The sequence below is a fragment of the Sorex fumeus genome, unplaced genomic scaffold (assembly GCF_029834395.1).
Source record: "Sorex fumeus unplaced genomic scaffold, SorFum_2.1 ptg000070l, whole genome shotgun sequence".
In the NCBI taxonomy this organism is placed as follows: Eukaryota; Metazoa; Chordata; class Mammalia; order Eulipotyphla; family Soricidae; genus Sorex; species Sorex fumeus.
This window is the reverse complement of record NW_026606127.1, coordinates 13360171-13432259: the sequence shown is the minus strand read 5'-3', so window position 1 is coordinate 13432259 and position 72089 is coordinate 13360171. Positions and strand designations below refer to the sequence as shown.

At 44.0% G+C, this 72089-nt stretch overlaps 2 protein-coding genes and 1 non-coding gene across 3 annotated transcripts; 2 read left to right on the top strand and 1 right to left on the bottom strand.

Annotated features, from left to right (window-relative positions):
- Positions 1–13238: 13238 nt before the first annotated feature.
- On the bottom strand, positions 13239–40357 carry CLIC2 (chloride intracellular channel 2). The gene is made up of 6 exons (XM_056128866.1): positions 40101–40357; positions 29032–29141; positions 28810–28935; positions 16974–17080; positions 16111–16292; positions 13239–14619 (listed from the first exon to the last, which is right to left on the bottom strand). Exons 1-6 carry the CDS (start codon positions 40155–40157, stop codon positions 14458–14460), a joined length of 744 nt encoding a protein of 247 aa, XP_055984841.1. The 5' UTR covers positions 40158–40357; the 3' UTR covers positions 13239–14457.
- Positions 31854–31924, top strand: TRNAG-CCC (transfer RNA glycine (anticodon CCC)). The gene has a single exon. It is a non-coding gene; the product is annotated as a tRNA-Gly (tRNA).
- A 21761-nt stretch (positions 40358–62118) lies between the features above and the next one.
- Positions 62119–64191, top strand: LOC130036929 (40-kDa huntingtin-associated protein-like). The gene has a single exon (XM_056128855.1). The coding sequence runs from the start codon at positions 62134–62136 to the stop codon at positions 63409–63411; it is 1278 nt and encodes a 425-aa protein (XP_055984830.1). The 5' UTR covers positions 62119–62133; the 3' UTR covers positions 63412–64191.
- The last annotated feature ends 7898 nt before the right edge of the window (positions 64192–72089 follow it).

Sequence of the window (72089 nt, the reverse complement as noted above, 5' to 3'; positions counted from 1 at the left end):
TTGGAACACCTTCAAGAATGTCGAAGAAATAGCTAAGAGGACGAAGAACCTCTGGCTCCGGGCACATCTCTTTGATTCCACTGTTCTTCCTGCATTAACATATGCCTCAGAGACCTGGGCCCTACGTAAACAGGATGAGAATGCTATTCGGGTCTCCCAAAGAGGAATTGAAAGAACTATGCTTGGAATATCACGTTTCACTCAAATGAGAGAAAGAATCTGGAGTTCCGACATCCGTCGACGATCAAGAATCAGGGACGCTGTCTCGTTTGCCAAGGTGTCAGAAATCAGATGGGCTGGTCACGTAATGAGATTTAAAGATGACCGCTGGACTAGAGCTGTTACTGACTGGATCCCACGGGATGTCAAAAGACCGCGTGGCTGCCCACCTACCAGATGGTCAGACTTCTTCATCAAGATCATGAACAATTGGTTTGAGGCTCTTCATGTTCCCAGAGTGAACAGATGCCATTGGGCTACACTAGCACACGACAGGGACAAATGGAGACACTACTGGCGCCCGCTTGAGCAAATCGACCACTAACGGGAAGTTAAGTGATTAAGTGTGACGGATCCCAGTATCCCTCCCACCCCCACCCCCCCGATTCCACCCTGCCTCTGTGGCAGAGCATTCCCTTTTCTTCTATCTCTCTTATTGGGTGTTGTGGTTTGCAAAAGAGGCAATGGGTGACAATCATGTTGATGTTGTTCTTTTCTGTTTTTTCAGTTTTGTGGGGGATCTGCACCGAGCAATGTACAAGGTCTACTTCCAGCTTAGTGCTCAGGGGTTCTCCTGGAATGTTCCAGATAGAGGACCATGTGGTGCTGAGCCTCAAACCTGGGTGTCCCATGTATAAAACATGCACTTATCCATTTGAACCATCTCCTCAGCCCCTTGTCTTTTCTAAATCATTGCTCCCTGTGGTCTTTTTTATACAGCATATGGTGGGGTCTTGCTATGTGAGTCAAATAAAAAATCCTTTAATACATGAATTGGGTGCATTCACATTCATTGATCCAACTAATATGTTTCCCTCGATTTAGTCATATCAGAGCTATGTATGCAACATTACATTTTAATGCTTTCTTATTTACAAGATGTGCTTTCTATGCATATTTATATTTGAATGTTTGTGTTTTTCTGACAGTTACCTTTCTACTTTTTAGAAACATTTTTTTTTTTTTGCTTTTTGGGTCACACCCAGCGATGCTCAGGGGTTACTCTTGGCTCATGCACTCAGGAATTACTCCTGGTGGTGCTTGGGGGACCATATCGGATGCTGGGAATCGAACCTGGATCAGCCATGTTGGCTGCGTGTAAGGCAAACGCCCTACCCGCTGTGCTATTGCTCCAGCTCCAACATTTTATTTTTTAATTTATTTTTATTTATTTATGTTTTTGCTTTTTGGGTCACACCCAACGATGCTCAGGAATACTCTTGGCTCTACACTCAGGAATTACTCCTGGTGGGGCTGGGGAGACCATATGGGATGCTTGAGATCAAAACAGGGTTGGCTGTGTGCAAGGCAAACACCCTACCCGCTATACTATCACTCCGACCTGAAACATTTTATTTTGAAGTAATTATTGAACCAAAATAAGTTTCATAAATATAGTCCCCAGACTGGAGCAGTAGTTCATCCAGTAGGGCATTTGCCTTGCATGTGGCTGACCTGGGTTTGATCACTTGAATCCCATATTTTCCCCCAAGCACTACCAGGAGTAATGAGTGCAGAGCCAAGTAAGTCCTGAGCATTGCTGGGTGTGGCCCCCAAACAAGCAAAACAACAACAACAGCAACAACAGCAACAACAACAACAAAGCAAATATGGTCCCCTGAGCATCGCCAAGAGTGATTCCTGAGCAAAAAAAGCCAGGAGTATGCTCTGAGCATCTCAAGGTGTGGCCCAAAAAACAAAACCCCTAAATGAGTATTTTTTATTGGAATTGCATTGAATCTGTATAGTGCTTTGGATAGGATTGTCATTTTGATTATTCTTATCCTTCCCATCCATGAACATGGGGTGTGTTCCCATTTCCTTTTTCGTCTTGTTTTACCTTTCAGCAATGATTTATAATTGTCTTTATATAAGTCTTTCACTTCTTTTGTTAAGCTGATTGCCAGGTACTTGATATTTTGAGGCACAATTGTGAGTGAAATTTTTTAAATTTATATTTCTTGTTCTGTCTTCTTCCTCTTCCTCTTCTTCTTCTTCTTCTTCTTCTTCTTCTTCTTCTTCTTCTTCTTCCTCTTCCTCTTCCTCTTCCTCTTCCTCTTCTTCTTCTTCTTCTTCTTCTTCTTCTTCTTCTTCTTCTTCTTCTTCTTCTTCTCCTCCTCCTCCTCCTCCTCCTCCTCCTCCTCTGCCTTCTATTCTTCCTCTTCTCCTTCTCCTTCTCCTCCTCCTCTTCTTCTTTTTCCTCTTCTTCTTCTCCTCTTTCTCCTCCTCCTCCTTCCACCTCCTCCTCCTCCTCCTTCTTTTTCTTCTTCTTCCTCTTCTTCTTCTTCCTCCTCCTCTTCTTTCTACTCCTCTTCTTCCTCCTCCACCTTCTTTATTCGTCCTTTACTTTTTGCATATCGGAATACTATGAATTTTTTTAATGAATCACCATGAGGTACAGTTATACACTTACAAACTTATGTTTCAGTCATACAATTATTGAGTACCCATTCCTCCACCAGTGCCCATTCTCCACTACCAGTGTTCACTGTATCCCTCCTACCACTACCCCCCTCCCTTCACTCCCCATTTGGCAGGCGCATTCACTTTTACTCTCTCTCTATCACTCTCTCCTTTTGGGGGTTGTGGTTTGCAATACAGGTATTAAGTGGCCATCATGTTTGGTCTGTAGTCTACTTTCAGCACGCATCTTCCATCCCAAGACAGCCCTCCAAGAACCCTTTAGTTGGTGGTTGCTTCTCTATCTGAACTGCCTTTTCCCTTAGCATATGAGGCTGACTTCCAAGACATGGAGCAATCCTCCTGGTCCTTATCTCTACTATCCTTGAGTGTTAGTCTCCCATTCTGTTACTTATATTCCACAAACGAGTGCAGTCCTTCTATGTCTGTCCCTCTCTTACTCATTTCAGTTAGCATGATACTCTTTATGTTGATCCACTTATATGCAAATTTTTTGACTTCATCTAACAGCTGCATAGTATTCCATTGTGTAGATGTACCAAAAATTCTTTCACCAGTCATCCGTTCTCCAGCACTCGTTTTTTTTTTCCCCTCCATATTCTGGCTTTTGTAAACAGTGCTGCAATGAACATACAAATAAGATGTAATTCCTACTATACTTTTTTGCATCTCCTGGATATATTCCTAGAAGAGGTATTGCTGGGTCGAATGGGATCTCAGTTTCTAATTTTTTGAGAAACTTCCATTCTGTTTTCCAAAAGGGCTGAACCAGTTGGCATTCCCACCAGCAATGAAGAAGAGTCCCTTTCTCAGCACATCCGCACCAACACCAGTTGCTTTTGTTATTTTGGATGTGGGCCAGTCTCTGTGGTGTGAGATAATATTTCATTGTTTTTTTGATCTGCATCTCCCTGATGATTAGTGATGAAGAGCAGCATTTTTTTCATGTGCCTTTTGACCATTCGGATTTTTTCTTTGAGAAAGTTTCTGTTCATTTCATTGCCCCATTTTCTTAGGGGATTGGATGTTTTCTTCTTGTAGAGTTCAACCAGTGCCTTGTATATCCTTGATATCGACCCCTTATCAGATGGGTATTGGGTGAACATCCTTTCCCATTCTGTAGACTGTCTTTGTATTCTGTGGTCACTGTTTTTATTTTGAGGTATAGAAGCTTCTTATTTTAAGATAGTCCGATTTGTTTATTTCTGTTTCCATTTGCTTGGTCAGTGGCATATCATCTTTGAAGATACCTTTAGCTTCAATGTCGTGGAGGGTTTTTCCAACCTTTTCTTCAATGTACCTTATGGATTCTGGTTTAATCTTGAGTTCTTTAATCCATTTTGATCTGACTTTTGTGCATGGTGTTAGGTAGAGTTCTGAGTCCATTTTTTGGGATGTAGCTGTCCAAAAAATGTAGTTTTGCCAGCACCATTTGTTAAAGAGGCTTTCCTTGCTCCACTTCACATTTCTTGCTCCCATATCAAAGATTAGATGATCATATATTTGAGGGTCTGTGTAAGGATATTCCACCCTGTTCTGTTGATCTGCAGCTTAGCCTTTGTTCCAGTACCATGCTGGTTTTTTTTTTTTTTTGCTTTTTGGGTCACACCCGACGATGCACAGGGGTTCCTCCTGGCTCTGCCCTCAGGAATTACTCCTGGCGGTGCTCAGGGGACCATATAGGATGCTGGGAATCGAATCTGGGTCGGCCGCATGCAAGGCAAACGGCCTACCCGCTGTGCTATCTCTCCAGCCCAGTACCATGCTGTTTTAATTGCTACCACTTTGTAGTAGAGCTTGAGGTTGGGGAAGGTGATGCCTCCCATCTTCTTTTCCCCAAGAATTGCTTTAGCTACTCATTGGATTTGTTGTTCCATATAAATTTCAAGAGTGTTTGATCCATTTCTTTGAAGAATTTCTTGAGTATCCTTATAGGGATCGCATTGAATCTATATAATGCTTTGGGGGTATTGCCATTTTGACAATGTTAATTTTCCCAATCCATGAGCAGTGGATATGTTTCTATTTTCTCATGTCCTCTTTTATTTCTCAAAGTAGAATTTTATAGTTTTCTTTGTACAGGTCCTTTACCTTCTTAGTTAAGCTGACTCTGAGGCATTTGATTTTCTGAGGCATGATTGTGAACCAGATTGCTTTTTTCATGTCACTTTCTTCTCTCTTCTCTCATTTGCATATAGGAAAGCCATGGACTTTTGGGTATTGAAAGCATATTGGGTATGCTTTCCATAGGCTTGTGGTAAATGACTTTGACTATATTGAGGAAAGTTCCTTCAGTTCCAATTTTGGTGAGAGTTTTCATCCTAAACTGGTGCTGGATCTTGTCAAAGGCTTTATCTGCATCTATTGATATGATCCTATGGTTTTTATCTTTTCTTTTGTTGATATGATGGATTACATTGATGGATTTCTGAATGTTAAACCATCCTTGCATCCCCAGGATGAATCCCACTTGGTCATGATGTATGATCTTTTTGATGAGTTTTGGGATTCTATTTGCTAAGATTTTTTTTTAATAATTTATTTCTTTATTGAATCACTGTGGGAAAAGTTACAGAACTTTCGGGTTTAGGTCTCAGTCATGTAAATATCAAACACCTTTCCCTTTACCAATACTTATTTTTAACCGCGAACCCCAATAGAACCCCACCTCCCACCCCTCCCAATTCCTGTGAGGCAGATGAGTTCTAGTAAATACTCTATCTACTTTGACTAGATACATTGTTTCAATAGAAGATGCACCATTATTGTTTAGAGTTTACGACCCCCCCCCCCCCAATCAGACATGCTGAAACAGCATTGTGAAATGATTTGCTTTCTACAGCTGGGTTTAAGAATAAAATGATGTTTTGTATTTCTGCTATTTTACTTATTAACCCTGGAAGTATTTCTATTAAAAGTTAGATAGTTGAACGTTCAGAATAAGAGAAGGAACACATGGAGGGTGCGGGATCCCGGAGGAAAAGAAAAAAGAAAAAACAGGTTCCAAAAAGAGCCGAGAGCACCGGCAAGTTCCAGATGGAGTAGGCGCCGCATCCCGCCTCCCCCAGATGGAACCCTGGTGACCAGAAGCCTCTACAAACACAGCTCGAGTATGCGGGAACGAGGACTTTTTCTCAAAACCGCGCGGCCGCTTACGCGGCTGCGCGACATCTCTCTATATACAAAGTGATCAATGAGAAGTAAACCACCCAATCTTTCTCCCTGAAAATCAGAGTTAAGTTTGGAGCATGGCCACAGCCCCAGAAACACAAGGACTTAATGCAGAAACCAGCAGCTTAGAGCGGAAAAGTGAACGGACGATGAGTTAACCCAGGCCATCATTTCTGCCCAGAGGGGAAAGGGTGTTGCCCCATTCGCCCTCTCTTCTCTGGAAAGAAGGATGGCGGCCGCATGGGAGCCTTGTGGACAGCAGGTATGAGCCGGGAGTGTGGGGGCGACTAAAACCTCATGGGAAGGGGGGCGTTCTGGTCCGTCCTTCACGCCCTACCGAGGTCACCAGTTGCCCCCCACGAGCGGCTCTCCAGCACAGCCACGGCCCCAGAAGCACAAGGACTTAATGCAAAACCCAGCAGCTTGGAGCAGAAAAGTGAACGGACTATGCATTGATCCAGGCCATCAAGTCTGCCGGAGGGGAAAGGGTGTTGCCCCATTCGCCCTCTCCTCTCTGGAAAGAAAGATGGCGGCCACATGGGAGCCTTGTGGACAGCAGGTATGAGCCGGGAGTGTGGGGGCGACTAAAACCTCATGGGAAGGGGGGCGTTTCGGTCCGCCCTTCACGCCCTACCGAGGCCACCAGTTGCCCCCACGAGCGGCTCTCCAGCACGGCCACAGCCCCAGAAACACAATGACCTAATGCAGAACCCAGCAGCTTGGAGCAGAAAAGTGAAAGGACTATGCGTTAATCCAGGCAATCATTTCTGCCCAGAGGGGAAAGGGTGTTGCTCCCTTCCGCCCTCCTCCCTCTGGAAAGAAAGATGGCGGCCACATGGGAGCCTTGTGGACAGCAGGTATGAGCCGGGGGTGTGGGGGCGACTAAAACCTCATGGGAAGGGGGGCGTTCTGGTCCGTCCTTCACGCCCTACCGAGGTCACCAGTTGCCCCCCGCGAGCGGCTCTCCAGCACGGCCACGGCCCCAGAAGCACAAGGACTTAATGCAGAACCCAGCAGCTTGGAGCAGAAAAGTGAACAGACTCTGCATTGATCCAGGCCATCAAGTCTGCCGGAGGGGAAAGGGTGTTGCCCCATTCGCCCTCTCCTCTCTGGAAAGAAAGATGGCGGCCACATGGGAGCCTTGTGGACAGCAGGTATGAGCCGGGAGTGTGGGGGCGACTAAAACCTCATGGGAAGGGGGGCGTTTCGGTCCGCCCTTCACGCCCTACCGAGGCCACCGGTTGCCCCCCGCGAGCGGCTCTCCAGCACGGCCAGGACTCCAGAACACAGAAACCAATTCCTTAACTATCTGACTTTCAGTAGAAATACTTCCAGGGTCAATAGGTAAAAGAGCAGAAATCCAAAACCAACATTTAATTCTTGAACCCAGCCGTAGAAAGCAAATCACTTCACAATGCTTTTTCAGCATGTCTGATTTGGGGGGGGGGGGTAAACTCTAAATAATGGTGGTGAATCTTTTATTGAAACAATGAATCTAATCAAAGCAGATAGAGTGTTAACTAGAATTCATCTGCTTCACAGGGACGGGGAGGGGTGGGGGGTGGGGTTTTATTGGGGTTCTTCATGGTGAAGGATGAGTATCGGTGAAGGGAAATGTGTTTGATATTTGCATGACTGAGACATAAACCTGAAAGCTTTGTAACCTTTCCCACAGTGATTCAATAAATAAATTTAAAAAAAAAAGTTAGATAGTTAAGAGATTGGTTTCTGTGCTCTGGAGTTGTGGCCGTGCCAGAGAGCCGCTCGTGGGGGGCAGCTGGTGACCTCGGTCCGGCGTGAAGGACAGCCCAGAACGCCCCCCTTCCCATGAGGTCCCTGCCGCCCCCATCCCCGGCTCAAACCTGCTGTCCACAAGGCTCCCGTGCGGCCGCCATCTTTCTTTCCAGAGAGCTATTTGCTAAGATTTTGTTGAGGATTTTCGCATCCATGTTCACCAGGGATATTGGCCTGTAATTTTTTTTTACACAGAGTGGTGTCTCTGTTTACTTTTGGTATTAGGGAGATATGTGCCTCATAGAAACTGTTTGGGAGAGTTTCTGTTTCTTCAATTTCCTGGAAGAGCTTAAGAAAACTGGCAATAGGTCCTCTTTAAATGGAATAATTTGCACTTTGGTACATTTACACAATGGAGTACTATGGAGCTGTTAGAAAAGACGAAGTCATGAAATTTACATACAAGTGGTACTACATGGAAAGTATCATGTTAAGCGAAATGACTCAGAAAGAAAGGGATAGACATAGAAAGATTGCATTCATCTGGGGAACATAAAGTAACAAAATAGGAGACTAACACCCAAGAATGGCCGAGATTAGTACCAGGAATTTTACTCCATGGCTTGGAGGCCAACCACACATGCTAGGGGTAAAGGGAGCTCAGATAGAGAAGGGAACATCAAATAAAGGTGTTGGGAGGATCCTCCCAGGATGGGAGAAGCATGCTGAAAGTAGACTATAGACCAAACATGATTGTCACCCATTGCCTCTTTTGAAAACCACAACACCCAATAAGAGAGAGAGAACAAAAGGGAATGCCCTGCCACAGAGGCAGGGTGGGATGGGGGGAAGGGAGGGTGGGAGGGATACTGGGATCCGTGGTGGTGGGAAATGGGCACTGGTGGAGGGATGGGTATTTGATCATTGTATAATTGAAACCCAAGCACAAAAAATGTGTAAGTCTGCAACTGTAGCTCATGATGTCTCACTATTAAAATTTTTTTAAAAAATGGAATAATTTGCTAGTGAATCCATCTGGACCTGGGATTTTGTTTTTGGGAAGACATTTGATTATAGTTTCAATTCCATGATAGTAATAGGTCTATTTAGGTGTTCCAAGTCTTCTTGGTTCAGCCTTGGGAGATTATAGGGATCCAGGAATTTATCCATTTCTTCTAGGTTCTCTTGTATTGTGGCATACAGACTCTCAAAGTAGTTTCTGATGATCTTTTGAATTTCTTTAGTTTCTGTTGTGATGTGGCCCTTTTCATTTCTGATTTGGTTTATTAGGGTTCTCTCTCTCTTTGTGAGTCTTGCTAGTGGTTTATCAATCTTTATTTTCTCAAAGAACCAGCTCTTGTTTTCATTGATCTCTCAGATTGTTTTTTTGGGCTTCCATGTTGTTAATTTCTGCTCTAAGTTTTATTATTTCTTTCCTTCTGCCTGGTTTGGATCCTTTTGTTTATCCTTTTCTAAGATCTTCAGCTATGAAGTCAAGCTATGGGGCCCTTTCTTCCTTCTTGAGAAACGCTTGCAGAGCTACAAATTTTCCCCTTAGTGTGGCTTTAGCTGCATCCCACAGGTTCTAGTAGCTCATGTCTTCATTCTCATTTGTTTCCAGGTATCTTTTTATTTCTTCCTTGATTTCCTCCATAACCCATTCATTGTTCAACATTGAGTTGTTTCATTTCCAGGTGTTTGATTTGGTTCTCTGCGTCTCTGTGTTATTAAATTCTATCTTCGGTGCATCATGGCTTGAAAAGATAGTTGATTCAATTTCTATCTTCCTCATTCTGTTGAGGTATGTTTTATGACCTAGCACGTGGTCTACTTTGGAAAATGTTTTTTTTTGTACACTGGAAAAGAATGTGTATTTTTGGGGGGTTATGTAAAGCCCTGTATAGATCTATTAGCCCTCACTCTTCTATTTCTTCCTTCAAAGCCAGTGTTTCCTTGCTGAGTTTTAATCTTGTTGGTCTATCCATAGGTGATAAGGCAGTGTTCCAGTCTCCAGCTACTATTGTGTTGCTACCAATGTCCTACTTAGAATCTATAAGCAATTGTTTTTTTTAAGTATTTAGCTGGTCCCTTATTGGGTTTGTATATGTTTAGGAGTGTGATTTCTTCCTATACATATCCCTTGATTATTAAGAAGTGGTCTTTGCTCTCCCTTCTAATTTTTTTTTACCTGAAATCTATGTTGTCAGATACTAGTATGGCCACCCCGGCTTTTTTGAGGGAGTTGTTTGCTTGCAGGATTGTTTATCATCCTTTGACTCTGAATCTGTGTTTGCTCTGACTGTTCAGATGTGTTTCTTGTAGGCAGCAGAATGATAAGTTCAGTTTCTGAATCCATATTGCTACTCTGTGTCTCTTAATTGGTACATTTAGACCATTGACTTTTTTTTTTTGCTTTTTGGGTCACACCTGGCAATGCTCAGGTGTTACTCCTGGCTCTGCAGTCAGGAATTAGTCCAAGCGGTGAACAGGGGACCATATGAAATGCTGGGAATTGAACCTGGATTGGCCTCATGCAAGGCAAACGCCCTACCTGCTGTGCTATCTCTCCAGCCCCACTTCGATGATTCTTATGTTGTTCCTCTTGGATTCATCCCCTAGGTCTCTGATTTGCCCTAGAGCTATTTGGAGGTCTTTTGCCATTTTTTATGCCTCTAAGCTTTCTGCAGCTCATCTTCAAGCTCACTGATTCTGTCTTCGGCTGTAGTCATTCTACTGTTGAGGGCACCCAATGAGTTTTTTATTTCATCTGCTGAATCCTTTATTTGTGACACTTCTGTTTTTAGCTTTCTTATTTCTGCTCTCATTTCTTCCAGTATTTTCTTGCTGTCCATTCCACTGTTTCTTTCATGTTCTCCTTTAATTTACTGGATGCCTGTTCCACTGTTCCTTTGAGTTCATTGAACATCTTCAACATTTTACCTCTAAATTCTTTATTGGAGAGATTGTATTTGTGGTTAGCCCCTGTTGAGTCTTCCGCATTCTTTTCTTCATCCTCTCCTCCATAGTGGAGATTTGCGCTATTCGTGTTTTTGTGCTAGTATGGAGGTGGGACCTTCCAGTTCACTATCAGTATTCCTCTCTTGCTGTGAGAAAAGATTCTAGATGAGCTAGGTTGATGGTCGCCTTTTTCTCCTTCTAGAATACGTCCTTCCTTTCAGGTGTTCCTATGTGGCTCATGTGATGCCTCTAGTGAAGCTTCATAGGATGTGTTCTTTTATATTAGGCTTGTACAGCTTCTTGTGTTTGGTATTTTGGTGAAATTGGAATAGGCTAGTAGGCTATTGGCCTATTGTGTTTGAGATAGTCAGGATGTTTTCCACAGAATTAGGGAATGGAGATAGAGATGTGAGTCTAGAGTGCTGGGAAAGGGGAAAATAACTATGACTGTCCCTGGAGGCCACGCCCCCTGCCATGGAGGCCATGCCCCCTGTGGCAGAGGCCACGCCCCTGCTGTGGAGGCCACGCCCATGCAGCGATGTAGGTCCTGAGGGATGCTGGGAGGTGTTGCCATCCTGGTTCCACATTGGGGCACTGTGGGAATGGGTCACTGGCTGGGGAGGTCCGCACACCTGGTTTAGGGAGCCTGGGGAGTGCTGAGAGAGCAAGCCGGCGGCCCTGGAGGGGCGGCGCTGGGGGCAGGCTGCTGCTCTAGGATGCTGGGAGGAATTCAGGTTTGGGTGGTGGGCTGTGGCGCAGGTGTGGGAGTGGGGCACCAGCCGGTGGGCTCACACCTGAGAGAGCCTGCCAGTGGCACTGGAGGCTGCCATGGATTTTTGTATTGTAATTTTGTACCCTGTCACATTACTGTACATGTTTGTTTTTGTTTCTAAGAGTATTTTGATTGAGTCTTTGGTGTTTTTCTAAATTTAGTATGTTTGGGCTGGAGCGATAGCACAGCGGTAGGGCGTTTGCCTTACAAGCAGCCAACATGGCCGACCTGAGTTCGATTCCTCCACCCCTCTTGGAGAGCCCGGCAAGCTACTGAGAGTATCTCGCCTGCACGGCAGAGCCTGGCAAGCTACCCGTGACGTATTCGATATGCCAAAGACGGTAACAAGTCTCAGGATGTAGACATTACTGGGCCCGCTCGAGCAAGTTGATGAACAACGGGAGGACCGTGACCGTGACCGTCATCTGCCAAGAGCGATAGTTTGATTTCTTTTCCAGTCTAAATACTCATATCTTTTTATGGACTAATTGCTATGGCAAGGAATTCCAATACCAATGGAGACGTTACTGGGCCCGCTCGAGCAAATCGATGATCAACGGGAGGGCCTTTTATTGATGTGGTATATTGCATTGATTGACTTGCATATATTAAACAGTCCTTGCATCCCTGGGATAAATCCACTTGGTCATGGTAGCACTGTAGCAGTGTCCTCCCGTTGTTCATCGATTTGCTTGAGCGGGCACCAGTAATGTCTCACAACAAATTTTGAGACTTCTTGTTACTGTTTTTGGCATATCAAATACATCACAGGTAGCTTGCCAGGCTTTGCCTTGCGGCCTAGATACTCTTGGTAGCTTGTCGGACTCTCTGAGAGGGGCGGAGAAATCGAACTCGGATCAGCTGCATGCAAGGCAAACGCCCTACCTGCTGTGCTACCGCTCCAGCCCCCATGGTATGATATTTTTAGTGTATTGTTAGAGTCAGTTTGATAATATTTTGTTAAGGATCTTTGTTTCTGTATTCATCAGAGATAGAGGTCTATAGTTAAGTTTTATTTTATTTTATTAAAAAAAAAAAGTAAAGGCCCTCCCGTTGATCATCGATTAGCTCGAGCGGGCCCAGTAACGTCTCCATTGGAGACTTTGTTGTTACTGTGTCTGGCATATCGAATACTCTCGGTAGCTTGCCGGGCTCTCCGAGAGGGGCAGAGGAATCGAACTCGGGTTGGCCACGTTGGCTGTGTGCAAGGCAGACGCCCTACCTGCTGTGCTATCGCTCTTTATTAAAAAAAAAATCAGCCAAGCAGCACAAATGCTGGCCGACTTTGACCATGAGTGTGGAAAGGTAGGACTACAGCTGAATCTTACGAAGACAATGTTTATGAGAAACAGCCTCGTTCCTGACGCCCCATTCGCTCTCAATGGAACGACCATCTCTGAATGCAACAGCTATGTGTACCTAGGTCGAGAGGTCAACATGACAAATGACCTGGCACCTGAGCTGCGCAGGAGGAAGAGAGCAGCTTGGAACGCTAAAGAGTTAGAATTTTATAAACCTTTAAACATGCTACTCTTGCTACTACTATACCCCTCCATTATGAATTTCAGCCTTTTAAAATTTTGTTATTTGAGTAGTTTGATTGTATTTTAGCATGTGTATCTGAGCATATATAGAAATAGAACATTTTTAATTCTGTAGAAAATTTTTATTGTTCTCTAAGAATAGTGTTCCTTATTCTCACATGGTAGCAACAAAATCTTTTGATCACTCAGATTTCTAAGTTTCCTAATTACTTCCATTGAATAAAAGACATGATTTACTTTGAGACTGTCACATTTTTATATTTTATTTCTATTATATATTTTTGATCTATAATACTATAATGGTTTCATATGGACATAATTGCAACAACACATCTGTCACCATTGTACCCATATCCCTTTCCCTCTATTAGATTTTGTTGTTTTTGGAGGACCATCCCTGGCAGTGCTCAGGATTTACTCCTGCCTCTGTGCTTGGGGATCACTCTTGGTGGACTCAGGGCACCATATGGCATGTTGGGGATTGAACCTGGGTTAACCACATGCAAAGAAAACAAACACCCTACCTGCTGTTCTATCTCTCCAGCCCCTCTATTATAACTTTTAATCTAATGACTGCTTGCTTATTAACAACAGCAATATAATCTAGTCATACAGATCATAGTCTCATTATCATCTTTGACTATGAGGCAATAATATATCTAGATGTTAAATACCATTCTGTGACCAGCTCATCTTTATTTTTTCCTAGAGTTGTCATTTTCTTTGTCTTTGTTTTTTATTCTTGATTTTTGGGACACACATAGCTGTTCTCGGGGATCAATCTTGGTGGTTCTTGGGGGACCACCTGCAGTACTGGGGATCAAACCTGGGTGTTCTCATGGAAGGAAATGGCCTCACCCGCTGTACTATCTCTCTGGCCCCTAAAACTGACTTTTTCTTAGTCATTTATTTTAGGATTTGCTATATGATATGTTCAATCTATGACTTCATTATCCATTTCAGAAATAAACATCCACATGACAAACTGAAAAATATGTAAATTTTTAATGATTTAGATGGAAATATTTTAAGAAACAGTTTGTGATTGTGGTTACACTTATGACATTTGTAAATTTCCATATCTGTTGAGCATGACCGCTGGACTAGAGCTGTTACCGACTGGATTCCACGGGATGTCAAAAGACCGCGTGGCCGCCCACCTTCCAGATGGTCAGACTTCTTCGTCAAGATCATGAACGATCGGTTTGAGGCCCTTCATGTTCCCGGAGCGAACAGATGCCATTGGGCTACACTAGCACGCGACAGGGACAAATGGAGACGTTACTGGCGCCCGCTCGAGCAAATCGACGACTAACGGGAAGTTAAGTGATTAAGTGAAGTGATTAAATTGAGCATGATGCAATTTACTAATTTGATCAAATAGCCAAAGATGCTGATGCTCTCCATATCATTTAAGATTGCAATGGTTATGTCATGAAAATAAAGAAAATGAAGTGAAAATATGAAAAATTTTCAAATACACAGTGGAAAAAGTACAGAAAATATAGCATTATTTTTCATAAGAAAGGTGGCTAGAGAAAACTATTTTACATATTCTTATATCCAATAAATTTTCTGCTGTTTTAGCAAATGACATCTGTTTAGAAAGACTTTTCTTTTTTTAATGAAAGAACTATCCTAACTCTTTTGTTTAGCCACAGTTGCATAGGTATTTTCAATTTCTTTGTCTTCGGGACATGTGTGGGTAAATTCTTCACGGGCATAGGCATTGTGGAGATAGCGCCAGACTCCTGAGAACTCTGCTGGAATTTCAAAGTTACGATATTTCTTAGCAGCAACCTAGGATTTTTGAAAAACAGTGGGGGTGGGGAGAGGGTAAATGGTGGTAATGAAAGGTATAAGTCTTATATAAACTATTTAGAGACATTTTATTTTGCTTTTATTAGCACAGCGGGTAGGGCGTTCGCCTTACAAGCGGCCAACATGGCCGACCCGAGTTCGATTCCTCCGCCCCTCTCGGAGAGCCCGGCAAGCTACCGAGAGTATTCGATATGCCAGACACAGTAACAACAAAGTCTCCAATGGAGACGTTACTGGGCCCGCTCGAGCAAATCGACGATCAACGGGAGGGCCTTTACCTTACCTTTACCTTTATTTTTTTATTTTCTGTTTTGCTTTTAGGTTATACCAATGGTGCTCAGGACTTATTCTTGACTCTGTGCTCAGAAAACACTCTTAGCTGGGTTGTGGGACCATATGGAGTGACAGAGATCGAACTCAGGTTGGCTGTTTGCAAGGCAAACACCCCATCCTCTGAATATTGATCTGGTCCCTAGAGATATATTTTCACAGTCAAGATCATTGAAAACATCTTACTTTAGAATTATTACAACATAAACTTGAGAAATCTCAGATTTAATTTTTTGCCTATGAATTGGTAGCTATAAACTACCAATTGTGTTTATATTTGTGAACTGTCTTTACAAGAAAGAGTATAGGCAAAATAGCTTGAATTTCCCCCACTAACTTAAGAGTTCAATTAGGATCCCTACAATGTCCTAATTTTGTATACATACTGTGTTTGGCATATAACCTGAGAAAATATAAATTATGTTTAGTAAACGTTTGTTAAACCATCATCATACTAGCACCCTTCATTATTTACTTCTTATTGTGACATAGACACTGTTTTAGGATTTTTTTGTTTTGGGGTCACACCCAGCAGTGCTCAATGTTTACTCCTGTCTCTCACTCAGGGATCAATCCTGGAGGGGCTCAGCGGACCAAATGGGGTACCAGGGATCAAAGCTGGATCAGCCCTATCTGCTGTACTATCCCTCTGGCTCCTGTTTAGGAATTTTACCCATATTAGTTGTTTTTATTTTCCTTTTGGGTCACACCTGGAGATACTCAGCAGTTACTCCTGGGTCTGCACTCAGGAATCACCTCTGGTGGTGCTCAGGGGACCATATGGGATGCTGGGGATTGAACCTGGGTTGGCCGTGTGCAAGGCAAATGCCCTATCCACTGTACTATCACTCTGTCCCCCAGAATTTTACCAATCTTAATGTAATTTCTCAACAATTATGTGAAATGGATGATACCCTTATTTCATAATAGAAGACATCTCCTGATTTAGGAAGAAATAATCAAGAAGTTTTAGACTTCCCAGGGAATGTCATTATGATTTTTCCACTGAGAAGAAAATGAAGATGGAGATATGCTGTATATATAACAATGATGACAAAGTCATCAATAGGTAACTGTGATTTATACTGACAAAATCTCAATTCCCTCCCAAACCACTGAGCCTGGTCTCTAAAGACTTACTTTAATGATGTTCAGTTTGGGCAATAAGCTGCAGTCAGCTAATGTCAGTTTATCTCCATCCAAGAACAATCTTCTGGAAACTCTGAGTTCCTCAGGGCTGTATGGATCAATTTCATCCAGAAGTGGGGTGTTTAAATAGTCATCCAGACGTTTAAATTCTCTGAGTAGAGACTTTTCGAAATCTGAGGTAATAAAGTTATAGTTTTACTTATAAAAGTATTATATTTATGATCAATATATTTTCCACATTTAGACTTACCTATTTATTTGCTTATACTGGCTCTTTGTAATCCAAATAGCTGGACTACTCAACTATCCTCTAATAAGAGTTTGATGGTTAATGAAATGGTTAGTGAAATTTTCTCTAAGAGGTGCATTAGGAGAGTTGAAGAAATAATGAAAAACAATATGTTATCACTCAACAGAAGAATCTGAAAGTGGAATCAGAGACAGGGTACTAAATTTATTCAGGAATGTTTGTGGGACAGGGCAGGTGTTTTGGCTTAAGAAATCTTAAAGGTACACAGGGTAAATTTTACATCCAATAAAAGTTCTTTGAAGGAAATTTCATAACAGTGGGTAAGAGGGAGAGTATTCTCAAACATCCCATTTTAGTTGACTGAGAATGTGAGAATAAACAGGTGATAGAGAAAAGCAGACTTAATGGGCATGAGAAATAGTACAGTGGATAAGGCACTTTCCTTGCACACAGCTGGCCCAGGTTCAATCTCCAGTACCCCGCATGGTCCCTGAGCCCACTAAGAGTGATCTCTGTGCTCAGAACCATGAGTAAACCCTGAGCACCACCAGGTGTGACCCCAAAACAAAACAAAAAATCCAGAGATTTAAAAATGTTATCTTACTCTTATTTGCCTCCTTCTGTGTATTCTTAATGTATGCAGAAAACTTAGCAAAGAGGTTACAGCCCACAATAAAGGAATCCATGTTCTTGGGACTCAGGTGAGGATACCTGAAAGGAAACATCACAGGGAAATTAGTTGTCTGGAATCCAATCTTATCTGTCTCTAGACTCAATGCTTCAAATGTTAATGAGGTACCGATACCTGCTCATAGACATCTGTTTGGCAGGAGACATACAGGTCATACATTTCAAAGATATCAGTAAGTAGTAGGAAAACATGGTTTCAAATATTGTATCTTACAAAAAAATGAAAGAATAAAGATGATGAAGAGGATGGGGAAAAGCAGCCAAGATATCTTCCTCTTAGTAACAAGAAATTTCATATAGCACAAAAAATAAAATTGGCCATGTCAACAAATTTAATAGCACTGTAGCACTTTCCTCCCGTTGTTCATCGATTTGCTCGAGCAGGCACCAGTAACGTCTCCATTGTGAGACTTGTTACTGTTTTTGGCATATTGAATACGTCACAGGTAGCTTGCCAGGCTTTGCCATGTGGGTGGATACTCTCAGTAGATTGCTGGGCTCTCGGAGAGGGATGGAGGAATTGAACCCGGGTCAGCTGCGGGCAAGGCAAACGCCCTACCCACTGTGCTATCGTACCAGTACGAACAAATTTAATAAGAAAAAATATAATCATCAATTGGGGCAAGAAAGTTTTTAGTAAAAATCAATTCCTACCCATAAATACACCCCGCCAATTTCTATATAGAGCCATGCAAAGATGGCATTTCCCTTGGCTGTTCTCCCTATCAACCAATTAGCATCTCTATTATACCTAGTCTGTCCAAAGCCTGTATTATGGCAACGACTTATTCACATGCCTAACCACCACTCCACCACGCTATTCTACAAACACAGCCAAAGCAATCATGTTAAAATGTAAGTCATAACACTATCATGTTACTCTCCTGCTAATTATCCTGCCATGTCCCAAACTCTCCTGACCCCGCGCCTGGCTGTCCTCACTGGGGCCCCTTGGAGGGGGGAGGGTTGAGTTTCTCTCCCCCCCGCCCTGAGCAGAGCCCCAGCAGCTGAGGACCTCTGGAGCCAGCCACGGCCATGCTGGGACCACTCTCCACACGTCCGGATGGGCCTCATGCATGAAAGAACTGGCAGAGGAACCCAGGCATGCGGGTCCCGGGGCTGAGGTCTCCAAGCCTACTCGGATTGGGACTGGGCCTTCTCCAACCAGACCCCCCATCTTCCAGTAGGTAGGCATCACACCCACCAGTTGCCGCCAGCGCCAGGTTGATCCCATCAACGGCCAAGACACAGAGACTATAAAACCCAGCTCCCGGAAACAGCGCAGAGACTCCTGCCCCCGTGCCTGGCTGTCCTCACCGGGGCCCCTTGGAGGGGGGAGGGTTGAGTTTCTCTCTTCCCCCCACCCCGAGCAGAGCCTAGCAGCTGAGGACCTCCGGAGCCAGCCATGGCCAAGCTGGGACCACTCTCCACACGTCTGGACGGGCCTCATGCATGAAAGAACTGGCAGAGGAACCCAGGCATGCGGGTCCCGGGGCTGAGGTCTCCAAGCCTACTCGGATTGGGACTGAGCCTTCTCCAACCAGACCCCATATCTTCCAGTAGGTAGGCGTCACACCCGCCAGCTGCCGCCAGCGCCAGGTTGATCCCATCAACGGCCAAGACGCAGAGACTATAAAACCCAGCTCCTGGAAGTGCGGCCACATTCGCGGCTGCGCGACATCTTATTAACTTATTTTTCCTTTGGAGAACCTGGCAGGCTACCAAAAGTATCCTGCCCGCACGGCAGAGTCTGGCAAACTTCCCGTGTCATACTCAATATGCCAAATACCAGTAACAATGATGGGTCTCATTCTCCTAATGCTGAAAGAGCATTGAAATGGCTCTTTTAAAATCTCAGCGCTAGGAAGAAGGAGACGTTACTGGTGCCTGCTCGAGGAAATCGATGAACAACAGGATGATCGTGATTGTGATCGTCCCAAACTCGTTTACACTGAGAGTGTAAATCCTCAGAGCCGTAGAACAAAACTGGATGCAGAAAACGTGAAGTTGCAAGGTTTTCTGAATCAGCCATAAAGAGAAGAAACCTTTTCCTTTGTGGTCCCAGCCCATATATGCTAGCTCCTGGCAGTGACTGTATGAAGAGAGCAGGCTGGGCAGAATAGATTAAAGTCAAGTGTCCATCTAACCCCAAATTTAGGATGAGTTCTGTCTTAATCTGCATCCTTTTCACCTAGGATGGATGGTTTCTGCCTCAGATTTCTTCATTTTCAATTTCAAAAATGCATTTTATTTTTCAGTCAGGATATTAGGAATTGCCATATATATATATGTCTGTCAGAAACAAATGATTTAACTTTAGTGGAAATTTTCCTGTACTGAGAATAGTTTTTCGGTGCCCCAACTGCACAAATGTTGGAACCCATCCTAGGTGAAGTAGGAAAGCAGCTAATAAGAACATTCTGTGTGTTGGCTTTTTTCCTCTGGGGAATCTTCAACTTAAACTGTGGAAAATAAAAGTTTCTTCCTCTCCTCATCCAGTGATGATACTCATTTTAGTTAACCCAGAGATTTATAGTTCACACTCTATCTTACCTCTCTGTCCTCATTTTTCTGCCTTCATCACTCATCACTCTGATCACCTCGCCTTTCTTCCTTGACAAACTTGCCTTGACAAACTTGCCCTGACAAACTCTCTCCCTGGGCCCTTTTATCTCAGTCCGCCCTTAGATGGAGTACTTTCCCTCAGATTGTTCCAGATTTTCCCTCCCTCTTCTTTCAGGCTTTCTTCTCAGGTATTTTTTCCTGATATCTTCTAAGTTCGGCCTTTCTTTTGTCACCCCATCTTGCATCACAATCTCTACCCTATCCCTACCATACTTTCCTGTCTTGCCTTATTTTTTCCTAAATATTTATTATACTCTAAAATAGTTTGTATTTTGCTTTTTTCCTAGCTTATTTACTGTCTGTCTCAACTTGAATGTGAGCTCTACTAGGGCAGGGAGTTTCTTGTCCATTGCATTCTCTGATGTGCCCCAAGTATCTGAAATAGTACCTGAAACTTAGTAAATATTTGATAATTACTTGTTGAATGATGAAATTGATCCATTAAATTTCATAACTTGATAGAAAGTTATCGTCGGACATTTTCAGCCTGGACCAGAGAGATACTTCAACAGACTACAGTGCATGCTTTGCTTGCAGAAGACCTTGCTTTAACCCCGGCCACCACATGCTCCCCCAGCATGCAACTGGGAATAGCCAGTTGTACATTACACTGCTAGTTGTAGCTGGAAATCTAAAACCAAAACCTTTCCAGCAAACACCATAGCAAATATTTTAACTATGTCTCTCAAAACCAGTACGAAGCAAACATTTCATTATGCTCTTGCACACAGTGCTGAATGTACTAACAAGTTAGACAAGTAAAAATATGAATCAAAATGATGACACTCTGAAACTATTTAACTAAATTGAGGAACAAGACGGGGAGGCCCTGTTTGATCATCAGGTAACTGATAATCATCAGTTATCATATGATAACTGATATTGCATTTGAGGTCCCACCAAGTAGAGGAAGACAATAACACAATCAATTCAATTATCGGAGGAGAAATGTGTTGAAAGTCTAAGAAAGTATAGGAAAAATTGTTAGAATTAATGAACTATTGCAGCAAGATAGGTAAATACAAGTCAAACATTTAAAAAGACCTTTATCCTAGCAATAACTTGATAAAATGTTATAGTATATTCCATATCATAGTGAAAACTGTTTTAAATATTTAGAATAAATTTAATTCAAGTTGTATTAATACAAGATAGAGCCAATATGAAAACAAAAAACCCAAATATCATAGAATATAGGGCCAGAGAGATAGTGCATCAGATAGGGTGCTTGCTTTGCAAATGGCTGACCCAGGTTTGATTCCTGATACCACATATAGTATCCTAAGCACTGCAGGGAGTGGTCCCTGAGCACAGGGATCACTATTCCTGGAGTAATTCCTGAGTCCGAGCCAAAAGTAATCCTGTGTGATCCCAAAACTAAAAGAATATAGACACATCGATTGATAACTATAGTAAATACAGATCTCTCTGTCTCTCTCTCTTTCTCATTGTTCATCTGTGAAAAAGAAGACAAGTTTGCCCTATAGATGAGTATGAATGAAACTTTAACTACATTAATGCTAAGAGAAATAAATCAAACAAAGACAAATACTGTTTGATTTTACTTATGGGATCTTAAAAAAGTAAGATTCACAAAAGCAGAAAGTGAGTAGAATGGTGTTTTCTAGTGGATGGGTAGTGAGGAAATGAGGGAGATGTCTTTTAAGGGTACCAATTTTCAAACTATATAATTAAATCCTGGAAACTTAATATACAATATAGATGTTATAGTAAATAATATTATATTCTAAACTAAAAGTTAGTAAAAGATAGCTCTTAATTTTTCTCATTGCAAAACTAACTATAATCTGATATATAAATATGAAATGTCTTCAGATAGTAATATAAACAATGCAATTTCAATTAAAATTCTAGGTTGTTGTTTTCTTTTGTTTGGGGGCTACAGTCAGATATACTTAAGATTTACTCCTGACTCTATTCAGGGATCACACATGGTGGAGGTTGGGAGACCATATGAAGTGCCAGGGATAGAACATAGGTCAGCTGTGTGCAAGACTAGAGCTTTACTCTGTACTAGCTTTCCAGCCCAACATGTTTCTTGACTCTAGCCATCTTCATGGGTATGAAGTATTGGAGTGTGGTTTTGATTTACATGTCTCTAACAAATAATTATGTTAAACTTATTTATAAGGTTCAATAGTAATTTTTGTATGTTCTCTGGAGAAATTAACAAGCTCCCCTCTATTTCTGTTTTATTGTGTCTTATAAAATAGTGTTGGGTTTTGTGCAATGTGTTTTATCCTCAATCGAAACAATCTTCTGCATTTCCACCCATTATTGGTGTTCTAAATTCATTCCTATGACTTTGAGTTACTGTCTAGTGCCTCTAATGTGTTTTTATTTTTATTTTATTTTATTTTATTTGCTTTTTGGGTCACACCCGGCAATGCACAGGGTTTACTCCTGGCTTTGCACTCAGGAATTAACCCTGGTAGTGCTCAGGGGACCATATGGGATGCTGGGAATCAAATCCGGGTCAGCTGCTTGCAAGGCAAATGCCCTACCTGCTGTACTATCACTCCAGCCCCTCTAATGCCTTTTTAAAGGACTACCTACCAACAGCATTTCTTGTAGGTCAGGTCTACTAGCAACAAAATTCCTATTTTGTTTGTATAGAGCATGTTAACTTCACTTTGATACTGAAGGATCATTTTTTTTCCAGATAGAGGTTTCTTGACTGATTTTAAATATTGCATCTCTCTGCCTTCTGATCCCCACTGTTTCTATTGAAAATAGTCTGTTAGTCTTATTAAAGATTCCTTCTACACAATGAGCTATTTTTCTCTTGTTGCTTTCAGGATTCTTGGTTTGGTTTTGGCTTTAGATAATTTGATTATGATACATCTTGGTGTTGATCTGAGTTTATTCCCCTTGGAGTTTTTCACTTTCTTGGATATGTAGAATTCATTTAAGTGCAGGAAGCTTTTAGTCATTATTTATGTCTTTCTCTCTGTTCTCTCTTTTGATTCCCATTATATGTATCTTGGCTCACTTGATGGTAATCCATAGGTCTGTATGCTCTCTTTTTCACAATGAACACAATGACCAATGGGAGGACAGTCCTAGAGTGCTATGTAATATTTATAATATATTTATATATAATTCTAATATTATAGAATATATAGCATATAATACAATTCCATTCTGTATTTATGTATATCCACATTACATGGATACATATATAAACACACAATGGAATACTATACACTCCATGATAGCACTGTCCACTGTCCTCCTGTTGTTCATCAATTTGCTTGAGTGGGCACCAACAATGTCTCCATTGTGAGACTTTTTACTGTTTTTGGCATATCGAATATGCCACAGGTAGCTTCTCAGGCTCTGCCATGCGGGTGGGATACTCTTGGTAGCTTGCTGGGCTCTCTGAGAGGGACGGAGGAATTGAACCTGGGTCAGCCGTGTGCACGGCAAATGCCCTACCTGCTGTACTATTGCTCTGCTCATACACACCATAAGAAAAGAAAATCATACAGAGCTTATATCATTCTTAGTTTAGGACAAATACAGGTGGTCTCACTCATTTGTGGTATAAAGAGAGCCATATCAAGTGTATGGAAACAATCAATAATAACCCTTGTATATTGAGTGTGCGTGCATATGCAAGTTGGGTGAAGGATGAAGTGAATGGTTAGGTTGATAGAAAGTAACACGAAACATAGGTGGAGAGTCTGGAACACATGCTGCATGGTTAAGGGAGGCAACAGTATGAACCAAAACCATAATTGTCTGTTAACAAATAATAGGGGGATAAGCTGGAGGGAGGATGATGAGACCAGAGCTGACATAGGGACAAGGGTGGAGGGTCATGGACACTTTGGTTGTAGTAGTGTATGGTAGCTTTGTACATCAATAAACTTAAACATTATTATAATCCTATTATCTAAACTATAATAAATTTTAAAAATTTGACTGCTTGATCACTGATATCTAAAGAAGATGTTGCACATTTTTCAAAGATCTTGGACTCGGTGTTAGATGTAGTAACTATATGTGTTATTATATACTATATTTGAAGTTATACTGAAACTATATTGAAAGTTATATCTCTTTTTTCCTTTGGTTTTGGAATCACATCTGGTTGTGCTCAGGGCTTACTCCTGGCTCTGTGCTCAGGGTTCACTCCTAGTGAGGCTCAGGGGACCATATGGGGTTCTGGGAATAAAAGTCAGGTCAGCCACCTGCAAGACAAACACCTTCCCCACTGCACTATTTCTCTGGTCCCATAAATTATCTCTCTCCTTTTATAAAAAGAAATGTTCAATGCCTTTATTGATGGTCAAAGCAGAAGGCTATGACAAAAAACAATTATGTAACACATTTTCTTTCTTATAACTGAACCTTGTTTTGTTATTAGGAGTGACAATATACCTGGAGAAATACTACATTTCCTAGTTCTCCTTTTCACTTAAATATGACTATATGAACTACTTCTGGATAATTAAATGTAATGGGAATTGTCGTGCGACCCGAGTTTGATTCCTCCGCCCCTTTTGGAGAGCCCGGCAAGCTACTGAGAGTATCTCGCCTGCACGGCAGAGCCTGGCAAGCTACCCGTGACGTATTCGATATGCCAAACACAGTAACAACAAGTCTCATGATGGAGACATTACTGGGCCCGCTCGAACAAGTCGATGAACAACAGGAGGACCGTAGGAATTGTTGAGTGTGGCTACTTGGTGTGACTGTGCAACCCAGTTCCTTAAGCTGTAGATTTTCTCTTTTTCCCTTCTTTCTCTTCCCTTGCGGAAGTTATATGTGTTGTCAGGAATTGCAGAAAACATATGTTGTCATTATGAGTTAACTTTGAGGCTGGAAACCATATGTGAAGGATAGCAGAAAAGAAATCTTAGAAGAAGCTGGTGCTTCCCCCTGCCTCATGATATTATAAAGTGGTCGTTCCAGACTTAGAATTCCTCATTCTTGGCTTCTTATGTGACAGACGTAAAATCCACAGTTATTTAAGTGACTTTTTTTGGACTACAAATTATCTGTTGAGTGTAATCCTTAACTATTACATAAAACAGTAGAAACTCATAAGGATTTGACAACGAGATTCACACACATACGCACAAAAAAAACCCCCAAATGATCAAACAGCATATGTAAAAAAGCTCAGATTCACCTACTAATTGGAGATATGCGAATTAATAATCAATGAGATACCATTACACATTATCAGATTGGCTTCAGAGTAAAACTTGAAGTTGTGCAGTATCATATCTTCACTTTGTTTTTAATATTTGTTGGATATTCTGGCATTTTGCCTTTATATATAAAATTTAAAATAATTTGGTTAATAACCAAAAATAACTTACTATGATTTTTAATTATGATTGTATTGAATCTATAGATCAAGTTGTGAAGAACCAAAACCTTACCCACATTGTCTTCCCTTTTTTGAATTAGGAGATTTTCTAAATATCTTTATATTTTCTTTGATTTTGTTGATCAATTTTGTAGCTTTTCTCACATGGGTCTTATACATATTTCTTAGTAACCCTTGTATTTAATTTCCTATAAATGTATAGACAGTGAATAGTGCAGAGCTATTGTAAAATAATCATGCTTAGTTACTCTGTTGGGGTGGGTTGGGCCACACCTGGTAGTCATCAAAGGACTACACCTAGCTATTTGTTCAGGGCTTGTTCTTGATTCTCAAGGGGATGCTCAAGGGGACCATATGTAGTGCTGGGGTAGAATCAGGGTTTAACAATATGTAAGGGAAGTGCTTTAACCTCTGTACTATCTCTCTGGCCCTAAAATGTCATTTTAGTAAGCATAGATAATGTGGCATCTACTGTTTTTAGCATGTTATTAATTTTGAAGGATGGATTCTACAAATGTATAAGTATATTATATATCTGGAAATTTTGTAAATGGAAGTGTGATAGAAATACAAGTTTTTCAAGTAAGATAATAAAAGTAGCATCATAGAAAGATATTAAAGAATAAATAACAACTACAAATGCACTCAGGAGTTACTCTTGGCGGTGCTCAGGGGACCATATGGGATGCTGGGAATTGAACCCGGGTCGGCCACGTGCAAGGCAAATGCCCTACCCGCTGTGCTATCTCTCCAGCCCCTCACTAATAAAATTTTTTAAAAATAAGGGGGAAAAGCAATAAACCAGCATAGCAATGTAGCAGGCTGCAAAATCAATAAAACAAACATTTTTGGAAAAAATTTAAAAAAATAAAAGCTTTGATGGTTTTTCTTTTCTCCATCAGAAAAATCTCTGTTACTACATCCTAGGTATAGGTAATATGCTTAAAAGACAATATTGCATACCCCAAATATCCAATAACTGATGAAAGTTTTTTACATATATATATATATATGTAAGGTAAAGGCCCTCCCTTTGTTCATCGATTTGCTTGAGCGGGCCCAGTAACGTCTCCATTGGAGATTTTGTTGTTACTGTGTTTGGAATATTGAATACATCACGGGTGGCTTGCCAGGCTCTGCCGTGTGGGCGAGATACTCTCGGTAGTTTGCCGGGCTCTCCGAGAGGGGCGGAGGAATCGAACTCGGGTTGGCCATGTTGGCTGCGTGCAAGGCAAACGCCCTACCGCTGTGCTATCGCTCCAGCGATACACACAATGAAATACTTTGAAGCTTTAAGAAAAGATGAAATTTTGGAGCTCACTGCAATTTAGATATAACTGACGATATCTTTATAGTAGCACTGTAGCACTGTCCTCCCGTTGTTCATCAATTTGCTCAAGTGGGCACCAGTAACATCCACAACAAATTGTGAGACTTGTTACTGTTTTTGGCATATCGAATACTTCACGGGTAGCTTGCCAGGCTCTGCCGTGCAGGTGAGATACTCTCGGCAGCTTTCCGGGTTCTCCGAGAGGGGAACCCGGGTCTGCCATGTCAGCCACGTGGAAGGCAAATGCCTTACCCACTATGCTATGGCTCTAGCGTGAAGAAATGTGAAGAAGAAGAGGTGAGAACAGCCCCTGGACCAACCAAAGGCCGCACACCACTGCACTCCACATCCAGCGCCCACGTCCCACCGCTGTCGCCACTCTTTCCAAGATAAAGGTTGAAGGGGATGATAAAACCAAGGTGAAGGATGAACCACAGAGAAGATCTGCAAGATTATCAGCTAAATCTTTATAGTATTAAACAAAATAATTCAAAGGGAGAATAACAAACACCGGAACATCTTACATATGGGATATGAAGTGACAAAGCAAAGGAAATGACAGTGTCAAACAATGACATACACTTGGCCTTGGATTACAAAACATATCAGCAAATAGTGGGAGGAAAGTGTGGTACAAAATGAAGATTGGGCCAGAGATACTCCCAGTAGCTTGCTGGGCTCTCCGAGAGGGGCGGAGCAAGCTACCCATGACCTATTAGATATGCCAAACACAGTAACAACAAGTCTCACAATGGACATGTTACTGGGCCTGCTTGAGCAAATCGATGAACAATGGGAGGACAGTGACGATGACAGTGACAGGGCCAGAGATGACTTTGGTGGTGGCTGTATGTAATAACTTTGTACATCAACACCATAAACTTTTAACATTATTGTATATATATATATATATATATATATATATATATATATTACCTAAACCATGATCATTGTTTTTTGTTTTTTATTTTTGGGGGGATTGCTTCTGGCTCTGTGCTCAGAGATCAGTCTTGGCTATGTTCATTGGGCCATATATGGTGCCATGGATGTAACCTGGGTTAACTGTGTGGAAGTCAAGTATCCCCTACCCACTGTACCGTCTCTCTAGCCCATAACCTTTTATTTTAATCCATAATCTCTTTTAAAAGAAAATATTTCAGAAAGATGAAAAGGGCTAGAATGTAATGTACTAAGCAACTTCTGGTAACTACTGAAAATACTGGTATCTCAGCAGCATAATTTTAGCCAAAATAAAATGCTCTCATCACCAGAGAAAATAGTTAGAAATCAATTCAAAGAGATAGGACTTTTCTCATATTCTGAGGATTAAAAAAGGAATTGATTTAAGAGTTAAAATTTTTAAATAATGAAAATGATGAAAATATTAAGAATGTAAGATACAGCCCTGAAGCCCTGTCTCATTTGGAGAACTGCTTTATTTCCTCGAACTCCACAGGATAACTGCATTGTTCATTGGATCTTGTGAGACACTGTGCAGGAAACCCCGATAGACCATTATCAGACTACAGACCAAAGCAAATTTGAAATAATAAGTATCATTTTAAGATACCGAGTTTGTGGTAATTTGTTGCACAGTGATTGAAAAATGGCCTATTGCTTCCAGATAGTATTCTGGGTGGCAGATATATACAGTTGTCACAAGAAAATAGTGGAATTTGGGCTTCTGACTAACTGAATGGGACTGGTTTACTGACCTCTAGTCCTTTGTTAAGGATGTTCTCCCTTCTTGCCATCAATGACCACAGGGTTGGACTGCATCTGGCAGTGCTCAGGGCTTACTCCTAGCTCTGTGCTCAGGGATCTGTGCTCCTGGTCATGCTTAGGGGACCATATTCAGTACTGGGGAATTTAACTAGGATTTACACTGTGTAAGAAAAATGTCTTAACTTCTGTATTATCTCTACAGTCCCTTAAAATACTTTAATATTGTATTGCCATACAACTGTCTTTGTGTATTTGAAGTTTTAGTAGGAAGTTTCTGAATAGTAGACATAATACTTCCTAATATGTAGAACTGAGATCAGACTAAAACAGGGACTAGTTAAAAACTGAAGATTACCTGCGGACAGTACAAAAAAGAAAGTCTAATTTTTATCATAATAAATTCTCTCAAACTTCATTAAAGATGAAATAATATCGCTGATACTAAATGTGGAACAAACTTACCTTTCTTGGTTCCCAAAGTCTGTCTTTTGTTCTTTTGTAATCATATAAAGTTTTATTAGCTTTATATATAGTAAATAATTGTACAGTAAACCTTTATGATCCTATATAGAACAATTAAGGGTGAGCTTTTTAAACTTCTAAAAAGTTAGTTAAAGAGGGGTCTGGTATTACAAAAGATATAGAATCATTACTTAGGTCAATAAAAAAAGATTGAGAATAATAATATACCATAAACTGCTGTACCTTGGAGGAGCCAGTGTCTGCTCTAGAAACTCCTCAATTTTAATGAAGTCTGTTTTCAACTCTTTGTTATACACCAGGAAGGGAGGATTGGTACCTGGGGCTAAGTCCTTCAGTTCTTCAGGCTTTCTATAATTATTGAAAATAAACAGTGATGAGTCTTTAGATAAAGTTTATCTACACAATATTCAAATACCATTTCAATATTCAGAATGACTATCTTACCTAGTCATGTCAACAGTAGTCACATTAAATTTAACTCCTTTAAGCCACAAGATCATGAAAAGTCGTTGGCAAAAGGGACAGTTCCCAATACTCTCCCCATCACTTCCGGCCTATTTCGGTTAAAAAAAAAAAAGCTCAATTCAATCATGTGTTTTGCAAGTGGGTATTAAGTGCCTACTGAGAAATAACCTAATTGCTGTAGATTGACTGGAAATTCTTTCTCACATATCCTACCATCAATGGGCAAAAGATAATAAACAAGATGATGTCATGATAGCAAGTGTGGTGAGCATGTCATTGTCATCATCAATTTTACATGTTACCAGATTCATATAATTATTTTCAACCAATGGGCATTTTGATATCTTAAAGATTTTTTTACTGCTCAAATTCTTTCTCAACAAATATTTATGAATATATAGCTTGTTCTACTTCTGACGTATCTTTAGAATTAATCTTTACAATGGGAATGCTGATTAAAGGGTGTGTGCATTTTTCATTTGACAAAGCCTACAACATTTCTTTTACTTTTTGTAGGGTGGAGCACACCTGGCGGTGCTCAGGGCTACTGTTTCTATACTTAGGGATCACTCCTGTCAGTGCTCAGGGATCTAACCTGGGTCTGCGGTATGCAAGGCAAGCACCCTTCCCACTCTAAGATCTCTCTAGCTTCCAAACCTATTACATTTCTTTCCCAAAGGGTATATCCATATGGTACTTGGTCATTTGATTTTCTCTTTTTTCTCCCTTTTTTATAAATTTATTTATTGAATCATCGTGAGAGCAGTTAAAAAGCTTTCCGGTCTAAGTCTTGGTCATACAATGATGAAACACCCGTCCCTTCATCAGTACCCATTTTCCACCACCAAAAACCTCAGTATACCCCCATGTCACACCCTTCCCCTACCTGTGGGGCAGATGATTTCCACATCACTCTCTCTCTACTTTGATTACATTCAATATTTTGACACCAGACACACCGTTATTATTTGGAATTTTACCCCAACACTCAGATCTGCCAAAAAGGCAACCATAGACAATTTGTTTTCTATTGCTGGTTATGAATAACATATGATGTTGCGCAGCTGCAGTAGTGGCCACACGGTTTTGGAATTCTGAAATTTTAACTATTAAGTCTGGAGGGATTTCTGCCAAAACCTGCTGGGTTCTGGGATTTGTTCCTGAGTCTCTGAGATTATGGCCGTTAAGCAGCTTGATCAGGAGCCAGAGAGGCCATTCGTGGGTGGCGACCAAGGGTCTCGTTGGTGTGGGGAAGAAAGGGCTGATTCCACCCCCATCCTGTGAGGCCCTGCGTGTCTCATCACAGTGAGCCCACACCTGACTGTCCAATGGCCTCTGAAGGATGGTGGTCACCGAAATCCCAAGAGGGAGCAGGTAAAGGGACAGCACCCTTTCCCCCCTGGGGTGGCCCAGCACTGGTAACCTACTGCAGGGACCAGTCGCATTTCTGCCAAAAGCCACTGTGTTCCGAGACCTGCCTCTGAGTCTCTGGGATCCTGGCCATTAAGCAGCTTGTTCAGGAACCAGAGAGACCTTGCCTCCAATTATATAGCTCAGCCAGAGGTGGTTTGTGGGTGTGTCTTCCACATACCTAACTTTTGGCCATTTACTTTCTTGGTAAACTTGGCCCCAAGTTGTTGGGGTCTGGCCAAAAGCACAGAAGCAATTTGGGGGTATCTAGAAGTCTGAAGGCACCATCAGGCTGCTGATGCACTCGCCTCACAAGTACAGATTGATCTGCTGGTGGCACCATACCCCCAGGTCATTTGATTTTCTTATTTTATAAGTTGTGTTTATGACAATTATATATTTTTAAAGAAAAAATTTTGAAACTTTTTTGAGGTATTGAATTTCTAGTGTTAATCATCTTTTTATTGGATACATCATTCTAGTATCACACCCATCATCAAAGTGTCTGTTTTCCTTCACCAGTGTCTCAAGGACCTTTCCCATTGCCTACATGTAAGCTTACTTTATGGAAAAAACTTCAGTTATGATGACTTTGACCATTTTTTTCCCTCAGTATGATTTTTTATCTTATATTTGGGATAAACCTATTTTTTTATTGCCAAGGTAATGACACCTACACATTTAGGTGAATAAAGCTAATTTCCTAGAATTTCTCGAAATCTGCCCACCCTATTTTGAGAAGGCCACAGAGGTTTTTTTTTTTACATTTTGGGTCTCACCCTCATACTGTTAAAAATGACTTATTAGAGAAACTATAAGAGGAAGTACCCTTTGTTTCCTTCTATAAATTGACTCAAAAGAGAAAAAATAGGTACAATTTGGCTGTATGACATCAGAGAGAATGGCACATACTGAGGAAAAAAATGGAAACAACCACTGTAAGCAAGGATGTGTGTGTTTTGGTTTTTGTTGATTGATTGGTTTTTATTTTCTTGCTTTTGCGGCACACCCAGAAGTATTCAGGGTTTACTCCCACACTCAGGAATTTTTCCTGGCGGTATTAGGGAGACCATATGGGATAGCAGAAATCAAACCCAGGTCAGCCACACATAAGGCTATCTCCTGTACTACCTCTCCGATCCCAAGGATGTATGTTTTTGTTGGGATTTTTTTAAGGGTAAAGGTAAAGGCCCTCCCGTTGATCGTCGATTTGCTCGAGCGGGCCCAGTAACGTCTCCATTGGAGACTTTGTTGTTACTGTGTCTGGCATATCGAATACTCTCGGTAGCTTGCCGGGCTCTCCGAGAGGGGCGGAGGAATCGAACTCGGGTCGGCCATGTTGGCCGCTTGTAAGGCGAATGCCCTACCCGCTGTGCTATCGCTCCAGCCATGCATGGGTGGTTCAGTGGTAGAATTCTCGCCTCCCACGCGGGAGACCCGGGTTCGATTCCCGGCCCATGCAGTCAGCATTTAATTAGGGCTGGAGCGATAGCACAGCGGGTAGGGTGTTCGCCTTACAAGCGGCCAACATGGCCGACCCGAGTTCGATTCCTCCGCCCCTCTTGGAGAGCCCGGCAAGCTACTGAGAGTATTCGATATGCCAGACACAGTAACAACAAAGTCTCCAATGGAGACGTTACTGGGCCCGCTCGAGCAAATCGACGATCAACGGGAGGGCCTTTACCTTTTTTAAGGGAACTCTCATTACAGGCCTTATTCCTGGTTCTGTGCTAAGAAATCACTCCTTGAATGTCTTAGGGACTATCTTTAGTGCCAGGGAGTTAAGCAGGATCAACTGCATGCAAAGCAAGAGCCCTATCCACTGTATACTATCTGTCTGGCCCCACAGAATTATAAATTTAAAAAAATACTTCTACAAAAAAGAAAACCGGGTTTGTTCAAGAAATGAAAGATGCGGATGGCTCATATAATTTGCATAAGATTTATATAAGACTCATAACATATATTTACATATATCTGTCTTATATAACATATAACTAGCATTCCCCCCAGCGACAAATAGATAGGTGTCATCAAGTAAATGAATAATGCAATAGGCATGTGTGTAATCAAAAAAAAGTGAGTGGCATGGTCTCTCTCCCACCATGTGTATTCAGTGGCCATGAGCTGCTTCTCCACTCTGGCCTGCACAGACACATGAAGGAGGGAAGAGGGCTGTCAGGCTGTTTGGTGATCAGTTGCAGTTTATTCCAACTTCATCTCTCTTTGCCTCCTTCCAGTCTCACCCACTCTAATATTCATAATATATATAGTTCATAAGCAATCATCTTAGATTTACTTCTTAATAATCTTTCTATTCATTTTGTATAGACACAGTAAGAGATATGTTAAGCTTATAGGGTGGCTCTCCTGGGGACATCTCACTATAGATCCCAGACTACAGTCCTCAGGCCAGATTAGCCCTTCCTAACCCTAGGAGGGTCTTTGTCACTTCTCTTTGCATCATGACAGAATTCGTTCACAACCATGATCTTAACTATAGCTAAGTATTATGGTATTTGGCCTGTCCCATTTCAACACCAGGGTAGCTTACAGCTTGCTCTATGTCCATCCAGTCCCTTCATCGGGACACTGCTTTTGAGATGCTAGGAACTAAGGGCAATTGAGGCGTAAGTCAAGTAAATATGACAGATGCTCAAGAATAAATGTTATTCGGAGTCAATTAACTCCAAGTTACAAAAGCATAGTATTAATTGTCTTTCTGTGTCTATACAAAAGGACATTGCTCTAAAGTAAACTATTCAAGGGACATGAGGTGCAGAAGATTCTTAGTTTAAGATAGTCCCATTTGTCTATCTCTGTTTTCACTTGCTCGGCCAGTGGCGTGTCATCTTTGAATATACCATTAGCTTCAATGTCATAGAGGGTTTTGCCAACTTTGTCTTCAATGTACCTTATGGGTTCCGGTCTGATGTTGAGGTCTTTAATCCATTTTGATCTTACTTTTGTATATTGTGTTAGGCAGAGATCTGAGCCCATGTTTTTTGCATGAAGCCATCCAGTTTTGCCAGCACAATTTGTTAAAGAGGCTTTCCTTTCTCCACTTCACATTTCTTGCTCCTTTATCAAAGATTAGATGATCATATGTTTGAGGGGAGATGTCAGTATATTAAACCCTGTTCCACTGGTCTACATCTCTGCCTTTGTTCCAGTACCATGCTGTTTTAATTATTACTGCTTTGTAGTAGAGTTTGAAGTTAGGGAGGTTGATTCCTCCCATTTTCTTTTTCCCCAGTATTGCTTTTGCTATTTGTGGGGGCTTATTGTTCCATATAAATTTCAGGAGTGTTTGCTCCATTTCTTTAAAGAATGTTATAGGTATTGTAATAGGGATCGCATTGAATTTGTACAGTGCTTTGGGAAGTATTGCCATTTTGACAATGTTAGTTCTCCCAATCCATGAACAGGGGATATTTTTCCACTTCCTGGTGTCCTCTTTTATTTTCTGAAGTAGCGTTTTGTAGTTTTCTTTGTACAGGTCCTTTACTTCCTTAGTTAATTTGATACATGGAAAGTATCATGCTAAGCGAAATGAGTCAGAAAGAAAGGGACAGACATAGAAAGATTGCATTCATCTGGGGAACATAAAGTAACAAAATAGGAGACTAACACCCAAGAATAGCCAAGATAAGTACCAGGAGGATTACTCCATGGCTTAGAGGCCAGCCGGGCATTCTAGGGGAAAGGGCAGCTCAGATAGAGAAGGGAGCACCAAATAAAGGGTGTTTGGAGGATCCTCCCAGGAGGGGAGATGCGTGATGAGAGTAGACTATAGACTGAACAAGATTGTCACTCAATGTCTCTTTTGCAAACCATAGCACTCAAAAAGAGAGGGATAACAAAAGGGAATGCCTTGCCACAGAGGTAGGGTGAGATGGGGGAATGGGGGGTGGGAGGGATACTGGGATCAGTGGTGGTAGAGAATGGGCACTGGTGGAGGGATGGGTATTGGATCATTGTATAACTGAAACCCAAGCACAAAAATTTGTAAGTCTACAACTGTACCTCATGGTGTTTCACTAATAAAAATTTAAGAAAAAAAACAGGTGACAATTTTCCTCAGAGCCTTCAAGGTTTTTATAAATTCCAAAGTCAAAAATCACTATCTTGGACATACAAACAAATTTCAGACCCAAATAACTTGCTGCAGAGATGGCTCTGGACTTTGCAATAGGCCATTTTCGCCAGGCCACTCCAGTTGGGGACAGGTGCCATCCCTCCGCCTTTCCTCTAAGAATCCCAGTGCCCGCCACCTTCTAGAATTCAGCAAAAAGCTCCAGGTTCAGGTGGTAGTGGCGGGAAATGCCAGGCCTCATGGGACAGAGCGAAGAGTTGGTCTTTCCCCTCTCCCCCACCCCCATGGGACTCTGAGAATATGCCCACACATAGCCACCATCTAGTTAAGCTCCCATACAGCCATGATCAAGGGACACACAAACGAATCTCAGACCCGAGCAACTTGCTACAGTGATCTCTCCAGACCCTAATTATTAAAATTTTAGAACTCCTAGAGCGTACGGTCACTCTCGTGGCTGCACAACATTATATTGTATCCATAACAAAAAATGCAAAACACATTGTCTAGCATTGCATTTTCAGCAGCTATGAGTGGTGGTGGGACTGGGCTCAAATATCAAAGGCAACCCAAGTAAAGAAAGAGAGTACTGTGCAAATTGTCCACCATAAGGCAGGGGGAGGTGTGGAATGATGGTGGTGGGGGGATACTGGGGACTTTGGTGGTGGAAAATGTGCACTGGTGAAGGGATGGGTGTTTGATGATTGCATGATCGAAGCTCAAACATGAAAGCTCTGTTACTGTACCTCACACTGAATCAATAAAAAGGGGGATGGGGGAGGGGGGATAGCAAAAAAAAGTCAGAGTTATGCATCTGGTGCGCGAGATGTGTGCTTTCACACTTTAATTCTGGGGTGTGTATTGGGGTTCTCTCCACCTTCGAAGAAGCCTGTGTTCTCTCTTGAGCATGTTATTCTTTTTTTTTCCCTCCTCTTCTTCAAAATTTCTAAATAAAACCCATTTTTACTTAGAAAAAAAGTCAAAGTAAGGATCCAATCACAACTGAGGTTAGTGAGTGGAAATTTGATTAGGGTGGGATGCAGGAAGAAGAGTGGAGTCTGATAATACATACAGCAGGAAGGGTGGATTACTTTTGCTAAAGGAAAGGCAAAACAATGAAGCTGGGGGAAATGCAGTAAGTTTTTTTTACAGGAAAACCAAAGTTATTTTCCTGTTTATAGTATGTTGATTTAAAATGTCATCACAAAAAAATTTAGGATGTAAATTCCCTAGTCTGACTGCTGAATTACATCATATGTAGGTTTAGCTGACAAAAACAAGATATGTTAAATCCCCCAAATACTGCACTGCACTGCACTGTCCTCCCATTCATCGGTTTGCTCAAGTGGGCCCAGTAACGTCTCCATTGTGAGACTTGTGGCTTTGCCCTGCTGGCGAGATACTCTCAGTAGTTTGGCGGGCTCTCCGCGAGGGGAATATGAATTGAATCCAGGTTGGCTCGGTCGGCAGCGTGTAAGGCAAACGTCCTACCCTCTGTGCTATTGCTCCAGCCCCTCCCCCATACAATTTTCTCTTTTTGTTTGTGATCTAAGCTTCTACATATTTGGAAAATAAGCAAAATATCATAGTTATTAAATGCTTAATATGTTAGCAACTATTGTATTTTGTATATTTATTCTACTTGTTAAAATGAGGATGATCCTGTGAAGTAAGTTGTGTCATTACTTCTGCCTTACAGATGATGAAACTGAGGTTCTGAGAAGCTGGTTTGCTTAAGTACACTCAACTAGTCCACAACTGATAATATATACATTACTCTCACTTAAACATTCAGAGGGTCTATTTCAGTACCAACACTCTTTTACAATACTCTCTTCCATATTATAGCTGTTATTTTGCATTCTAACCAATCTTTATTCTATTTTTATGAGAGTTATAGTTTAAAATTGACTTGAAAACTGAGAGAAAAGTATCTTTTTTCTCTTTCCCACATGTTGTTGACAAAAATATTGCATTCAAAATTTTGAACCAAATGTTAGAATCTGCAATATTATGTATAAATTGCCAGATTTTCATTTTAGATAGTTATATAGAACACAATTTTATTAACCAATGAACAACAAATCAGTATGATAAGCTGCATTAAAATAAAATGTATATTTGATAATCCTTTGTTTTTAGTTTAAACTTTCGCTCACATCTTCAGAACTGAAAGGCAATATTTTCACTAACTACATGGAAAAAATAGACTATATGACATAACATCTGTCTTTTTTCTTGATAGGGGACACACCCAGTAGTGCTCAGGGGGAAATGTGAGGACAGGAATTGAACTTAAGGATTCTCCACATACTAAGCATGTATTCTACCACTTGAGCTATCTGCCTGATTCTGAGATAGAGTCTTAATCTCATGTTGCATTTCTGTCAATGGTATGGGAAAGAAAGTAGTAGGGGTTTCCAGCCAAAGACAGGGATACATAGGGAAATTATAGACTCATTTGATCTTTAGAAAGAGATTGTATTACCTATAAATGAAGTGTAACTTGTAAAGAGAAGGGCTAGATAACTTATTCATTAACCTCTCAATTCCTATGAACTTTCCCAGTATTTTCTGTGAAATATCTAGAAATCATCAAGAACATGTTTTAGAAGTGACTTTGATGGTGGTGATAGAGGGTCAGTAATTTTGTATAAAACATAAGTATAAACCCTACTATAACCAAGTTACCTCCACTACAATTAAAAAATGCAAAGTAAAACCAAAACCCTGATGACATTAAAGGTTCTTTCTTTTTCTTTTTGGGTCACACCTGGCGATGCACAGAGGTTACTCCTGGCTCTGCACTCAGGAATTACTCCTGGCGGTGTTCGAGGGACTATATGGGATGTTGGGAATCGAACCTGGGTTGGCTGCATGCAAGGCAAACACCCTACCCGCTGTGCTATTGCTCCAGGCTCCGATATTCAAGGTTCTTTCAGAAAATCTGTAATTTATATAACATTATTAGATAAATTTATGTCCAAAGTATTTTATCTGATAAAAGTCTGGAAAATTTTGCTAAAATATTTACTAAATTAAAAACAAATGAATAAAATAAGATGTAGCTATTTTCAGAGATTGAAATTCCAATTTTGCCTTCTACCAGATATATGAACTAGGACAAAGTTACTCATCTTCTCTTTAGCTTTTTTAATTCATAAAATAGGATTAGTAATACTCTAGTAGTATACAATTAGCACAGTGCCTGGCCTATAGTAAGTGCTAAATAAATTACAAGTTGCTTTAACCTAAAAAATATTATTTAACATTTGTTCACCTAACATGTGATTTACTAACTTATCCTGTCTATCTTATCACCCAAATATGAGTAGTTTATGAAGACAAACACACAGATTAATGCCAATAACTGGTAGAAGGGTATGGTTGGATTGAATTGACACTTTAGAAAAACTCAGAATGCTTTATCCTATTAAAAACATTACCTCTGGTTTGGAATTAGAAGATAAAAAAGAAAATTAATTTAGAAAAGTAAGGTCTTGGAAGATAACTCAAGGCTCAGGAGTACATGCCTAGCATACATAAGAACTTGACTTCTGGTACAGCATGGTCACGCATCCTCCCAGACATCTCTAGGAGGGACCCTGGTGCTCCTCAGCACTACTAGATTACAGCAATACTGAGTCACTGGGTCCTAGCATTAAGTTGTTAGGTCTAGTTGGCTGAGTATCAGCAGGAATGGCCCTTAGGTCACCTGAACACTGCTTAGGAGTTTAATTCTCTCTCCCCCAACCCTTGCAAAACAGAAAGAAAATTAAGTCTTTTTATGTTCTGTCTGAGCAGTCACATGTTTTGCTGGAATTCATAGATAGGAGAAGTAGCTCTTGTGCCTCATAGTCCAACAAACACTTATTTGGATTAGTTTGCTATGCAGGAATTTTAAAATCTCCTAAAAGTTAAGAGTTTCTTCTATGATTTTGAAAAGGCATGTAGATGAATTCTTTGTTTTGTGTGTATATTTATGTAACACACCAACTGCTAAATTATTTTATTTATTCATACATATACATATAAAGAAATAAAATTATACATAAATGTGTGTGTCTTGGAACCATACCCGGCGGTACTCAAGTCTTACTCCTGGCTCTGTACCAAGGAATTACTCCTGGCAGTGCTTGGGGAACCATATGGTATAGTGAGGATTGAACCCAGTTTAACTGCGTGCAAGCAAGGAAAATACCCTACCCACTGTACTATTGCTCTGGCCCCCAGTTTTAAATAATTGTAAAAGTTTTTACTTTCAGAACCATAGAAATAGTACAGGAGTTAAGATGTTTGCTTTGAATGCTATTGAGCCCTGGTTAATTTCCATCATTTTTTATGGTCCCCTGAGAATCGCCTGGAGTAATCTCTGAGAACCAAACTAGGAGTAAGGCCTGAACACCATCAGTTGTGGTTCCAATCTTCCATCTTAAAAACTTTTTACTTAGGGTAGTGTATATTTACCATAGAATTTGATAAACATACCTTATTTAATGTCTTTGTAAGCCAGTAAGAGGCCATATAATTTTAGAGACAATCTACTTAAAATGTACTGCCTAGTGTACATGTCTAGTAATTAAAGTATAAATAAAATGATTAGTCCTACTAACTGCTAATACCAACACCACCAATACCATCATCAGTATTACTACAAAACAATACCCTAAGGCGTTAGGAATAAATGAGATCATAACAGAAATAAAGTGTTTTTAAAAGGGTCAAGGTGTTATGAGTTTGATATACTTATCATCCTGATTGCCCCCATTAGAAAATGAAAATGCAGTTAATATGAGAAAGGGCTTTAGAAACTTTGTAATTTCCACCTGGTATAACCAATGCAAACTTATCTATTTTTCTTAATAGACTACTTTAGAAACATGTGTTCATTTCTCCTGCTTACTGGCTTTTCAAGGGGTTTTCTGAAAATTTGAAAAATAGAAAATAAAACCAAGGCAGACCATAAATAGTAAGCCAAAGCTCTCTTTTTCTCATAATAGACACAGACTCCTGACTGTTCTCCCTATAGTCTCCATGTGACCCTGATGTGATATTTGTCTATTGTGGAAGAATTTTATAAAGATCTTTCTGGGCTATGTGTGAATAAGGTCTGAGGCCATTCTTGACCCTCTTCTCATGTTTAGGCTTTATAAAATATATCTCTTAAAACACAAAATTTTGAGAGTAAGAATGCTTGTAAGGAACACTTTTTCAGATTCCTTTATTGTGTAGATGGAGAAACCGTTTCTAAAGGGAGTAGGGATTTATCCAAGTTTGCCTAGAAAACCACTAAGAAAACATAAATTGTTTCCCTGACTACAAACCAGCCTAGCGTTCATTTCACTTGATATCTTTGCTCTTTTCAAAACGAATATTTTCCCATTATCATCTAAGTGTAGCCAAACACTTCATCATCATTCTAAGAGTCAGACATAATTACAAAATTTCTTACTTCTAATCCAAATATTGCATTCATTTTAGAAACATATTCAGTGTCAAGAACTAATACATTCTGTTTGCTATATTATAGCTGAAAACTTACCTTTACAAAAAGCTCGATTTCAGGGTCTGCTTGAATGCTGGGCCTCATGCCTGCCATCTATAAATTTGTACCACGAGTAGTCAGCACCCCCACCGCCTCTTGCACAGTACTCGTGGACTGTTTCTTCCAGTTTTATCCAAAAGTTCACATAAATTTGCTGTGTTGAGGAGAGTGAAGCTTGTATTGAATTGAGTTAGAGTGCAAGCTAGTCTCCTTAATCAAGAGTTATGATGCAGAGAATTCTAGATGCTTGAGGAAAGCTCTTGAATTCCTTTTTCTTCTTCCTCGTGACCTAACATTTGAATCAGGGAGGAGCCCAAGGGGTGTGTAAACAGGCTGGCTAGAAGGGTGGGGTGTTTTCAGAGAGTCTTCAATACCATGAGTCAGCAGAGAAGAAACACATATACACAAACACACATGCTGTGCTGGCTTCCATATATCGAGCAGACCAGATGTTCTTTGGAACCTCCCTTTGAGTTCTGGGCTCTGTGCCCAGAAAATGGCTTCTTACTGCTGTTGCTGTAGCCTGACAATCACAAAGAGCTCTTCCAGGAAAGGGGCCAGAAATGACTTGGTTTTTATCATTGAAAAGGATGTTTATCTAATGATTTTGTCATAGAAGTGGGTTTAAAAATTTTACCTCATCAAAAGTATCCACCCCAATTTTTCTGCTCTCACAACCATAATTCCCATATGGTTAAGAAATTTTACTTTACTTTTCTTTCTACCTGGGGGATGCTTATAGGCTTGATTGAGCCTGGAAATGTCTTTTGAGTGCTTCAGCTCTTCTTTCTTTCTTTCTTTCTTTCTTTCTTTCTTTCTTTCTTTCTTTCTTTCTTTCTTTCTTTCTTCACTTAATTCCTTCCTTCCTTCCTTCCTTCCTTCCTTCCTTCCTTCCTTCCTTCCTTCCTCTCTTTTCATTTCTTTCATTTCTCTCTCTTTTGCCATACCTGGAAGTGCTCAAGGTTTACCCCTGCTTCTGCACTCAGGAATCACTCCTGGTGGGGTTAAGAGGAATATATGGGGTCTGGGGATTGAACCTGGATTAGCAGAATGCAAGGCAAGTGCCCTATCTATTGTTATATTGCTCCGACCACTTATTTCTTTATTTCTGAGAAGTGCTCACTGAGCTGTTTACTTCCCCTTGTTTTTGGTATCTGTGTCAGAAAGCACAAGCAATTCTCTATCATTGCTTGTCAACCCTGGGAAGCCAGCAAAATATCCACACCTGTCACTCAGTGTCTCTACAGTGTTTCTGGCACCTGTGTGTCAGGAGGAGAGAGTGGCAAACCCTTGTTTAAGAAACACCCTTGAGAATTATTTTCTGCTTGTTGTCAGTTTGGGCAACATCGCCACTTTCTATAAGACTAAACATCCCCCAAGGTCATTTGAGATATATAAGCACATGCTATAGCCCTTATGCAAAGAATTTATAGGATAGGAGACTCTTTCCAAAACCTGTCTGGGTCACACATGCAGGATCATACCTAGAAAAGGCTGATATGAAGGTAGGTGTTCTTCTGAACATGATAACTGGTACTTTCCTAAGTAGTCTGTGAATTAAGAGGGAAACTGTGATCGATATCTGCTGAGCCAGTGTTGAGGGACATTTCGGGAGTGGCAGATGAGCAGCACCTGGTGAATGCTTCCTTTGGAAAAACATATTTCACTCTGCCTCCTCTGTGCCAAAATGCTGATCCACTCCCTGGCATTATCAGCCTAGGTAGACAGTAGTTTTCGGGGACAATAGTAATTTCAGCCTTAAGCAGGCAAGGGCTGAGGCTCTTCCCCATTCCTTATTTCAGTGTTATCTATAGCAAATTATGTCACCTCTGCATCTTGACATGGATTATACCTTAATGCTCATTTCTCTTGCTACCCAATTTATAGCTAGCCACATTGATCTTTTAATTCATTTGCTTTTTTAGTTTGGGGGCACACCTGTCAGTGCTCAGAGCTTAGCTCTGCACTCAGGAAGCCTTACTCCTGGTGGGGTTTGAAGGACCTTATGGGATGCCAAAGATCAAACTCAGGCCAGCCACATGCAACACAAATCTCTTACTCATTGTACTGTCTTTCTGGTCCCTGTATTCATCTTCTAGTAACTTTTTTTTCCTCACTTTTAGTACAAACGACCTAAATGGTCTTTACATGAGTTGGGGGTATGGCTCACTGGCATATCTCGTGTTTTGCATGTGCAAGGCCTGGGTTTGATCCCCAGAACCACAAAAATTTAAAAATTGCCTCTAAAAAGACGTAAATCATTGTTTACCTGTCCCCAAAGGGCCAAACAATGCTCCTACCATTACTGTAGCCATGATAATAACAACAACTAGAGCAACACATTGAGCTCTATAGGATCCCTAAAAATTTTTCAAAAAGATGAACACTTTTTCCTTCTCTGCTTTCCAGGGTGTTTTTGACCTTGTGTACTGACATAAAATGTGCATACCACAAAATGAACCCATTTCATCTTGTAAAGTTCTACCAGTGCTTTATATCTCTTTGATATTAACCCCTTATCAGATGAGTATTGGTTAAACGATTTTTTCCCATTCTGTAGGCTGTCTTTGTATCTTGGTCACTGTTTCTTTTGAGGTACAGAAGCTCTTTAGTTTAATTTAGTCCCATTTGTTTATCTTTGCTTCCACTTGCTTGGTCTTGTGTTTCATCTTTGAAGAATTTTTTTTGCTTCAATATCATGGAGGGTTTTGCCTGCATTTTCCTCAATGTAACTTATGGATTCAGGTCTGATGTTGAGGTCTTTAATCCATTTTGATCTGACTTTTGTGCATGGTGTAAGTTCATTTTTTAACATGTAGCTACCTACCCCATCAAAATTGGGGGGAAGAAATTAACAAAAACTTCTTTAATACATTCAAATGGCCAAAGGCACATGAAAAAAAGGCTCGACATTACTACTCATCAGGAAGATTCATATCAAAACAACAATGATATATCATATCACAATACAAAGACTGGCATAAACATCAAAAATAATAAGATCAACAGTGCTGGCACAGGTGCAGGGAGAAAGGGATGCTCATTCATTTTTTGTGGAAATGCTGACTGGTCCAGACTTTTTGGAAAACTATATGGACATTTCTCAAAAAATTAGAAATTGAACTCCCATTTGACCCAGCAATACCACTTTTGGGAATATACTCTGGGGGCCGAAAAACACACAGCAGAAACGCTATCTGCACATCTATGTTTATTTCAGCACTATTGACAATAGCCAGAATTTGGAAACAACCAGAGTGCCTGAGAGCAGATGACTGAATAAAGAAACTATGGTACATCTCTACAATTGAATACTATGCAGCAGTTAGGAAAAATGAAGTCATGAAATTTGCTTATAATGGATAGACATGCTGACTGAAATGAGTCAGAAGGAGAAGGAGAGATATAGAATGACTGCACTCATTTGTGAGATATTAAAAAATGGTATGAGACTAATATCCAAGGCTGGGATAAACATGGCCAAGAGAACTGGTCCATAGTTGAAAATGTGCCACAATTATGTGGGGGTGGGCGGGGGGATGAATGGCAGTTAGGATAGAGAAGGGACCAGTATGACAATAATAGTTAGGAATGATCATTCTGGCAAAGAACTGAGTGTGGAAAGTAGGTAAATGTATATACATGATAAACTTTCAGTATCTGTATTGCAAACCATAATGCCAAAAATGAGAGAGAGAGAAAAGGAAAGTGTCTGCAAGAAACAGACCAGGAGTGGGGGTATAGGGAAAGAAACTGGGGACATTTATGGTGGGAAATGTACACAGGTGAAAGGATAGATGTTGGAACTTTATATGACAGAAACCCAATCATGAACATTATAATTGTGTATCTCACTGTGATTCAAGTTTTAAAAATGAACCCCTTTTAAATATCACTTCAAGGACTTTGCATAAGCTGCACTTCAACCCTCACTAAAATCCAATTTTAGACATGTTGGTCACCTCAATGGAATCTCTCTCTCTCCCTCTCTCTCTCTCTCTCTCCCTCTCTCTCTGCAGTTAATCCCTGTTCCTGCCCTTCGTCTCTTGGCAACCACTAAAGTTATTTTCTGTTTCCATGGACTTTCTTACTGTGGATTTTCATCTAAGTGGAATTATGCAATAGGTGGCCTTTCACTTGGCATAATTTCAAGGTTCATCCATATTTGAATTTAATTCAATTGTTGTGTGAGGGCCTGAACCCAGAACTTCACAATACAATGTAAATGCTCTAACTCTGAGCTACAGCCCCAGCATCTCATTTCTTTTCAGTGGCTGGATAATGTTTCATTGATTGCATGTATATGCCACATTTTTGTTTTTCCACTCATTGTTGCATACACACTTGGTGTGTTTCTACTTTTTGGCTGCTATTAACATTCGTGTATAGGTTTTTGAGTGGGCATGTGTTTCAGTTCTCTTGGGTCGATTATACCAAGGAGTATAATTGCTGGGTCATATGGTAAATTTATGTTGAACTATTTTCACATGTTCTGGTCCACATCTGGTGGTGCTCAGGACTTACTCCTGACTCTGCACTCAGTGATCACTCCTGGAAGTGCTCATGGCATGGCTCATGCATATGGCATATAAGGAATTGAACCTGGGTCAGTCACATACAAGGCAAACATACTACCCAATACCCACTATACTATTGCTTCAGCTCCTCTATTTTGAACTTTAACTATTGAGATTTTTCCTACACCATTTTATAATCTCACTAGCAACATATGGGCATTCCACTTTAGTCGTATCCTCACCAACACTTATTATTTTTTGTTCTAAAATTATCATAGCTATTCTTGTGGGTGTGATGTCATTGTGGTTTGGATTTTCATTACTGTAATCACTGTCTGCTTGTCGACCATTTATATATTTTACAGAATTTCTATTCGTACCTGTGCTCATTTTAAAACTGAGTTGTCTTTTTTGTTATTAAGATATATCTGAATTACAGACCCTAATCAGATATATGGTTTGCATATTTTTTTCCAATCTATAACTTGTCTAATTTAGGAGGGGAAGTTTTGGCCACACTCAGCAGTGCTTAGGTTATCCTCTTGACTCTGTGCTTAGTGATTACTCCTGGTGGTACTCAGGGGAACATATGTAGTGTCAGGGATTGAATCTGGGCTGGCTATGTGCAAGGAAATGGTTTTACCCATTGTACTATCTCTGATCTGCTTTTCTAATTTTTTAAAAAGTATCTTTTGAAAATCATCCATACTGTTTTCCAAAAGGGTTGGACCAGCCGGCATTCCCACCAGCAGTGAAGGAGGGTCCCTTTCTCGCCACATCTGCGCCAACACCAGTTGCTTTTGTTCTTGTGGATGTGGGCCAGTCTCTGTGGTGTGAAATGATATTTCATTGTTGTTTTGATCTGCATCTCTCTGATGATTAGTGATGTAGAGCATTTTCTCATGTGCCTTTTTGCCATTTGGATTTCTTCTTTGCGAAAGTTTCTGTTCATTTCCTCACCCCATTTTTTGATGGGGTTGGGTGATTTCTTCTTGTGGAGTTCAACCAGTACCTTGTATATCCTTGATATCAACCCCTTGTCGGATGTGTATTTGGTGAATATCCTTTCCCATTCTGTAGGCTGTCTTTGTATTTTGGTCACTGTTTCTTTTGAGGTGCAGAAGCTTCTTAGTTTAAGATAGTCCCATTTGTCTATCTCTGTTTTCACTTGCTCGGCCAGTGGCATGACAACTTTGAAGATACCGTTAGCTTCAATATCATGGAGAGTTTTTCCAACTTTGTCTTCAATAAACATTAGAATTTGATCTCTCATTTGACCCAGCAATAGCACTCCTGGGAATATATCCCAGAGAGGCAAAAAGGTATAGTCGAAGTGACATCTGCAATTGTTTGTTCATTGCAGCACTCTTTACAATAGCCAGAATCTGGAAAAAAACCTGAGTGCCAGAGAACAGATGACTTGTTAAAGAAACTTTGATACTTTACACCATGGAGTACTATGTAGCTGTTAAAAAAGATGAAGTTATGAAATTTACATACAAGCGGTACTACATGGAAAGTATCATGTTAAGCGAAATGAGTCAGAAAGAGAGGGATAGACACAGAAAGATTGCATTCATCTGGGGAACATAAAGCAACAAAACGGGAGACTAACACCCAGGAATGGCCGAGATTAGTACCAGGAATTTTGCTCCATGACTTGAAGGCCAGCCACACGTGCTAGGGGAAAAGGATGCTCAGATAGAGAAGAGAGCACCAAATAAAGGGTGTTGTGAGGATCCTCCCAGGGTGGGAGAAGCATGCTGAAAGTAGTCTATAGACCAAACATGATTGCCACTCAATGCCTCTCTTGCAAAACACACTACCCAAAAGAAGAGAGAGAGAATAAGGGGGAATGCCCTGCAACAGAGGCAGGGTATGACGGAGGGATGGGGGGTAGGAGGGATGCTGGGACCCGTGGTGTTGGAGGATGGGCACTGGTGGAGGGATGGGTGCTTGATCATTGTATAACTGATACCCAAGCACAAAAATTTATAAGTCTATAACTGTACCTCATGGTGTTTCACTAATAAAAATAAAATAAAATAAAATAAAATAAAATATTTTTAAAAAGTATCTTTTGAAGTGCAAAGGTTTCAATTTTTATTTATATATTCTATATATTCATTTACTTTCCCCTTTCTTTCCCATAATTTTGTTGTTGGGATTTTCAGGGGCCACATATTTGGTTACAATTGGTTGGGATGCTTGCACATTTGATTGTTTTGCTTGCCTTGTGCATTTATGGTGACTGAGATCAGACTGACAGTGTCAATGATCATACTTGACCACGTGGGGTGGTTCTGGGTTAGTCAAACTCATGCATGCAATACTGAAATACTGTGATTTACAATACCATTTATGATAGTTTCATACATACATCATTTCAACACCACAGCCACCATCAGAGTATCCACTTCTCTCCACTGAGATCCCAAAGATCCTCCAACTCCATTCTCCCATTGGCTAAGCTCTGTGGGCAAACTCTAGTCCTTGTGTCTTTGGCCATTTGTTTCTCCCTTCCTCTGTGTCTTTAAGTATACCACATGTGAGATAGATCATTCTGTGTCTACCCCTTTCCTTATGACTGACTTCACTCAATATGATATCCTCTAGGTTTGTGTAGTAGCAAATTGCATGACAGTCCTTCCTGACAGTTGCATAATATTCCAGTGTGTATATATAGCACTGTAGCACTGTAGCACCGTCCTCCCATTGTTCATCGATTTGCTCGAGCGGGCCCAGTAACATCTCCATTGTGAGACTTGTTGTTACTGTTTGGCATATTGAATATGTCACGGGTTGCTTGCCAGGCTTTGCCGTGTGGGTGAGATACTCTCGGTAGCTTGCCAGGTTCTCCGAGAGGGGTGGAGGAATCGAACCTGGCTTGGCCGGGCCAGCCATGTGCAAGGCAAACGCCCTACTGCTGTGCTATTGCTCTAGCCCACAACTTTTTGATTAATTCATCCATAGTTGGGAATTTGGGTTATTTCCATACCATACTATGCACTGCAATGAAGACTGTATACATAGACTTTCAAATTAATATTTTTGGGATTTGGGGTAGATGACAAGACGTGATATTGCTGAGTCTTATGGGAATTCTATTTCTACATTTTGGAGAAATCTTCATTTTTTAAATTTTAATGCAGTATTGCTATTTATTTAGTCATTGATTAGGCATATTGAGAAATCTTCATTTTTTTTTCCATTAGAGGTTGTACCAGATAACATTCCCACCAACAGTGGATAAGAGTTCCTCTCTCACAACAACCCTGCTATCAGTAGCTGTTTCCAAACTCTTTGATATATGCCATTCTCACTGGTGTGAGATAATATCTCATTGTTTTTCTATTTGTACTTCCTTAATCATAAGTGATGATGAGCACTTTTTAATATGCCTTTTGTCCATCAGTATATCTTTTTTTGCGGTAGTTCCTGTTCATCTCTTCTCCCCACTTTTTGATAGGTTTGTTGTACCTAATTTTAGATCCTAAATATATATTTTTATTTTTTTATTGAATCACCATGAGATACAGTTACAAACCTTTCATGTTTGAGTTTCAGTCACACAATGATCAAACACCCATCCCTCTACCAGTGTATATTTTCCACCAGCAATGTCCCCATATTCCTCCACCCCATCCCTACCCTTCCCCTTCCTCTATGGCAGACAATTTCCCTCTTATTATCTCTCTACTTTTGGGTATTATGGTTTGCAATACAGATACCGAGAGGCCATCATGTTTGGTCCTTAGTTTACTTTCAGCACACATCTCCCATCCCGAGCTATCTCTCCAATCATTTACTTATTGGTTCCTTCTCTATCCCAGCTGCCTTTTCCCCAGCATGTGAGGCCATCTTCCAAACCATGGAGTAATTCTCCTGGCCCTTATCTCTACTGTCCTTAGGTGTTAGTATCATCATATACCTACTTTCACTGTATCACTGTATCACTGTCATCCCATTGTTCATCGATTTTTCTCGAGTGGGCACCAGTAACGTCTCCATTCGTCCCAGCCCTGAGATTTTAATATTCCTTACTCGTCCTTCCCAACGGTGCCATATTCGAGGCTCTTTCAGGTTCAGGAGAATGAGACCCGTTATTGTTACTATTTTTGGCATATCAAATACACCACGGGGAGCTTTCCAGGCTCTGCCATGTAGGTGGAATACTCTTGGTAGCTTGCTGGGAATACTTCAATAAATTGTGAAATGCTTTATATTCCACAAATTACTGCAGTATTTCTATGTCTGTCCCTCTCTTTCTGACTCATTTCCCTTAGCATGATACTCTCCATGTCCATCCACTTATAAGCAAATTTCACGACTTCATCTTTCCTAACATCTGCATAGTAATCTATTGTGTAGATGTACCAAAGTTTCTTTAACCAGTCATCTATTCTTGGGCACTTGGGTTGTTTCCAGATTCTGGCTATTGTGAACAGTGCTGCAACGAACATATAGGTAGAGATGTCATTTCTGCTGTGCTTTTTTGCACCCCTGGGATATATTCTCAGAAGTGGTATTGCTGAAGACCCTAACCTGAGGTATTGTATGCAATTATTTTCTCCCCTTCAGCAGAATGTCCTTTTATTTTAGCTTGAATTATTATTATTATTTTGCTATGCAAAACCATTAAAAAATTGGGCCACACCTGATGGTCTCAGGACCTAATCTGTGCTCTGTGCTCAGGGATCACACCTGGTGGGACTATAGAGAGTATATGGAGTTCTGGGGATCAAACCCAGGTTAGTCATGTGTAAGTTAAGCACCTTACCTGCTGTACTATCTTTTGGCCCACTGTGCAGAAGTTTTTTTTAATATGATATAGTCTCATTTGTTTAATTTAATTTTTGTTGTCTTTATCTCTGTAGTTATCTCACTGAAAATACCACTATATATTTCCTGGAGGTTTCCACCTAAGTTTTCTTCAATATATTTAATAATCACTTAATCACTTAACTTCCTGTTAGTCGTCGATTTGCTCGAGCGGGCACCAGTAATGTCTCCATTTGTCCCTGTCGCGTGCTAGTGTAGCCCAATGGCATCTCTTCGTTCCGGGAACATGGAGGGCCTCAAACCGATCGTTCATGATCTTGACAAAGAAGTCTGACCATCTGGTAGGTGGGCGGCCACGCGGTCTCTTGACATCCCGTGGAATCCAATCAGTAATAGCTCTAGTCCAACGGTCGTCTTTAAATCTCATTACGTGACCAGCCCATCTGATTTTCGACACCTTGGCATATGAGACAGCGTCCCTGATCCTTGATCGTCGACGGATGTCAGAACTCCGGATTCGTTCTCTCATTTGAGTGAAACGTGTTATTCCAAGCATAGCTCTTTCTATTCTTCTTTGGGAGACCTGAATGGCGTTCTCATCTTGTTTGCGTAGGGCCCAGGTCTCTGAGGCATATGTTAATGCAGGAAGAACAGTGGAATCAAAGAGATGTGCCCGGAGCCGGAGGTTCTTCGTCCTCTTAGCTATTTCTTCGACGTTCTTGAAGGCGTTCCAAGCCGCTCTCTTCCTCCTGCGCAGCTCGGGTGCCAGGTCATTTCTCATGTTGACCTCTCGACCTAGGTACACATAGCTGTTGCATTCGGAGATGGTCGTTCCATTGAGAGCGAATGGGGCGTCAGGAACAAGGCTGTTTCTCATAAACATTGTCTTCGTAAGATTCAGCTGTAGTCCTACCTTTCCACACTCACGGTCAAAGTCGGCCAGCATTTGTGCCGCTTGGCTGATGTTTGGTGTTATTAAAACAATGTCATCAGCAAAGCGGAGGTGGTGTAGTTGCCGACCATCTAGCTTCACTCCCATTCCTTCCCATTCCAGTCGTCGCATGATGTTCTCGAGGGTGGCACTGAAGAGTTTCGGTGAAATGGTATCACCCTGCCGCACCCCTCTCTTGACATCAACGATCACTTCTTTGTAGAATGGTGAGATCCTGGTAGTGAATCCGCAATAGAGCTCACGGAGGATCCTGATGTATTGGGCTTGAATGCCCTGATTGGCTACGGCTTCAATGACCGCTTCCGTCTCAACAGAATCAAAGGCCTTCTTTAAATCAATGAACGTTAAGCAGAGCGGCATCTTGAACTCCCGAGAAACCTCAATGAGCTTGGTTACCGTGTGGATATGGTCGATGGTGCTGAATCCTTTGCGGAACCCGGCTTGCTCGCATGGTTGTCCTTCATCTAGTGTTCTGCCAATCCTATTCAGGATTACTCGAGTGAACAGCTTGTAGATGACAGACAATAGGCAGATCGGGCGATAGTTGCCAATGTCATGGATGTCTCCCTTCTTGAACAGTAGTACGGTCCTGCTGGTTTTCCATTGGGACGGAACCTTGCATTCAGACAGGTAGCGAGTGAAGAGCCGAGCCAGTGTATTGATGAGTACTGACGGCAGGTTCTTCAGGTGTTCAGGTCTGACCTTGTCTGGGCCGGGTGCTGTTTGCTTCTTTACCAACGAAATGGCGTGTCGGATTTCGGAAGGGAGAACGTTAGGAACGACATACCCATCCTGTGGAATTTGGTATGTCGGCAAGTGGACATGGCTATCGAAGAGATCTGAGTAGAAGTCATGGATAATCTTCTCCATTGCCGTTCTGGAGGATGTGATGGATCCATCAGGACGTCGGAGGGCAGTCATCTTGGTCTTATAGTTGGCGAAGGACAGGCGGGCGTTACGAATACTTTTCCCGGCTTCTGCCGCATCTATCAGTACTTCTGCTCTTCTCTCTTTGAGGTCTTCCTTGATCGCATCTCTGCACTGCTTTGCAAGCTCGGACGTTAGCTTGCGGTTGCCTGAGGCATGCGCCAAACCACGCTGGCGAATTAGCTCAAGAGTTTTCGAAGATAGGCGACTTTTTGTGGCTATCTCTCTCTTGGCGTTCCTCGCACATTCATGGAGGTGCTGAACCAGTCGATCGTATTCCTCGTCAATGTTGTCAACAATGGCATCTTCCCATGTTGCCGCAATAGTACCAAAGAGTTCCCAGTTGGTGGTCATTCTGGGAGTTCTCTTTTTGAACTTTGCAGCCCTTTCTCCCCGCTCTGTGAAGTAGAATTTTGCATGAAGGAGACGGTGGTCCGATCCCGTTCGAAATTTTGGGACAACAGCGACATCAGTCAGGCAAAACCATCGATTGAATATGATGTGGTCTATTTCGTTGTGGAATCGTCCACCGGGAGACTCCCATGTCCATCGTTTAGATTCTGCCTTCTGGAACTGTGAGTTACCATGATACCAGTAACTACAACTGGTCTCATATTTAATAGATTTAATAGATTCTGGTATTATCTTGAGGTCTTTAATCCACTTTGAATTTACTTATGTGAATGGTGTGAGGTACAATTCCAATCTCATTTTTGTATATGTGGCTATCCAGTTTTACAACATCATTTGTTGAAGAGACCTTCTTTGTTCTACTTTATGTACTTATCTACTTTGTTTTAGATTAACTACTAGTAACTCTTGGTTTTAATTCACAACTCTCAGTTCTGTTCCATTGGTCTGAAAGTCTATCTTTATTCCAGTACCATGTAGTTTTGATTATTATAGATTTATAGTACAATTCAAAGTTTGAAAATGCAATACCTCTCATCTTCATTTTTCTTAGTATTTCTTTGGCTATTTGGTGAATCTTGTGGTTCCATAAAAATACAAATGTTAGTAGGGTTTGTTCCAAGTATTTGAACATGATTGCCACTCAATGCCACTTAAAAATAATTTTTTTTAAAAAAATTAAAAAAACATAAAAACAGAAACAGTAACTAAAAAAAAGAAATGGTTGTATTTCCTTTTGTCTTTAGTTTGCTGAGCTTACAGTTTAGAGTCAAACTTTCCTCTTTTGCAAAACTCAGCACCCAAAAGGAGAGAGAGCACAAAAGGGAATGCCCTGCCACAGAGGCAGGGTGGGATGGGGGGATGGGGGTGGGAGGGATACTGGGATCAGTGGTGATGAAGAATGGGCACTGGTGGAGGGATGGGTACTCGATCACTGTATAACTGAAACCCAAGCACAAAAATTTGTAAGTCTACAACTGTACCTCATGGTATTTCATTAATAAAAATTTTTTTAAAAAATTAAAAAAAACAGAAACAGTAACTAAAAAAAAGAAATGGTTGTATTTCCTTTTGTCTTTAGTCTTACAGTTTAGAGTCAAAGCATAATTTTCCAAAATAAATTAAGTCAGTTGCTTTTCTATTGCACCCCTTCAATGATATAATGTTAAACACTTGTAATCCAGTTACTTTCTTTTTTCATAGTGTGAATTCTGTCCAGAAATTTTCCCAACCTCACAGTTGTTTCTTAAAACGTGCACACATCTAAGTTCACTCTTAATGATTTAAATATAAGTTTTCCAAATGCTTAGAATCATGTACCTATCACCTAATTTCATATAGAATACTTTTTGTTGAGGCCACACCTAGCATTGCTCAGGGATTATTGCTATCTCTGAGCTCAGGGGTCACTCCTTGCAGTGTTCAGGGTACCATGTGTGGTGCCAGGGATTGAACCCAGTTGGTTATATGTAAGGCACATTTTCTACCTACTGTGCTATCTCTCCAGTATGGTTTTTTGATTTTTTTGGTGGGGAGAGGGCATACCTGGTGGTGTTCAGAGCTTATTCCTGGCTCTGTGCTCAGGGGACCATATATAGGATTTCAACTTGGATGGACAACATGCAAGGCAAGTGCCTTAACCCCTGTACTATATCTCTGATCACAGTGAATACTTTTATCTCTAGAAAATTACTTGGTATTCAAATGCTTCTTAATTTCCGTGCTCCCAACAAACACTGATCTTATTTAGCATCCCTTTAAATTTGCCTTTCTCAGAGTGTCCAACGAATTAAATCATGAATATTTAGTCTGGATTCTTTCACTTAGAAAAATGCACCTCAGATTCATCAATACTGTTGCAGAACATCAACAATTTTGCTCATTAATTTTTATCTTTCATTAGAATTAATAAGATTGTAAGAATATACCAGAATTATTTATCCACTCACAAACTGCTTAAGTACAGTAAATATTGGTTATGTCAAATTTCATTCATTATAAATAAATTTGCAATAAACACACAGATTTTTGTGTGAGCAGACTTTTGTAGTCACTTGAGTAAATATGTAAAAATACTATTGATACCACTTCTAGGAATATAACCTAGAGATGCAAAAAAAAGTATAGTATAAATGGCATATGCACTTGTATATTCATTGCTGCACTGTTTACAATAGCCAAAGTCTTGAGAAAACCCGAGTGCCCCAGAACAGATGTCTGGTTAAAGAAACGTTGGTACATCTAGAAAATGGAATACTATGCAGCTGTTATAAAAGATGAAGTCATGAAATTTGCATATAAGTGGATTAATATGGAAAGTATCATGTTAAGTAAAATGAGTCAGGAAGAGAGGGACAGGCATAGAAAGATTGAACTCATTTTTGGAATACAAAGTAACAGAATGGGAGAGACTAACACTTAAGAATAGTAGAGACAAGTACCAGGTGCTTTGCTCCACAGCTTGGAAGCTGGCCTCACATGCTGGTGGAAAATGAAGCTCAGATAGAGAAGCAACCACCAAGTAAAGGGTGTTTTGAGGGCCCGCTTGCGAGGGGAGATGCGTGCCAAAAGTAGACTATAGACTGAACAAGAAGACCATTTAATACTTGCATTGTAGACCACAATACCCTAAAGAAGAGTGAGTAAAAGGGAATGCGTCTGCCAACAGAGGCGGGGGGTGTGGGGGTGGGGAGTGGAGGGATACTGGGAACATTGGTGCTGGAAAATGGGCACTGGCGGAGGGATGGATACTCCATCATTTTATGACTGAAACTTAAGCACAAAATTTTGTAAGTCAGTAACTGTACCTCATGGTGATTCATTAAAAAAGAATGCGATTGATGAGTAATATACTAAGTCTATTTTTAATATTTCAGATCGCTGAAACTCATTCAAAATAGTGTACTGTTTTAGATTGCAAAAGCAAGAATGAGAACATGTTGTACTCTGCAACTTTGCTATAATGTGGTATTGTCAGCTTTTAGGATTTTACTATTTTCGCGAATGTGTAGAGATACCTAATTGATTGAATTTACAGTCCCCTAATTATGGATGAGAGCATGCAGCTTTTTATATAAGTAAGATATATTTCTGTATATATACTGCACGATTAACACAGTGAACAAGGGGAGCACAGTATTCATTGTGTTCACACTGATTTCTGCAAAAATTTTATTATTTCCTCCTTTTCACTTGCTTTGGTTCCCTCTGATGATCTTTCTTCTAGCTGCTCAAACCGTGCTGTGAAGTTATTTATGTGGAGCGTTTCTTGCTTCCTAATGAATTTTTGTATTGCTATGAACTGCCCTCTTATCACTGCTTTTGCTGTGTCCTATATGTTCTGGTATCTCGTGTCTTTATGCTAATTTCTTTTTAGGAATCTTTTGATTTCCTCTCTGGTCCACGGGTTGTTTAGTAGTAAGCTAATTTCCAAGTGTTTTAGTGTTTTCCTGTTTCGGTCTATGATTCATTTCCATTTTCAAATTATCACAGTTTGAGAGGATAGTTGAGAAAAATTTTATCTTCCTGATTTTGTGACCTAGCATGCGGTCTGTCTTGGAGACAGATAGAGTACACATTCCCTCTATGCACTGGAGAAGAATGTGTACTCAACTTTTGCGGGGAAGGTGAAGGGCTCTATGTATGTCTGCTGGGCCCCTCTCTTTCAGTCTTTCCTCCAAGGCCTGTGTTTCCTTGTTGGGTTCTTGCCTAGCTGATCTATCCAGCAATGATAGAGTGTTAAAGTCTCCTACTTCTAGGACCGGAGAGACAGTACAGCGGGTAGGGTACTTGTCTTGCATGAGGACAACTAGAATTTGATCTCCGGCATCCCATATGGAGTACTTCCAAGCACCTCCAGGAGTAATTCCTGAGCCCAGAGCCAGAAGTAACTCCTGAGCAATGCCAGGTGTGGCCCCCAAACCAAAACAAAGTCTCCTACTACTATTTTACTGCTTTCAATGTCTCCCTTGGTGTTTACTATAGTTTGTTTTCAATATTTTAATGGCCCAATCATTAGGTGCATATATATTTAGGAGTTGAGTTCTTCTTGATGCATCGATTCCTTGATCCCTAAGAAGCTACCATCCCTGAGGACAATGCGATAGTTAGTACAGTGGGTAGGGCACTTGCGGTGCAGGCGGCTGACCTGGGTTTGATCCCTGGCAACCCATATGGTAACCCACGCGCCACCAGGAGTAATTTCTGAATGCAAAGCCAGGAGTAACCCCAAGCATCACTGGGTGTGGCCCAAAGAAGCATAATGAATAAAAGAAAAAGGAAAAAGAAAAAGAAATTGCCACCCCTGAACTTTATGGCCATTTACAATTTTTTAATTTCGATTCATCGATTGCCTCGAGCAGGCCCCAGTAACGTCTCCTTCATCCTAGCCCTGAGATTATATTCAAGGCTCTTTAGGAGAATGAGACCCATCATTGTTACTGGTATTTGGCATATTTGGTACGCCACGGGGAGTTTGCCAGACTCTGCCCTGTGAGCAGGCTACATTCAATATTCTATTATTCATTAATTTATTTTATCGAATCACCATGAGATAAACAGTTACAAAGTTTTTTTGTTTCTTTGTTTTATGTTTGGGGTGTTTTTGTTGTTGTGTTTTCAGGCTTGGGGCTGCACTGGCAGTACTCAGGGGATACTCCTGGTTCTGCACTCAGAAACTACTCCTGTGGTGCTTGGGATGAGCATATGGCATGCAGGGATTGAACCCAGGTCTTGGCCTCCTGCAAGACAAGCACCCCACCCACTGTACTCTCTCTCTCTCTCTCTGGCCCGTAAATTTGAAGTTTATGTTGTCTGATCGAAGTATGCCTCCCTGCCCCTCCCCTTTTAAATGATTTTTCTTGCGATACCTGGATCTAGAATACTTTTAAATATACTTAAAATATCTTTATCAAGACAGTAGACAACAAATCATAGAGGGAAATGTATATATATATATATATATATATATATATATATATATGTCTTGGAGAGCCCGGTAAGCTACCGAGAGTGTCCTGCCTGCACAGCAGAGCCTGGCAAGCTCCCCATGGCGTATTCAATATGCCAAAAACAGCAACAATAATAGGTCTCATTCCCTTGACCCTGAAAGAGCCTCCAATATGGCAGCGCTGGGAAAGACGAGTAAGGGGAGGGTGCTAAAATCTCAGGGTTGGGATGAATGGAGATGTTACTGGTGCCCGCTTGAGTAAATCGATGAACAGCGGGATGACAGTGATGACAGTGATACAGTGATTTTTTTTTTATCAAAACAAACATCATGGTTTACAAAGTTATTCATAGTACAGTTGTTTTAGGCATACAATATGCCGATGTCAATCCCACCACCAGTGTGACCTTCCCTCCATCAACGTCCCATTTCCTTCCCACCCACCCCTAGCCTGTCCACTTAGCAGCAGGCACAAAACAAATTTACTTCATATAGCTTGCTCCAACAACACTTAAATGATCCGCAAATGGAATTATCAGAAAATAAATCAATAAGTCAATTTGTGATAATTGACTGCTATATTGTTTTAACCTAAGTAAATAAATAAATTAAAATCATTTGCTACTCTGTCACATCTATTCTCATTTACATAAATAAGTTCTCAACTCTGGCACCTAAAATACATTGCATTAAATTTTATTTTGCACTTAGGTCTCATTGTGGTAATAAACATGTCTTCCCTGTCATCAATAAAACTTATAAAAAATTATTTGCTAATATGTTTTGAAGTTTACATGGAATTAGGTAGGGCCTACACATGTAAAATTTGGTAAGAGTGAAGAGAATTAAGAAAATTTAAATGGGAAAATAGGAATGGGTCTTTGAAAGTACAGTGTTTAATCCTAAGACAAAGAATATTGGCTTTGTATTAGACAATATCACATATACTGCTTCAGTGTCTGCATTAATAAGCAAAATATTGCAGTATTTAGAATAACTGGAGGAGGAAATGCAGTGTTTTCTTCCCTTTAGGGGGATGCCCAGATCAACCTTGGCCCCTGTGCATAGGGAGGAGAAGAAAAGAAAGAGTGAAGGGGAGGGGCAGAAGAGACAGATGAGCAGCAAAGGGTCCCAGGCCAGGGGATTAAGGTACAAAGGTGAGGGACTGGAGCAATAGCACAGCGTGTGGGGCGTTTGTCTTGCATGCGGCAGACCCAGGTTTGATTCCCAGCATCCCATATGGTCTCCTGAGCACTGCCAGGGGTAATTCCTGAGAGCAGAGCCAGGAGTAACCCCTGTGCACCGCCGGGTGTGACCCAAAAAGAAAAAAAAAAGGTACAAAGGTGGTGTTAAGGAAGGGTAGAGCCAAATAGCCAAACCACAGAATCAATAACATTGAAATCAGGAGACCCAAACTGTTAACAACTGAACTGAGAAAGGTGCCCGTCAAGAAGGTGGACTGGACAGGGGTGAGGGGAGTATGGGTGGGAACCTTGGAACATTGACACTAACATCCTTCCACCAATGGGATCAGAGCTGCAGTATTGTATGACTAAAACTCAACTAAGAATAACTTTGTAACTCAGGGTGCTTTAATAAAACCTAAATAATAAAAAAAAAGAAATATTTTATCAAATCAGGGGACACATCCAACAGTGCTCAAGCAGGGCTTAGTCCTGGCTCTGTGCTGGACCTGGTGGGGGGGGGGGGGACCATATGAGGTTCCTGGAATCAAACCGGGGTGGCCGCATAGAAGGCAAATGCTCTACCCATTGTACTATCACTCTGGCCTCAGACTAAATTCCTGACTTACAAATTTGCACTTAAGATTCCTCCATGTCAAGGAAAGAGAGGGAGGGAGGGAGGGAGGGAAGAGGGAGGGAGATGGAGGGGGAGAGGAGAGAGAGAGAGAGAGAGAGAGAGAGAGAGAGAGAGAGAGAGAAGAGAGAGACTGCCATAGAGGCAAGCTGGGGGGGAGGGAAATTTGGGACATTTAATAAATATAAATTGAAAAATTGAAAAACAAAATTTCTCTATGTCTTCTTTTTTTTTTCGTGTGGGGGTGGGGTGCCACATGCAGTGGTGCTTAAGTCTTTCTTCTGGCTCCTGTGAATCCTGAATAGGGGTCACTTCTGGTAGTGCCAGGGATTGAACTGGTGTTGGCCACACGCACGACAAATTCCTTGACCCTCTGTAATATCTCTGTGTCTCCAAGGCCTCGTCTAATTGTTTCCATTACCTTTGTCACTGTCACTGTCCTCCCATTGTTCATTGATTTGCTCACGTCTCTATTTTTTTTTTGAGACTTGTTGTGACTGTGTTTTGCATATCGAATCCGTCACAGGGTAGCTTGCCAGGGTCTGCCGTGGGGGCACGATACTCTAGGTAGCTTACCAGGCTCTCCGAGAGGGGCGGAGGAATCGAACCCGGCTCGGCCGGGCTGGCTGCGTGCAAGGCAAACGCCCTACCACTGTGCTATGGCTCCAGCCATTACCTTACCTTAGTATTTGGTTGTTCGAGGTTTCTAAGCATATGTTTATTACTAGAAGTTTCCTTCCCATAACTCCTCCTACATCCCGTAAGTTTTGACACGTTGCTATGTTTCTATTTTGTTTATCTCAAGATGTTATTTTGGTGTATCTTCTTTTTGCTTTTATTTCTTCTTTGACCCATACATAGGAGGTTAAGGATGTGTAGTTTTCATTTACAAATACTTGTGAATTTTACAGTTTTCCTCATGGTACTTATTTCTAGTTTTGTCAGCCAAGTGATAGAAAAGACACAAAATATTCCAAAATTCCTAAGACTTACAATCTGAGTAACACATGGCCAACAGTAGAGAGCCTTGTATTTGCTCTTGAGAAGATCATTCTACAGCTCTGAGGTAAAGTGTTCTACGTGTTTGTTAGGTCCTTTTGATTTAAAGTGCAGGGAAATTCTGCTATTTCCTTACACACTGAAGAATTCAGACTACTCACTACCCAAACATGGGCAACGCAGTTTAAAGTATGCAGAGCTCTTGAAGAGACGTTCGTCCAGAACAGATATGCCAGTGGTCAGAGGCAAAGGAAAAGATGCTGGGCATCACTAGCGTCCAGAGAAAGGTCCCTCAGAACCACCCAGAGTGGCTGCCTCACGCGCACACTACCAAGGCTATATCAGAAGGAAAACCAAAGGAAACCAAAGGAAAATGACCTTCCGGATGAGGCTGGGCTCCAGACGCGGGGAAGAGAGTGAGCCCGCGAACACGGCTGCCGGGAAATGCGCGGGCCTGCTCTCCCCTCGCCAGGGCTAAACCGAGACACCAACGGACTCCCGAGCGCCCACGCCCCCCGCCCCCAACGCCACTCCGAGGCGGACGCGACCCAGGAGCGAAGATCAAGGGCGTAAACAGAACCCTGCACACAGCCGTGCGGGACAGCACGATCCTCCGTGACCGTGAGGGGGAAACTGTCCGCCGTCTGCCAGCAGCTGGAGGGCCGGACGCTGGACACGGCCTCGGCCTGCTGTTCCTGCCACCGTGCGGTGCGGCGCGGCGCGGCGCGGTGCGGTTCGGCGCGGTGCGGTGCAGTGCGGTTCGGCGGGCGTAGGCGTGAGTCGCCGAGTTTGCCTCCCCGCGAGGCAAAGCTCTGGGGGCGACGCGGAGCCAAAGGGAGGCGGCGGGGACGCGCGTGTGAGGGGGAGCGCAGGGGCGGCTGCGGGGAGCACGGGGGTGGGGGGGGTGGAGACGACCGGGGCTGCTTTCCGGGGAGGTGGGCGCCCGCGAGGGCCTCCGCAGCAGGGCCAGTGCGCGTGGGGCGAGCCGCCGGAGCCCGGCTCTCCTTTCTTGGGGGGCCCTGGGCGTCCGGGGACAAGCGGGCGGGAGTGGGCGCGGGCTCGTGGGCAGGGGACGCGGACCCAGGCCGTTGGCGCCGTGGGCCGGTGGGAAACCCAGCTTCCGCCCCGTTTGAGCGACGGTCGGTCGGTCGGTCGGTCGGTCCGTCGGTCGCCGGGTGCCCTCCCGGAACCGTGAGAGACAGACAGCTGTTGCCCGGCCAGTGGTCGCCAAGTGCCCCGCCACCAGGACACACTGTGCTCCACCCCACACCAAGAGACACGTGTGACACACCAAGAGACTCACTGGCTGCTGAGCGAGTGAGGGCCGAGGGTGTTCACCAGGACACAGGCATCTCCACCCAAGTACTCGCCAACATCAGACCTTGGCATCCTGAGCAGCGGGTGAGACGAGACTGGGATCAGGCCTTCCCAGCGTGCCTCATCGAGTCTACTGCCGTGTACATGGCCGCCGTGATCGAGTACCTGACGTCCACGGTGCTGGATCTGGCAAGCAAGGAGGCCCACAACAGGGGCTGCAGGCGCATTACCCCCGAGTTCCTCGACATGGCCATCCACAATAATTCGCTGCTCTGCGACCTCCTGGGCCCCACCACCATCTCCCAGGTGTCCCCCGGCTGCTAGGAGCCGCTCGGCCTTCCCCGCACCCGCGCCCGGGGCCTGGTCGCCCTCTACGCCGGCGCCCCTGGAAAGTTTGCTGAAGCCAATACAGTGCTGAAAGAAGCCTCTGTGTGTGCGCTGCGGTCACTCTGCGAGCCGACAGGTGGGGGGGCTCCCCGCTGGGACGGCCGGGAATTCCCTGGGCTGCAGGGACTGGCGGGTGGTCGGGCTCCCTAGGCCGCGGCTGCGGGTGCTCAGGTTCCCCGGGCCGGGCCGTGGGGGACGGGGTGCGGGTGGGGGTGGGGGGCGGGGCGGAGAATGGGCTGCTGGCTGGGGGCGTGGGCTGGGCACCACGAGGCGCAGGGAGGTTCCGGGCCCGGGCCGGGCACCACGAGGCGCAGGGAGGGTCGGGGCCCGGGCTGCGGGTGAGGATGCGGGAGAGGGTGCGCTGCCTAGACTGGAGCGTGGGCGAGAGCCTCAGGGGCCCGGCGCCCAGAGCCCCGCACGCGGTGCTCATCGGTGTGCGGCTGGGGGCCTGGCCGGGCCTTCGAGGCCTTCGAGGCGCGCGGAACGCCAGTGCGGGGCGCAGGGCGGCACCCGGGGGCTGGGGGGGGGGGCTGTGTGGCAGACGGCGAGGCGCGCTGCGGGGCAGGCGTGAGGCAGCGGGCCGGGTCGGAGTGACAGTGCGGCGGGGCCCGAGGAGACAGCAGCGGCCCTCCGTCACCGCGGAAGGCGGCTGCGTCCCGACGGCGCCGGGCTTCGGCCCAGGCCAGGCGCGCGGAACTCCCTCCACGCCACGCCGCGCCGCGCTCTCCAGCCCCTTCCGGGGCGCCGGGCCCCGCGCGGGGGGAGGCGGGCGGGATCTCGCGAGCCCCCGCGGGCCGGCCGCCCGGGCCCGACCCGCCTCGCGCCCGCTACCGGCCTATCAGCGCGGCGAGTCGGCCGGCGGGGGCGGGCCCTCGGGCGCGGGCTCTCGGGAGTGGCCGGCCCGCGCGTCCGTCAGGCGCGCATCCGGGCCAGAGGGCACGGCCGGCAGCCCGGAAGAGGGCGGCGGCCAACATGGCGGCGTCCGCGGCCGGCCTGAGCGGCCTGGGGGGCGGCGCCGGCGGCGGCGGCGGCGGCGGCCTGGGCGGCGGCGCGGGCGGCGGCGGCGGCCTGGGCGGCGGCGCCGGCGCGGTGCCCGAGGCCGGGGACTTCCTGGCCCGCTACCGCCAGGTGTCCAACAAGCTGAAGAAGCGGTTCCTGCGGAAGCCGAACGTGGCCGAGGCCGGCGAGCAGTTCGCGCAGCTGGGCCGCGAGCTGCGCGCCCAGGAGTGCCTGCCCTACGCGGCCTGGTGCCAGCTGGCCGTGGCGCGCTGCCAGCAGGCGCTCTTCCACGGCCCCGGGGAGGCGCTGGCGCTCACCGAGGCCGCCCGCCTCTTCCTGCGGCAGGAGCGCGACGCGCGCGAGCGCCTCGTCTGCCCCGCCGCCTACGGCGAGCCGCTGCAGGCCGCCGCCAGCGCCCTGGGCGCCGCCGTGCGCCTGCACGTCGAGCTGGGCCAGCCGGCCGCCGCCGCCGCCCTGTGCCTCGAGCTGGCCGCCGCCCTGCGCGACCTGGGCCAGCCGGCCGCCGCCGCCGGCCACTACGAGCGCGCCGCGCACATGCAGCTGCCGCTGCTGCCCCTGGCCGCGCTGCAGGCGCTCGGCGACGCCGCGTCCTGCCTGCTGCTGGCGCGCGACTACACCCGCGCCCTGGCCGTCTTCACGCGCATGCAGCTCCTGGCGCGGGAGCACGGCAGCCGCCCGGGGCCGCCGCCGCCGCCGCCGCCCCCTGCCACCGCCGCCGCCGCCGCCGGCCCCGCGGCCCCGCCCGGCCCCAGCGCGGGCCCGGCCGCCTCCTCCTCGCAGCCGCCCCCGCCGCCGCCCGCCGCCGCCGCCGCCGCCGCCGCCGCCGCTTCCTCCTCCTCGGCCACGGGCACGGCCGCCACCGCCGCCGCCGCGCCGTCGCCCGCCCTGCTGGGCGCCTTCTCCGACGTGCTGGTCCGCTGCGAGGTGTCCCGCGTGCTGCTGCTGCTGCTCCTGCAGCCGCCGCCCGCCAAGCTCCTGCCGGAACACGCGCGCACCCTGGAGAAATACTCCTGGGAGGCGTTCGACGGGCACGGGCAGGAGAGCGGCGGCCCGCTGCCCGAAGAGCTCTTCCTGCTGCTCCAGTCCCTGGTCATGGCCACCCACGAGAAGGACACCGAGGCCGTCAAGTCGCTGCAGGCCGACATGTGGCCTCTGCTGAGTGCCGAGCAGAACCACCTCCTCCACCTCCTGCTGCAGGAGACCGTCTCCCCCTCGGGCCAGGGCATCTGAAGAACCGGCCTCCGCCGAAAGAACCCCCGTCCCCCCACCCCACCCCGGGCCGGGGAATCTGACAGCCGGCCACCGAAACACCCCCCCCACCACCACCACCCACCCCCTGCCTGCCGCGTGCCTCTCCCCAAACCCGTGCGCGCGGGCCTCCTTCCCTCGCTCTCTCCTGGCGGCTCCCTCGGGCCAGGGCATTTCTCAACCGGCCACCAAAACGGCCCCGCCTGCCTGCCCCGTGCCCCTCGCCAAATCCGCCTGGGCGTCCCTTCCACCCTCCCGGTGGCTCCCTCCCTCGGGCCAGGGCATCTGACAACCCCCCCTCCCCCGTGCCCTTCACCAAACCCGCCTGGGCCTGCCGCCCGCCCTCTCTCCCTCCCGGCTAGCCCCTCTCCGTTGAGGGGGGCAGGGCAGTAGGGGACTCGGGGGCCGGTGCTCAGACTTCGGTCGTCTTGCCCCCTCCCCATGCCCCTGCTCCCGACCTCTCTTGCAGCCCGAGGAATCGAGAGCTCCTGCAAGTGGCCACTCTCCCAGAGTCTTCTTTCGCCGCGGGTACAAGGGAAAGCTGCGGCCGAGAGCGAGCGAGCGAGCGTGCGCGCGCGCGCACGCCGAGGCTCCTTCCACGGGCTCCGGCAGTGCAAAAAGCAAGAGAGAGCCGCCTCGTCCCCCTCTTCTTCCGCACGTCCGTCCCCCTTCCCGCCCCCCACCCTCGTCCCTCTGTCTGTGTTCCATGGCGAGGCCCTCCGTTGGTCCCGCTCTGTTCAAATACAACCTGATTTTACTGGGTGGCCGTTCTGACTTCTCAGCCTGTTTCCTCTCTCCTGGCGCTTCCCCAACGCGCGCAGTCTTTCGCCGGCCTCTTTCCCTAGCCCCGAATCCTCGGGTTGCTTACGTCGTGGCAGCCTCAGCCCTAAGGACCGAGCAAGCCGTCCTGAGACTCTTGTTGCCTTAGCTGGACTTCCTCTGCAAGACGGCCACAGCTCATCTGCTGCTGGTCGGGAGGCAGGAAGCGGAACCCATTCCCGTTCAGCTCTCAGATGCAGTCTTTCGTTTAAAAGCCACGAACAGCAAGCTCTGAACGCGGGCTGTGCCTCTGCAGAGATGATTTGCCCTGTCCTCTTTTACTCAGCTGCACTGCAGAGGGCGTCGGCTGTCAAAGGGGCTGGGGTGGGGGTGGGGGCCATGTATCGGTGTCAGACCATAAAGGAACTGGCCCCCGGGACTGAGGACGTTGGGAAACTCCAAACCCTGTTGGGTAGTTGAGGAGGCTGGACACCCCAGAAAGAGGTGCAGTTAAAGGTCAAAACCAGTGTAAAAGCTGAATTTGCTCTAGTTGCAAGCACGATGAGGCTCGCCAACTACCAGCTTTACTCAGTCAGACTCAACTAAACTCGAGGAACGCAGATAGGGTCACCCTACCACCTAAAGAACCACTTAAAATGTCCACCTCACCTACAAAAATAACCTTCGCAGAAACATCCAGGGTGAGGTTGGACCAAATAGTTGGGTATCATGATTTAGCCAACTTGGCACCGAATATTGATCATCCTAAGTGCACCCTTTATGAACTCCGCCATATGCTTGAAGCAGACTTCACACTCCAAATAAAAGATAGGCAAAGTACCTGCATTGATGTAACAGGACACAACTCTCCTCTGTACTACCCTAGTCAGGAGTCCTTCCCCAGTAGAGGATGCACGTTCCTTGGGTAATGTTTACTCTTCTGGCTATCCCCAAACTTAAGTAGAACCAGGTAAAGGGAACCATCTTTAGATAATGCTGAGTTGGTGCCAATTACAGTCCTTGTTTCTGATCATAGCTGGTATTCATAATTACTTTCTACCATCTGTTCCATTTGTCCTCTGCAAGCCCCTCTCCTGGTTGTGGTTCTTTAGGTGGTAGGGTGACCCTATCTGCGTTCCTCGAGTTTACTGACTGTTAGTGGACCTGCCTGAATTGGCCGATGTAGCAGTATTTAATTTATATAAATTGCGAGCCACGGCAAGTAATGGGAAGAGATCCCCTGAGAGCTTTCTACAGCTCGGATATGGGCTACCATCCGAGCCTTCATCCCTTGGTGTGGGGCATCTGTCCCATTTCCACTCGGTGGTCAGCATCTATCACCCCAACCAGCACAGGAACCCTCCCCTCTGTGGATTCAGGGGCATGAGGAGCCCCTGGCAGACTCCCAGCGCAAGAGAACCATGGTTATATGCCCTGGCGGAAGCACCTTTCCTCTGGAACGAAGACCTTGGGGCCAGCATAGCACCAGGTCTCGGGGACAGGAAGCCACCCTTTTGCTAAGTGGATCACTTGGGGTAATGGCCAAGGGTCTGGCTTACTCCCGTGCCCACACCATGATGGCTGGACCTCCTAGTGCCTGCCATCATCGAAGCAGCCTTGCGGTGAGCCCTGAGCCAGCCCTGCGAGGTGTGGGCCCTGGGTGATGCCATCACTGAGTCCTCAAAAGACTTCTTCCAGAGTCCCATCAAGACAGCAGCTTCACCACCCCAGGATGGAGGGAGACATGGTAAGGCCATGCCACTTCGTTCAGAAGCCTGTTGAGTGAACACTAGTGACTGTGGAAGGAGGCTGGCTGGTGTCCCCCTACCCCGCCCCTTGAAGTTCCTCCTTTCCACTTGATGAAAATGCCCCTCAGCAGGGGTCACCCTTGGGTGAGCATTGACATGGAACACAGATACCACGTTTGTTTCCCACTCAGAGAGGCCTATCAAACAACTTTCTTTAGCTGCTCTTGTCACCAATTTTCCAGTTGTGTTTCTTCAAAACTGCCAACCATCCAGCCAAAGCATGGACCATCATCCATGCATCTATATATGACCAGAGGCCTGGGCACCTCATCTTCCAACCAAAGTGAGCCACTAAATGTGCTTGTCAGTGTTCTGCCTATGAAGAGAATCTTCCTTCACCAGTGCCCTTCAGAGATGTGCCACACTGGGGCTGTAGAGCTCAGTGGTCCACGTGTGTAGGAGTGTCCCTGCATCTCGTGCGCAACCATCTGCAAATCAGGTCAAAGTCTCCTCTTGCTCTGTCAAGTGATCATAGAGGTGGCCTGCATGGCGCCACAGGTGCATGCTGGGAGAGAGAGTGGTGGAATGGCCATGGGAACTAAGGGCATCTAGGCCAGCTCTCCACTGAACTTACCTGTGCCTGCCTAGGTAGTGCGGGCCTCATCTTGTCTGCACCTTAACTTTCTTACACTGTGGGTCTTGAGCCCATACGTGGTCACATAACTGAATGTGGGGGTGGTAGCATTTTTAAAGACTTTTATGACTTATTATTAGTAAATGTCTGATTTCCACGCCTAGCTTATATACCTGGTTTGGGAGAGGAAGGGACCTGAGGGGGGAAAGCTGAAGAAGCCAAAGTCTATATACCACTTCCACCAGGGTGAACACCTGCAGTGTTCTTCACAAAGGGAAAGGTTTGCTGGGACAGAGAACGCCCAGTTCATGATGGGCAGGTCAAGTCACACAGTAGATTGGTGGACCACGGCTGAGTGATCATTCTCCACAAAGGCCCAGAAACCACCCAAAAGTGACTTCTCTAATGCAAAGTGGTCCTTGGGAAATGATGGCAGGGTTCTGCTCCAAAGTCCCAAGGATCTGTGTTCCATTTCACCTACAAGATTCTTGCCAGCTGCATTCTTGTGGGCCTGATGGACAGGGATGTAAAGATCAAGTCAGTTGCTGCACACCAGGAACCATGGGAGGTGTTTCTTTGTTCAAGCCAAAAACAAAACAAAACAAAACACAGCATCTCTTACAGGAGCTACACTGCAAGTCTCCACCTGGCTCCGCCTACAGGAATCCACTATCACTCTCCCGAACCTTGTCTCTTCTGCTCACAACAAGTACCAGAGCTGAATGAACAGATAGAGGGAATAACTACTCCCGCATTGTTCTAGTCCTTGACATTACCACTAGTCCCTGAAATCCCACCCACCTATTCCTATACGCAGTATTGTTCTTGGTTTACTATTTCCCTGGGTAGAAGCAATTCTAGTGGCTTCCATGTGGCCTTTCCCACCCAAATAGCGCTGGCTCTGCAGGTCAGGGACCTACCATTTTCTGAGTGTGTTCATTCTAATTATGCCTATCTGGGGAGAGAGTCACAGGACCGCTTCAAGTGAGACCAAACAGGCACTGTATTCAGGAATCCTGCACCTTGCTGTAGCCTCAAGCCAGTTGCTTTTCTTACGGCCTCCAAAGGAAAGGCTCAGCGACACATCCTTTGAGCACCATGTCCCAGAGGAATGCACACGGAGAGTTTTCAACTTGACAGAAGGAACTGGGCTTGAACCAGCTCGTACCAGGATGGAGCCCAGTGCTGACCCCTCACTGATGTTTTCTCTCATTCAAATACTAAAACCCACCCCCGGGCTGGAGATCCATCATGCTGGTAAGACATGGATCCCATGGAGATGAAGTGTGCTCTGTCCACTGAGCCGGTGCACCCTGGCTTCCTGTGTCTCCCCACCCCTGTATGCTCACCGGTCATTCCATTCCCACCTCTGCCCCTCTAAACTTTTTCCCTAGTCTTTGTTCCAAGTGCCAGCCAGGACTCAATGCCCTGTGCTGTCTCCCTTGTGCACAAGCCTACAAGCAATAAACTCAGCAGGAATCTCTCCTGGGCCTCCTTGTCTTTTCTACTATGCCACGAATCTACTATGCACCCATGGAGAGATGGGGAGCAAATAAAGCACCGTGAATCACCTACGTCCCAACTCTGACTGGTGAACCAGGGACTCAAGTGATATCTTGGGTCTTTTAGAATCAGTGTGAGTTCAGAGCCAATGTTGACGTTTTCTCCCATTCAAATACGAAAACTCATCCTCGGCCTGGGGATAGTCCCAAATGTCTGTTTATCTCCTTTCCCCTGACTTCAGATTACACCGATAAAAACTAAGTCTCTCTGGAGATGGCTGGGAGGAAGATTAGCAGCATACATGCATTTGGGGGAATACACCCATGTCCTTCCTCATGGAAGCCCTGCCTCTCCTTCATTCAAGGGGCTCTGAACCTGTAAACTGATTCAAGCCTGGGACTTGATATAGGAACTGTGACTCTCTGTTTCTGTGCTCCAAAGTAGACTTTTATTTTTTGGCTAGTACTAAAACTCTCATATGTTTACAGATGAGTAAGAGTTTAATAGGATTCTATTATAGGGACTGGCCTGTGTTTCCCCTTCCACACTCCTAGATTGTATCCCTAACAACCCCCAGTGTGACTACATTTGGAGAAGAAGATCTTTGAAAAAATAATGGAGGTCAAGTAAGGTCATAGGGTGAGACCCAAAGCTAACATTGATGGTTGTTCTTATAAGAAGAGGAAGAAAAAAATGAAGAAAAGGAAGACACTACACTACACTACACACACACATACACAAACAGAGAGAGAGAGAGAGAGAGAGAGAGAGAGAGAGAGAGAGGAAAGAGAGACCAGGTGCGGACATAGCCAGACAGCAGCCTTCTTCAAGCCAAGGAGAGCGTCCTCAGACCAAAGCAACCAAGCTCTCACCTTGGTTGTAGGCTTCTAGCCACCAGAATTGTGAGGAAATCCATCTCCGTTGTGTAAGCCATCCAATCTATAGGGATTTTGTCATAGTAGTCCTAGCTACATGACACAACTTCCTATCCCATGTCTAGAACATTGTGATCAACCAGCCACCATGGCTAGGCCTCTAAGCCAGACAATTTTTATTGCAACTTTGACTCTGCTACTAGTTACTGTGCTTTGCCACTAGGCCCCTGACACCTCAGGATACAGCGCCTTTACATGTCCTGAAGCGATGGAGCGATAGCACAGCGGGTAGGGCGTTAGCCTTACAAGCGGCCAACATGGCCGACCCAAGTTCGATTCCTCCGCCCCTCTCGGAGAGCCCGGCAAGCTACCGAGAGTATTCGATATGCCAGACACAGTAACAACAAAGTCTCCGATGGAGACGTTACTGGGCCCGCTCGAGCAAATCGACGATCAACGGGAGGGCCTTTACCTTTACCTTACCTTTACATGTCCTGAATGAGTGGTAGATAATCCCACAGTGAGTTTTGGCCTATAGACAAGGGGGATCATATAGCTTCCCAAAGATTCCAAGGCTGGACCGGGGAGATAGCTGGAAGGGCTGGAGCGCAGATTTTGCAATGCTGGATCCCTGGGTCCGATCCCCGGTATCACATGCACCCCCCCCCCCCACACACACACACACCAAGTTCGGAAGAAGTGATCCCTGAGCACCATCGGGTGTGTCTCCACCACACTGAGGCCCCCTTCACCCATCTGTTTCCCACAGTCGTGGTGAAACGGGTGTTCTCTGGATCAGAGAGGATGAGATATAAATTATAAAGAATGACAGAAGCATGGGTTTTAAAAGTGATAATTCTGCCCTCATAGGCCAATCTCCTTCAGCTTCTCAATCCCTCCGTCCAAGGCATGCCTGGCATCTCAAGTTAATTTACTGTGGGTCTCCATTAGACCCATTTCAGTCAACCAATCAAATATGCTGGCAGAGCACAGATTCCCAAACATATCTGGCCCGTTGCCCTCTTTTTAGAAATCACAGAGCACCACTGGAATATACTTCCCTAAAGCAGGCAAATAGTAAGTGCCCCCACATCTGCGATGTCTACCGCACCACCATGGACAGCACACCCTGTCACCTTCCCACCCTCGGGGTCAGTATTGTCTACTTTGGGAAACTCTGTTAGAGCCTTTTCTAATTTCCCAATGTTTCTCCGTAAATGCGGAATCCTGGCCAACTGGCCAGCCGCGTCTAAACAAACTAGGCCTGATTCTCCTTGAGGTCGCTTCCACCATGACTCCACTACACCCTTAATATCCCCCTCCACACATCGTCTCTGGATTTGGCTCCACAAACTCCTCGTTCGTCTGGAGTGCAGCACACCTCCTTATAGGTCACACTTTGCACTTTGCTTTTAGGGGTCTGCTGGTCTAGTTCACTCTAATTTACACGCACATGCATGCACATGCACACACAGACACACAGTCCCAGAAACACACAGACCCAGACCCAGACGCAGACCCAGACACACACACTCACACACACACACGCGCACGCACGCACACACACACACACACACCCCTGAATGCGCGGCACGGGTTCTGGGGCTGGGATCTCAGAAAACGCCACAGCTCCGGCAGACAAAGGCCTCTTTCAGGGGTGACACGGAAGCCTTCAGGTCACTGATGCGATGCTTGCACCGGGAATTTCCGACCCCGAGACCATCTTTCCCTTCCCCACTTTGCCCAGTGACATTAAGCGGCCAACTCATGATGCTCATCCATTTGACCAGAAGGCCGTGAACTATCCTGAACGCGGTCACCCAGCACCTTGCCTCACTGATTAGTGCTGTCCATGGGGTGGGGTGGGCGGTTTCTGTCTCTCTATTGCCACATCATGGCACGCACTGTGTGCTCTCTTCTGCTAGGTCATGAGTGTCTTTAAAATCGAATCAGGCTCGAGAACCAATTCCAGATACCACCAAACCAATTCAGAAATCACATCCTTAAGATGCTGTCCCTCTGGGGACCCTGAGGAGCGTTCAGCGCCCTAGCACACCTGCCGTAACGCCTGAAGCTGCTAGCTACTTGCCCATAGCTGCAAAGCCGGGGGCGGGGGGGGGGGGGGCGGGGGGGGGGCGGGGGGGGGCGGAGGTGAGCCCCAAGACTGATGGGTGTGACTGCTCCCAGCCAGCCCGCTAGGATCGTGAAGAGATGAAGCGCCAGGACCAGGAAGTGTGACCGACCTCCCCCAACTCTCCCTCTCATTAGAGATGTCTTCAGTCTGGGAAACTGCCTAGCTGAAGGCTGCAGAGTTTTGATGTAAGATATAAAAGAAATGCCATGCACCCAGGTGAGTTCTGCCATCCCCCACATGCCCATCCCCCCACCTCTCACTGTCATGTCGAAAATGCTGGCGCAAGAAATCAAGGATAGCTGACACAGGGGCTGAGAGGACATACGGAGTGACACACGGGCTCTGAATGCAGGGTGCCTGGCTTTGATTCCACCACCCCAACGACCACACGGTCTCCCAAGTGCCATTGAGACAATGCCCCGTCCCCAGCACCTAGCAGGGAGTAGTCTCTAAGCACCACTGGGAATGACCCAAACACAAAGACAAAAAGCATAGCCTACACAGCCTGGCTTTCACATCAACAGGCACGCTGGCTGGCCGAGAGAGAGATTTTTATAAGCCTCAATACTGGTGCCATTCCCACAAACATGTATTGTCTGAATCTGCCGAATAGGAGATTACTTTGGATGCTAGATATGACAGTCTTCCTTTCACATGTAGCTAGATGTCTCCTTTTATCCGTGCCAGAAAAGTTATGTATCTGAGGTGTATCTCACCTCCACAGTCTATATGTAAGTAAGACCAAAACTTCAAAAGGGGGAGACCAGCTAGTCAGAGAAATCTGCTGCTGTCACTCAGTTTTAATCTCCAGTTTGTGCCAAAGAATCATTAATGCATTTACCTTTGAAATGCTTCACAACAGTGACTCTTTTCAGCCAACTATATATATTTATATATATATATACATATATATAGCCATATGTATCTATATGCTATGCACATATGTATGTGTAGTAATAACAGCTGTCATTTTAAAAATATATAATTATGGAGACAGGGAAAAAATA

Excerpts from the sequence above, each read along its gene's own strand:
- CLIC2 (XM_056128866.1), bottom strand. The coding sequence starts at position 40,157 with ATGGCAGGCATGAGGCCCAGCATTCAAGCAGACCCTGAAATCGAGCTT. Across the intron at positions 29,142-40,100 it reads AAATCGAGCTTTTTGTAAAG|GCCGGAAGTGATGGGGAGAG; the intron begins GTAAGTTTTCAG and ends TAACCGAAATAG. Across the intron at positions 16,293-16,973 it reads ACAGAAGGAGGCAAATAAGA|ATTTCGAAAAGTCTCTACTC; the intron begins GTAAGATAACAT and ends TTATTACCTCAG.
- LOC130036929 (XM_056128855.1), top strand. The coding sequence starts at position 62,134 with ATGGCGGCGTCCGCGGCCGGCCTGAGCGGCCTGGGGGGCGGCGCCGGC.